At 32.6% G+C, this 57,653-nt stretch overlaps 2 protein-coding genes and 1 long non-coding RNA gene across 3 annotated transcripts; 1 reads left to right on the plus strand and 2 right to left on the minus strand.

Moving 5' to 3' along the window:
• Positions 1 to 2,585: 2,585 nt before the first annotated feature.
• Positions 2,586 to 7,761, minus strand: LOC143064247 (uncharacterized). The gene is made up of 2 exons (XR_012975207.1): positions 7,213 to 7,761; positions 2,586 to 3,761 (listed from the first exon to the last, which is right to left on the minus strand). It is a non-coding gene; the product is annotated as an uncharacterized LOC143064247 (long non-coding RNA).
• Positions 7,762 to 26,067: 18,306 nt separating this feature from the next.
• Positions 26,068 to 37,480, plus strand: LOC143064248 (phosphatidylcholine transfer protein-like). The gene is made up of 6 exons (XM_076236935.1): positions 26,068 to 26,333; positions 29,304 to 29,421; positions 30,339 to 30,418; positions 31,866 to 32,037; positions 34,351 to 34,418; positions 36,690 to 37,480. The coding sequence occupies exons 1-6, from the start codon at positions 26,217 to 26,219 to the stop codon at positions 36,771 to 36,773; spliced, it is 639 nt and encodes a 212-aa protein (XP_076093050.1). The 5' UTR covers positions 26,068 to 26,216; the 3' UTR covers positions 36,774 to 37,480.
• A 2,271-nt stretch (positions 37,481 to 39,751) lies between these two features.
• On the minus strand, positions 39,752 to 51,344 carry LOC143062531 (uncharacterized). Its single transcript, XM_076234197.1, has 7 exons — positions 51,341 to 51,344; positions 49,900 to 50,024; positions 46,748 to 46,883; positions 44,893 to 45,003; positions 42,986 to 43,585; positions 41,674 to 41,752; positions 39,752 to 40,028 (listed from the first exon to the last, which is right to left on the minus strand). Exons 1-7 carry the CDS (start codon positions 51,342 to 51,344, stop codon positions 39,842 to 39,844), a joined length of 1,242 nt encoding a protein of 413 aa, XP_076090312.1. The 3' UTR covers positions 39,752 to 39,841.
• Between the last annotated feature and the right edge of the window lie 6,309 nt (positions 51,345 to 57,653).

The raw sequence follows: 57,653 nt of genomic DNA on the forward strand, positions 1-57,653 counted from the left end.
TATATGTTTGTAAACCTTACAAAAACTCAACATATTCCGATAAATATACGATTATTCCTTGTTCACTTATTCCTTCATTATTTTTATTATCGATTTTGCATTCTGTTTCTTTTTCGCATTCTGGTCATAAGATGTTTTATTTTTCAAATAAATTAATTTAATACCGTATAAAGTCATATTTATCCCGAAAATGTAGGGAGAACTATATGTAAGTTTGAAACGTCACAATACATTACCCCTGTCTACTGGCATTTCAATCTCAGCTTAATCCGTAAACCATATAAAGCCTTCAGCATAACAAGTACCTGACTTATTATCTATCTCTGTCATGATTTCAGAATTGGTGCCATCAATGGTGTCACGATGATTATTTTGTACATATATAATTAATAATAAATTAATTTTGTCAATTCCCTAGATTCTACTCTATTATGTTACTTGTCATCATTGCCATATCATCCAGATCATCTTCGTAACCAATGCCGATTTAATAATCACTTTATCGGTTCTAGGATATATGAAATATAAATCTAATTAATGCAAGAAATATCAATAGTCTACAAAAACTTTAAATGAAATTCGCTTCATGGTTTCTGAACAAAGAAAAACTTGGTTCTACTAATTAAGCTATGTCAACCCACTAATGGTTTGTTTGATTATTGATAGATAATAGGGATTTTTTTTGTGTTTTTTTTCAGATCATCAAATATTTAAAAGTGCTGCTAGACAAATGCGTTATTTGGTTTGTCACTGCATTAACGCTTTTGTAATATGAATGAAAGTAGTATACCTGGTACGGATGATGTTATTTTTTATTCTTCGAACGATATTGATGACATTAAAGTTATTTCAACTCAGATAATTCATGTAGAAATACCAGTGTCTTCTTCATTCGTGATAGATAGAAAAGAAACTCTAGAGGAAGAACAAAGAAGAAAGAGAATTAATCGCATAGTCGGATTCTTTGCTTCATTGATTTTCCTAACATGTGTTGTTCTTGTCTGTTCCTCCATGATGATGTCAAAAAATATTGATGAACTCGGTAAGACAAATACCAAAATCTTATTTTATTGTAATAGCTTGTAAACTATTTGTCTTTTAGGTACATGGTACATGTGATATGTAAAAACTTTAGTACTTTGTTCATGGTACTTTTGACGTATAATACGGTCCGTATGCCAAACTCGCTTTGCCCGAGTTTATAGTGACGTTTTGGATTTTAATGAACGTTTTTGATGTATAACTGGTAAATTATCAAGTCAATGGTTGCGTCACCACACATTACTTAAAATAGTTATCAAAGGTACTTGGTCAGGATTATACTTAAATACGCCAATGCGCGTTTTGTCTACATAAGACTCATCAGTGACGCTCAGCTCAAAATATTTCTAAAGCCAAACAAGTACAAAGTTGAAGAGCATTTAGGACCCACAATTCCAAAAAGTTGTGCCAAATATTGCTAAGATAATCTACGCCTGTGATCATAAAATCCTTAGTTTTACGAAAAATTCAAAGTTTTGTAAACAGGAAATTTATAAAAAAAAAATGACTATTATAGATATAATTGGTATTTATGTCAACACCGAAGTGCTGTCTACTGGGCTGGTAATACCCTCCGGGACGAAACGTCCACCAGCAGTAGCATCGACCCAGTTGTATAAGTAGTTTTCAAAGGATTATGATTATAATCAAATACGCAAGAACCGCGTTTTCTGAATTCTTGCATATATACATGTACAAACGTTGATTTGGTTTTTTTTTTATGTATTTTAACAGTTTTGTTTTTATGATGTGCTTATACACTGCTGTCCCAAGTTAGGATGGGGATTTGACACCAGAAAACATATATGTGCCTGTCCCAAGTCAGGAGCATGTAATTCACTATTTATCGTATCTGTGCTGTATTTTTTTATATGTTTTTTCGTTTATTGTTTTGTACAAAAATCAGGCCGCTTTTTTTTCGTATGAATTGTTTAATAATTACATTTATGTATTTATCATTCGAGGACTGATACCTTGCTATGCTGTATGGGTTTTTCTCATGGTTGAAGTCAGTACGGTAACATAGAGTTGCTAACTATAAATACGTAGTCTTTGATTGAGACTTGTTTCATTGGCAATCGTACCACATCTTCGATTTTTTATATCATATAATATCTTAAGTTCTAACATAAAAGGAAAGTAAGCTGTCGTTTGGGTTTTTTGGTCTGTGGTCAACGTTAACTTAAAAGTTCTCTATTTTAAGATGTACGTCAAAGAAATGTCACATTAAAAGATTTCAGTGTTATGACTATTATATACCCTTCTGATTTAATTAAGCTCCGACCATACATTTATAAAAAAAAATCTACTGTTTAAACACTTTCTGTAATAAAAACATTTTATTTTTCGATAACGAAAAGTAATCATTTTCTGTAATTATTGAATTTGATGTTCGTTCAATTATTGATTTTATCTTTTTTTTCAATTGAAACAAACGGTTAATTTTTCAATATCATTCTATAAAAAAAAAATCCGGGTTTTTAAGAAAATTGATGCAACCATTAGTTATCTTAGATGCTCATTTAAAAAATAACAAATTAGAGTTTGCAGGAAATGGCCACAGCATTTATTAACAAATATGATATATGTACTATTATATGAAATGCAATTTTTGATATGATATGAACTAAAATTCAGTGATAGAAATGCATGTTTCTTTGAAAATGTTGTATGATGATCGCCGAATATGTTCGAGGTGGCAGACCATATATGAAAAGGGGCAAGTTCAAGATAAGCTATTAACCCTGGAAATCAGAGGCTAATGCTATCATACGATTTAAATAAGTCTGTAAACTGCAAATATGTTCTTTAAGCGCAGCGAAATCTGCCAAATTGACGGTGCTGCGACAGTTTTAGCCCTCAGATAAAAGTTTCGTAGAACCGTCAACCGCCAATAAAATTGGGGGGAGCTGCGCGTAGCTGTGTCATTTCAAGCAAATTTGAATGAAACAATTTCTAATAAATGAACAGAGTAACAAGGAAGAAATTATTTACATTATACATAAAAGAGCATCAGTAACGCTGATGTTTCATCTAAACTAATTACAAAGTTCATAATATGAGCAGATATAATATTTACAACGAGTCAACTATCAAAATTCAAAGTGTATAATAGTCGTCTGGAAAAGTAAAGCCACCCGTCTTACTAGAAATAATTGTTTCTAGTGCTCCCTGGATTATATTCAGAAAAATTTCATTTCCAATCTTAGTTAAATGCACCCCATCTTCTGCTAAGAACTTATGTGTAGCTTTTATGTCAGGATACCGAATGTAACAGCCTCCATGCTTTATCATGTGGACACCAATGGAACTGTTTAACCAACGTCTGCACTTCTCCATACAGTTCCCATTGGTTGAATACCTCCACTGCAATCTTGGTAATACTTGCGACCAAATTAAAGTCGTTTCAGGCAATTTATTTGATAACCATGACATAAATTTAACAAGCTGGAAATGTAAGTAACCTAGTTTGATATTACCTATATCATTTCCCCCAATGTGCACTATAATATAGCTGGGAGGATCTTCAAATCTCAGCATTAATCTAATGCGATTTTTCATCTTGGAGAGAGTTAGTCCACCGGTTCCTTGCCACCAGATATTTACTCCCAACCTATTCAAAGCCAAATTAGCTCCTCCCGGGCGTTGCCTTGATTCCACAAACGCATTCTTAATAATTGACGACCCAACAATCCAAACCCTTATAGGAGAATCTGAAACTAACAGCAATATAAATAAACAATTAAACGGGAGTTCGTATGTAACGCAAATATGCACCTGATTTCCAACGACCTAAACTTTTAATCTTTTCGTCGGATAACCCTTCAATGGCACAGGCTGTAGCCATACCTATTCTGAAAGAGTGAGACGACCAACGAGCGTTATCAATACCTAAAGCATGTAGTGACTTTTTGAGTATTGCAGAAAACTGGTATTTAGTCAATGGTTTACCGTCAAAATGACAAAATAGCGGTCCCTCTACTACAGGTCTGTCTCGCAAATAGCAAGGAAATAAAACCACCGGACAAATACATTTGTCTAATTGCTCCGGAATGTGTATGGTTACGCCCCTACCAAACTGATCGGTCTTAGACGAAACTAAATGAATTTTTAAATATGTTTTGTAAATTTGTACATCATTCATGTTTAAAGCATGATTTGAATAACATGTATTACTCATAGTTTGAACTGTCAACTCCCCAACCCTAAAAAGACCATGAAAGGCCAAGGAAAAAACTGCCTTGAATAGCCTTACCTCGTATGCAGAACTGCAGATACAAGATAATATGGACAAAATACGACCCAATAACTCTCTTGAAATAGGCAGTCTAGTGTCCATCTGAGGCGACCTTGTACGCTTTACACCATCGATCATTTTCCTTACAATAAATTTTTGTGTATAGTCTTCATAATCATTAAGTTTGTTGTAGAAACTTAGGCCTGATGTGTACGAATTAATTGTTGAATGAGCGAATCCAGATTTATACATATATGCAATAAAAGCAACAATGTCGTGCAGTGACACAGGCCATACATTAGCAAGACCGATATCTTTCCTGAAACTGTTAAAAAAATTTAAAGCCCTGGTGTACAACTTTGCTGTACTAGGTACTAGGAGCTACCGAATTGTTTATTAAAAAATCTACTTCAGTTCCGAAATGACCATGTGAAACTCCACAGGAATGTCTGATGGAGTTTGATCTGCTTCCGGGGCCAATGTACGGAAACGGATCACCTGAAAACGAGACAGAGAATCTGCAATTGCATTACTTTCGCCTGGAATATGCAACGCTCGTACCTGAATATTTTTTCTCAGTAATAACAAAACTAGAGGACGAATTAACTTCATTACGTACTTCGATTTTGATGTTCGCTTGTTAATTATCAAAACTAGTGCTTGGTTATCTATTCTTAATAAAATTTTCTTGTTGCAAAATTGAGGGGACCAAATTAACATGGCCAATAATATAGGCACCAGCTCTAAAAAAGATATATCGGACATGAACTCTTTATCCCTCCACTCGACAGGCCATCGAAACTGAGTCCATTGCTTGTCAAAATAAGCCCCACAACCAAGAGCAGCATTTCCAGAACTATCAGTAAACAGCTCAAGCGTATCACTTGATAACCAGAGACTTTCCGAAATGAAGCATTCGCCATTGAAATTTTCTAAAAACTCTAACCAGACTAAAGCATCAGATCTCAGCTCTTGATTAATTTTTACATAATAATACGACTTTCCGTGTTGGAGGTTTGAAATAACATCATAAAACCTTCTAGTAAAAGCCCTTGATGACGGAATTGCACGTAGGCAAAATGCCATTAGCCCAATGATTGACTCTAGTTCCTTCAATTTTATCTTTTTTCGACCAACCATGTATAGAATACCAGACCTTAACTTTATGACCTTGTTTTCCGGAATTCTTACCAACATAAGTAAAGTATCAATTTCAAGACCAAGAAATGTCAAGGTTTTTGTAGGACCAACTGTTTTGTTGTCTGCCAATGGCACGCATAAATCCTTACAAACTTTCATAAAAGTGTCCATTAACAACTCACAATTATTATTTGACTCATGTCCAGCAAATATAAAATCATCCAAATAATGATCCAAAGTGTCCAGACCGGACTTTGACTGAACAACACAGTGTAAAAAGGTCGAAAATCGTTCAAAAAGCTGGCATGAACTACTTAATCCTAAGGGTAGACATTTATTTATGTAAAACTTATCCTGAAATTTGATACCCATAAGATCAAAATCTGCAGGATTTATGATTAAAAGCCTAAATGCTTGGCGAATATCGATTTTACCGATTTTCGCACGCTCTCCGAGAGCTGCAATCATATTTAAAACATTGTCAAATGATGAGTACTTCACACTACAGTAATCTTCGGGTATAAAATCATTAATACTACCTCCACTTGGATAAGACAAATGAGATATGAGACGCCAACCTTTATCTGGTTTCTGAACAAGTCCAATTGGAGAAATTCGCAGTGTCGATATAGGTTTTTTAGAAAATGGACCCAAAATTCTACCCAGTTTGACCTCGTCGTGCAACTTTGCTAACGTTTCGAACTTGTGTATTTCTGCAGAAACCAAATTTTTTGCGGTAGTAGAAATACGTGGACCTTCATATTGTATCCTAAATCCAAAAGTAAACCCCTCAAGCAGGAGCTGAGCATCCACCCTATTTGCATAATCACCTAGATACGTGTTTAATTCAAGTATGTTTATTGGAGTCCACCCTTTATCCCATAGGTGGCGCAATAGTTTTGACTCTGAAAGTAATACAATCTTAATTCTATACAAAATTAACAATATGAACAATGTCATAAATTCTTACACATCTCTTTAACATAGAACCATAAAAAAAAAATTGTGCCACAACTTTAATTACATTCTGCTAAAGAATCACTTCATATAGTGACCAGAATACGATTTCGTATTGTTGGGATACTGCACTGGGTTGCCACCACGTGCTTGAAATCTCGGTCTAAATTGAGGCCTAGGTTGCTGAAATCTTGCATTTCCACCTACCCTATTAGGAAAAACGTTTTGTCTTGGGAACTGTATAAGTGGGTGCTGATCAGAACATCTTAAACAAGAATGATTATAAGGACATGATTGATTCACGCAATTGCCCTGGTAATTGAATGCGTAACATTTAAAGCGCCCCGTGCTTACTGGCGCATTACTATTAGAAGACGGAGGATACATATAAAGCAGCCATAGCTCAGGGTCAACCACAGCCCAAGACCCTGCTGGATCCTGTGACATTCTGAGGCGGAATTGTTCGTCATACGATTTCCACCCTAGTGCGCACCGCTTAGCACCTAACCGAATACTATGCATGTACTTCAGTAATTCTTGAAATACATGCGGGTGAGCAGTACAATAAATACTCATATACACTAAATATGCATCTGTCCAGGTATCGATGGAGTCAATTTTTTGTTGTTGCTGCCGTGGTTGTAGCAAAATTTCTCCCTGCGAAATAACTACTTTTTGTTTATCCCCTGCAGAGGCTTGTGAATTTACTAACAGTAAGGCCAGGTCAATATACTCTCCAGCAATAATTTTTTGCCTCAAGCTAACAGTGACATTTCTAGCAAGGTCATCACTGGCCTTAATGCAAGGAATTGGGTTTTGAAATACTGGACAATTACCTGAATGTGTAATGGGTTCAGTAGCGGTTGTTGGGACCGTAATGGGTTCAGTAGCGGTTGTTGGGACCGGAGCCATAGTCATCACTTCTGTATCTAGTGTATTGGTTGCCACTGGACTCCCTTTTGATCTGATTTCATGGACATCTCCAACTTTTCGACGCGAGACACTTCTCTTAGCGGCCGGAGCCACGCTATCTCCTCTTCCCTTGGGCACCACCCTTTTTCTTTTAGAAGCTCTAAGCATTTTAAACTGAAAAAGACACAATATGTTAACTTATGTAAATATTTGATTATATGACAGATAATATATGATATAAGACAATGTAAAAGAAAGACAATTGCCCGATTCTGCTGTGGCCGATCGATGAAAAAAAAAATAGATTTGCATCCACCTCAAACAAATAATATTGGAATTCTGCTATCTCCAATATTTTATGTGTTCACTGTATCTATCCAATATAATGTTTAAAAAATTAAACTTCTGCTAGATATAAACTTATTCAAAAAGTCAAAATTTTCAAAACCATGCCATGCCGTCTGCTGCATGAAAATTTTTGTTTCGCCCTGGCGCTTCGACAATTGAATAAACGCCCCCTTTTTTCCAACAAATAATTCGACAATAGTCGATGTCTTTATTAATTATCAAAATAAGCCCATCGTTCCTACATAACATTTTTAGATTTGCATCAAACGAATGAAGATTTATCGCATTCTATTTCAATGTTAATAAAATCTTCAAAAAGAAATTGAACCTGTTTCCTGTTTTTATATTATTTCGGTACTACATTACAGCTACAGCAAAATATTTATATCTTGCTGATAATTTTCTTGAAGTGCACCAGAGTATATTTACGTCATATCACCGCAAAAGTAGTACGTACAATGACGTTTACAATCCGTCTGCTATTGCCCACTTAACACAGAAATGCTATGTATATATTTTATCATAGTTTTAGTATTCTGCAGATGTTTATTGAGAAACAACATATCGCAAGAGAGTAATGGAAAACGACAATTGTGTGTATTTTGTGAAAATTCATGTTTCCGACGGATCAGACAGACTTGATTCAATTTCAGTTGAGGAAGATGTGCAAGGGAAGATATTATTTACACACCAATTAGACGATTCTGACAATTCTGATACATTGTACATACATCAGGAGTTCACTAGAAATATCTCGTTATCATCACATCAAAAGAAACATAGATCATCGATTTTAGACAATTTAAAACTATTTCCAAACGAGTCTACACGTAAAAATCTAATACGCGCCATACTTATTCTTACTTGTATGTTTGTTTTGTTAAGTGGGATTTTACTAATAGTTACACTAAACATGTCTGAAGAAATAGACGATAAAGGTAAGGACTGTCAATGCGAAGTAGAATAGAGAATGGAAACGGTAAATGTGTTAGAAAGACAAAAACCCGACCCAAGAGGAGAAACATCCTTACAGGACCCAATGGGTTTTCAACGCAGTGAGACAATCCGCAACTGGGGGGGGGGGGGGGGGAGCAGTTGCATGGCCTCTTAGCAGTAATATGCAGAAAACACATAAGTTCAGAAACATATGTCCGTTTGGAACAAATCTTAACTAGTTTTATGCCTATCAGTCCATTATTTTTCGTTATTTTCGTCATGACACAGATGCATGTACAACAGCATAAATATTAAATAGAGAGATAGCTTTTGAAACATGGAAGGAGTGACGCAAATGCTCCTCTAATTTAGAAAACCATACACTCATCTTAAACGACTAAGGTACACACATGTACATTGTACAGCTAATGTCATCTTAGGATAACATGGTACGTAAATTAATGATCTCACTGAATTTTATGAAATTGGCCATTTAATCAGAGCATGGGAACTGCACAATGTCATGCATATTGAAATATGATATGTATGACTTTTATATTTTCTGAGGTATAGCAAATTTAAGAATATCCGGAAAAAAAGAAGTACAAATGTAGATACTCATCATAGACAGATACCAGGATTAAAATTGTATACGACAAACGAGCTTTTCTCTAATTAGTTTTTTTTTAGGATAAATAGTTAATCTTAATATATAGTGTGGGAAAAGTGCCAACAAGGCAAAAGTAATCGCTTTGTAGTGACTAAAAATGTGATTTATGTTATTGGGAAATTAAGGTTTCAATGCAACTTCCCCAGTCAAAATTGACCAAAGATGAAATTAGCTATAATTCTTCTTTTGTTCCTTTCCAGTTTTGTTTTTGTCAAATAAATTCCAATGAAATTACTGCTGTAAATTGTGTGGTTCAAATTTCTCAAAATTTTTATATTATATTTTATCTGAGGTGTTGGGTACTCCCTTTAAATGCCAGGGGTACATGTAATAATAAGAAATAGTGAATGTGTTAACTAGAAATACCAGGGAAGCCTTATTGAAAAATAATTAGCAAACTTGACTGATGACAGAACTTTTAATCGATTATAGAGAGAACCAAATGATGAACATCGCTTTGACCTAAAACACAAACTTTTATGAGTAATTGAGATGATACCCATCTTTATCTGGTTTGGTTTTTGAACCAATGATGTTTATTAATGACAGTGTATGCCCAAACCCAGGAATGATCCGTCTGAATTCCATTTAATAAAAAAGAACCTTATAGCACTAACCGTTACCTTGATGATTTTTTTTTTGCTTTGATCATTGAAAATATCTCTAATTACGCTGCAGCAGTTTACCCAAGAGAACTGACTTTAAATGAAACTAATATATACAGCAATTATAATTGTCTATTTCTAGATTTATTTATTTCAGTTTCAGTTTGATGTTTACATTCCCTATCTAGTTTGCCGTATCCGTGTTTGTCGAATTAGATTTCAGTGAACGTAATCTATGCATAATTAGTAAATTACTTGGTCAGGTTTTTCGTTACCACGTATAACGAAAATTGAGACAACAGTAGCGTATCAGTAGTATAAACATACACTTTTTTGGTGAAACATCATCAGTATTTCTGAAAGTGAAAGCTTTTAAACCTTTAAAATAAAAACAAGGATATGTGTTACGTACTTTTTCAAAATACTCATACGGTCGGACTAATATTAAGAAGTTGGTGAAGTTTATTAAATACAAATGCATAATATATAACAGATTAACATAACGTAACTCTCAAATTGATATAAAAAAGTACAATTGTAATTGAAATAAAAACTTTATATTTTAACTATTTAAGAAATTCACGCTAATTGAATCTGTTAATCTGTAGTATAAAGCATGTCGATCAGTAAAAGTTAACATTAATTGAATAAGCTCACTGAAATTGAAGGTATCGGAAGTAAGCATAATGTGAGAGAACAATTGTTTTCGAATATTTAGCAACTTTACAAAAAAAAAAAAAATACAAATGCAAAGGAAGATGCATAAACTGCAAACATTAAAATGTAAAAAATATTACGTTACTTGTGGAAGCAAGCGTCACCTTGGGCGAGAGTCCCAAAATATAAAAGATTCAGATATACAATTAAAAAACTATTTAATTTCAATTGTTCGTTTGTTCATTTAATCCATCTATATGTAATAATAACAATTTGAAAAAAAAAAAAAAAAAAGATTGTTATATAAATGTTTGCTTAAATTTAACCCATATGATGACATGTATGGCAAGCTCGTACTGGACCATACGCGTATACTCATACGTCCGACCGTACGCGTATGGTCCGGACTCATATAGTCTGGAACAGATATAATCAAGTATAGGCAATCGGTCGGCCTTAAACAAATAGTCGGCTATAAGAGGGTCCGTCACGAAAAACAAACTATCAGTTTAGCACTGTAGTTAGATTTTAAATATTGTCCTTATCGGTACTCAGTGATTTTGTTTTAAATATACTTATGTCTTCTAAAATATGTAGCAACACAACTTTGACCGAAGTTGAAAAACCAACATATCAATGTCCCAGAACATGCATTTTCCTGTCATGCATCCCTTGAAGTAGACATGCTGCTTAAATTAAAAGTATTAAACTAACTTGAAGGGTTCCAAGTGTTGAAGGCATTCATGTGAAACTTACGGACGCCACCACGACGTGGCTGACCATAGAATATGTTTCATGGTTGACGCAGGATATGTTCCAATTGTCCTTTTACCGGTACCTTGTGGGTTTTATTTTGTCTTTTTGTTAGCTTTCTAATGTGTTCTCTGATTGCTCTTCCTTTTGTTTCCTACATTCGTTTTGATTTATTTTACGTATAAAATGAAGGGTCTTCAATTGATTATATTATGGAGGAGGAAGCAAACAAACGGTAGGGTTGTTAAAAAATCCAATCTTATTTACAAGGCGTATAATTTTGTACGCCAGTTGCACTTTTCGCGAAACATGACTCCTCAGTGACTCTCGAATCAAAAAAGATTTGAGGCCAAATAAAGTACTGAGTTGAAGAGCGTTGAGAACCCACAATTCAAAAAGGTTTTGCTAAATACTGCTAAGGTAATCTGGGTATAGAAAATCCTCAGTGATTCGAGCAATTCAAAGAGTAGTCTGAATAAGACAACAATTTATCAAAATTATGAAAATTTATTCTTAAAAAACAAATATTCTTTATATTATCTCTGACGTTTCTGCTTTTTTTTTGAAAGCCGTTTTTGAAGCAATAGGATTAGTTATTTTTTTTTTAGTCAAATATGCAAGTCGCTGTAATATACAATCTGGTTTAAAATAGTCATGTGAAAGTCGTTAGTTTTTGAGTTGCAATTGTATTGCAACTTTTGGTGACATACGTGATATAATTCCCTGATATAATAATTAACGCTTGCAAAATGTCTTAGTCACTCACTATCTTATAATGTCTAGGTTTCTCATAATTGTACAAAGCTTTTAAATGTTTTTTGTTTTCTCATTTCAGTGAGACAATCTAATGTGTTGCTAAGACAAAAGACAGTTACCAAAACAGCTATACACACGCCAATGCTGGTTGAAATTTCAAACTCCACAGAGCCATGAAACTTTGTGAATTCCTACCAATGAAAAAACAATGAGAAAATATCCTAGTATGATCATCGCCATTGGAAGTTTGAATAATGGATAGATTTCCATGATTAATTATTGTAGAAAAAATATCTGCACTGAATACCCTAGACGTACGATAGAAAAGTTTAAAGCATTGATCAAAATACACATGTACCGAAATATTATGCAATTATGTAGAAATCTAGTTAGAGATTGCGATATCTTAAGTCACTGGGAACAATATCAGACGCAGGAAGAAGACATGATACATACATGTCTTAGTATATTATGAAGTAGTATAAACGTTATTTTTCTAATCCAAGAAAGACAATTCCTAAGCATTTAATGTCTATTCTACGTTAAAATCGCATGCAGGTTGGTCATTTGCTTGGATGTATATACATTTAACGGTAAAAAGATGCTTCTAATGGTTGGATCAAACAAATTTCAAATATATACGAATTTTTATACCTTTTTAAAATGTGTATTACAATTGAAGCCATGAAGATAGTTACAAAGCAAAATTAAATTAAAGGTAACCAAATTGATTTACCAAATTTATTCTATTTCAATAACTATTGTATGTCTACCAGTTTACGATAGAACGTGTCAACGATACTTATTGTATATTATGATATGCGTTCATTAGTGATAATAAATCAGATCATTCCAGACTCATTGTTTCAGAAACCTGGGCTCACTATTTGATAAAGTAAAATGACAAAAAAATCGAACCCGAAGAAAAATTCAAATCGGAAAATATTAAACGAAACACTAAATAAATATGAATCGCAGAAACAACGACAACCACTGAATTACACGTTCCTGACTCGGGACAGGCACATACAGAATGTGGCGGGGTTTGATTTGTTTGAAGGCGCCAACCAATCCGTAACTTAGGACAGTCGAGTAACAGTACAACATATTAGTAAGAACAAACTATAAAAATCGGCTGAACAAAGCTTAACTCATCAGATGGAAATACATCTAACAAACACACAAAGTGAAAGTGGACGGGTACTTGCACATCCATGCAGCAAAAAAAAAAAAAAAAAAAAAAAACCTAAGGAAAGATCTGAGATAACTCGCATTTACTGACAGCTAGTTCAAAAGGGAACTACAACTTATTAAACAAATCATGTATCTATGACTAAATAATCAATAGGCACACATCTAACATCCAATGTATTTAGAATAAATATGCCATAAACAATCAGAGAAAACATCACCTTTTGCAATACCAATTAGCATATTAATCTATTGTAATAAAAAATCATAATATCTAATAAAATTTGTAGATTTAGCTAACAAAGTCCTTATATTTGTACAAATTAACATTCGTTTATAGTGGAAAATTGTTTTAACATTGAAAAAGCTACAATTAAAAATTGCCTGTTAGTCCCTTTCTGTGATTACCATTAGATACATGTAACTCTGGTTCTAAACAAATCACAAGTACGTGTTGAGATCCGACTAAATACCTATTTCCCGATATGGTCAGGTAAATTTGCTATACCAATGCAAGATACAGATATCGACAGATTAAAGAGACATTAAGCGTGTGTGCAGTATATAAATATAATATTAAGTTATAGAATATAAAACACATCAAACAAATGGAATTGTCATATTCCTGACTTGGTACAGTCATTTCCTTATGTAGAAAGTGGTGGATTACACCTGGGTTTTTGAAGCTTATTCCAAACAGCTCACGTGTATGACAGTCGCATGAAATTCTATTATATTGACAAAAATGGCTGAACAAAACAAAAATACCCAGATATCATAGGATAAAACCTCAAATTTAGGGAAACAGCATTCAACATTGTGTTTTAATCGTAATCACTATAAAAACAAACATATATGTCAAGAAAGAAAAACAAAATGACATATAGACATAAAAGATGATAAATAACGTTAGTAACGAGAGTCAGCTATAAAATGTCCCAAAATGACAATGCAGAACAATTCAAACAAGAAAACTAACGGCCTAATTCATGTACAAAAAATGAAGAAAAAACAAATATGTAACACATAAACAAACGATAACCACTGAATTACAGGTTCCTGACATGGGACAGACACAAACATCAAAATGTGGCTGGGTTAAACAACCCTCCCCTAACCGGCAGCATTGGTGTAACAGTACAAAATAGGAACAAACTATAAAAAAAAACAGTTGAAAAAGGCTTAGCTCATTAGATGACAACAAATACAAATACTACACATACAAGTAGACGTGGCCGGGTACTAGTACATCCCAACAACAAAAAGACAGTTACTGACAATTAGTTCAAAACCACTAGCCATTAATAAAACTAAAACAAAATCCTTCATTTAAGACTAAATTATCAATCAGTACACATCCCACATCCAATTGATATAGTGTAAAGACGTCATAAACAGTCAGAGATAAACATGACCTTGTACAATGGTATTACAGTGGTATTTACCAAAAAAAAAATATTTAAGAATGACAAGGACTTTTTGCATATTGAAGCTAATCAAGCTATATACAAGTAGTAGTTTTTCTTGTTGCTTTCAGTTGCTGCATGCTTAGGCAATGTTTGAAAGCAACTAAATCACTTCTTTGGAAGATATCTCATAAATGTCAAGTACATTTTTCTGCAGAACATCCATTTATTTCTCCCTTATTATTTTTCTAATGGAAATTGTGTTGTGATTGCTTTATTTATAAACGTTTGTTTTCATCTTAATTAATCATTGAACTGTTGAAAATGTCGAAATGTAATGATTCTGGTAACGAAATGTCATTATTTGTACTTTTTTTTTGTAGCAGCAGATGCGGGATATATTTGGTGACTATGTGGAACGCATCTATCCCATCGAGCTAGAGATATAGGGTACTACAGAAACAGTTAAGTCGGCCTCATATCTTGACTTACATCTAGAAATTGACAATGAGGGTCGGTTGAAAACAAAACTTTACGACAAAAGAGATGATTTCAGCTTTCCAATTGTGAACTTTCCATTTCTAAGTAGCAACATTCCAGCAGCACCTGCATACGGGGTATACATCTCCCAATTGATACGATATTCCCGTGCTTGCATTTCCTATCATGATTTTCTTGATAGAGGGTTGCTGCTCACAAGGAAGCTATTAAACCAAGAGTTCCAAATGGTGAAGTTGAAATCATCCCTTCGTAAATTTTACGGACGCCATCACGAGTTGGTTGACCGTTATGGAATAACCGTTTCACAAATGATATCGGACATGTTCCTTACGTCGTAACTACAATCCCCTTCCCGTTCATGAATGTGATCTAGACTATTTACGTGATTAGTTATCACATAAGCAACACGACGGGTGCCACATGTGGAGCATGCACGATCTGCTTACCCTTCCCGAGCACCTGAGATCACCCCTAGTTTTTTGGTGGGGTTCGTGTTGTTTATTCTTTAGTTTTCTATGTTGTGTCATGTGTGCTGTTGTTTGTTTGTCTTTTTCATTTTTAGCCATGGCGTTGTCAGTTTGTTTTAGATTTATGAGTTTGACTGTCCCTTTGGTATCTTTCGTTCCTCTTATATATGTGACATGGTTGTCAATCATACGACAATTATCTACCAGAGTTTAAATGATGTGACTGTAAGCAATATAAGGCAACCGTATACGTCCTTCAACAATGAGGTTTTATTTACCAAGTTTAGATTTGTTCTACACGTATAATTTTTATACTTATAATTAAAACTTTTTGAAATATCGAAATGTAATGATTCTGGTAACGAAATGTCATTATTTGCGTCTTTTTTGTACCAACAGATGCAGGATATATGTGAGTGACATGGTTGTCAATCATACGACAATTATCTACCAGAGTTTAAATGGTGTGCCTGTAAGCAATTTAAGGCAACCGTATACGTCCTTCAACAATGAGGTTTTATTTACCCAGTTTGTTTTTCAACACGTATAATGTTTATACTTATAATTGAAACTTTTTGAAATGTCGAAATGTAATGATTCTGGTAACGAAATGTCATTATATATGTCAATTTTGTAGCAATCGACGCAGGGAGTATAAGGATCGTTTAACTTGACACAATATAGAAGGAATTCTATACGACATATTTCCTAATAAGACAACCATCCCGCAGAGTTCAAATTGTGTTGATATTTAAGCAATAATAGACAACTGTACAGCCTTAAACAAATGGCAAAAAAAACAAACTATACCGTATAGATAACTTTAAGAGGCGCCGACGGCATGAAAAATATGAAACAGGTCAACTGAGGTTGGATTTGTATTTAAGCAGATTTGTCGGATTTGTATTTAAGCAGATTTGTCGGATCCCGGTCACAATAAAGAACACTTACACCTTCAGTTCCAGATTTCTTATCCCCCCCCCCCCCCCCCAGAATCGGTACTGTATTTTACAAACTTATACAATTGTAAATGGAAATGAGCAATGTGTCAAAAAATCAACAACCCGACCAAAGAGCAGAAAACAGTCGAAGGCCACCAATAGGCCTTCAACACAGAGAGATAATCTCGCACATAGAGGCGTGTTTTAGTTTAAACATGTTTTGTGAGATATCAATCCTCATCCATACCTCTAGCCAATGTAGAAAAAAACAAGCACACAGCAATACGCACAGTAAATCTCAGTTTAAAACAGTACGAGTCCGATGACAGAATAGGTAACAAAAGAAACTAAGCAAAATGAAAATTATACAAAAATCAACAAAGGACTACTAATTTCAGGCGCGGGACATTTGCGCTTTTTATTTTGGACACTTGCGCTTCAAATCATAGATCATATGCGCTTTTAAAAAAAGGACGTTTGCGCTTTTAACATAGGACATTTGCGCTTTTGCAATATTTTGTTTTTATGACTTCCATCCTTTTTTTTATACAGGCTTGGAACCAGCAGGTTTGGTCTGGCAGAGTAAAATTCATATTTTTCTATATGGTTAAAAGTTTAAAAATCTTTTCATAGTACATTTCATAGCACATTCAGGTCATAACACATTGACATATGTTTCAAAGTTTATATACAGCTAAAAGTAAACATTCTTAAGACAATTCAAACACAAAAAATCAAGTTTCTCTTTCTCAATTCTTGAATGGGGGTGCCTGTTTATCAATATAACGAATCTTAATGTAATTTACCGACTGTTGTTCAACGATACTCTTCAAAAAGAAAAAGATAAACATAGCAGATGAGTCAAGTAAAACTGTTCATTATAGTGGACATGGAAGGATTCTGGACCATTTGTCGTACGCTTACTGTATGATGGTTGCAAATCGTGATTCAATTGTCACATACTTTTCTGTCAGGTAATCTGCAAATTTGAAACATCTAGGCTCACTTATACAAAGTTAATCAAAGTACTGAAGTACTGAACATCAGAGGACCTCAAGTTATGTTGAATTATTGATAAATGACAGGTGTTTATATAATACCTGCCAGACAGAAATGTTCATCTTACTATATAGTACAAATAATATAATTTGCTATAATATCTGAGATACTGACTTGAACAAGGAAATTTAACTTTGTGAATTATCAACGATTACTTGGTCAAATGAGAACTATTAGATTGGCATTATGATTGGCATTATGTCTCTGTTATGACCATATAGTTGCACACATACAAAAATCATTAGCGTATAATTTATAATAGAGAATCAACATAGCAAACAATTCTTCGAAAAGCTATATAGTCACTCACTGAACTATGAAAAAGAGGTTCAAGACAATCATATTAAAACAGATAAATTGTAATATTGCCTTTTATTGGGACTAAAGATACCAGATAGTTTAGTTTAAACATATTTATTTATAGTGAATTGGAAAACAAGTTTTTCAACTTATATTAATCCCTTTCCACTTTGCGGGTGCGAGTGCTGCCTTGTAGCGGCATTAGACTGCTCTTTTTCGAAATCTACAAGGGTGTCTCTAACTTGCAAGAGATATGCCTCTTTCTTAACACGGGTCAGCCATTTATCGTCCCCTTCCGACGGACTATCATCGTTTCCTCAAGACCATACTCGCAAATGGTGTCAATGGAGAGCCGAAAATTAAGTCCCTGAAATTTTCATCCCAGACGGGAATCGAACCAGGAACCTTTGTGTTAGTAGTCTGATGCACTAACTACTACACCACGGCTCTCTGAACAGCAAACTCATAAATCAAAAATAAAATTACAATTCCATGACTAAAACTGAAAAAGACATGCAGACAAATGAAAGTACAATAGAAACAACATAGAAAACTAAAGACTGAGCAACACGAACCACACCAAAACTTGGGGATGATCTCAGGTGCTCTGGGTGGGTAAGCAGATCCTGCTCTCCAAATGGCATTTATTAACAATGTTTGTACATGCAGTATCAAGGTCTTCTATTTTCTGAAACATTTAGCTTTTGGATCAATTGCTAATTAAATTGATGTTAACACAGCAAGATTACTTTCCCTTATTCTAGATTTTTGTTGCAGTCAACACAAACTTTTTAAATGTTCATGAATAGCTTCATTGAGTTATCTTGGTTTTATTGTAATCACAGTCAATCATTTATTCATTATTTATTTTTTTAAATCAGCAGCTATACATGTACATTGTAGGTTCTGTTTTCTAATTATTAAATGGTTCAATATAAATATTACAATGTATTGTATGTAGATAGCCCTTTGCTAATGATGGTATTTTTGTTAATTGAATTTCACAACATCTGGATAGTTTTTCAACTGATAGTCTTTTTTTACTTTGTTCTGGATTTAATACTTTGGATACCACTGGCTTTAGCAATGAGAATATTTTGCACCATACATATAGAACACAACTACCATATGAATGTGTGGGTCCTTAGTAAGAAGCTTGTAAAAAAGGCTTGTAATTTTTTGGTGTATATCTTGATTTTCAGTTTGTTCGTTGATGTGGCCATTAGTTTTCTTGTATATATTGTATAACATTTGTCATTTCATGGCTATTTCTAACTGATTTATGTATAGTTATTTCTGATAGTAAAAATGTTGTATAGTAAGCTTTATTTCTTTTTCATCATTTTGTCTAGAGCTGGGGTCTGATTACCAATCATACCTCCCTTTTCGTTTCTTTTTTTTTATGAATAATGACAACAGTTTGGTTTACATTTTCATTTATGTATGTACACTTAACAACATAAACCAGTATATGTACATGTTAATCTCATTCCGTCATTAATATTGGTCATTGTTGGTATATATTTATCTTTAAGTTTGACAATGTACTGTGAAAAAGCTATCTTCTAACAGATACTTAGTATTATGGTTATTGTGAAACCACTGATTCAAAGGACAAGGTTCACTTATTGCCAGAAATGGCCTAAAATATAAACAGTTACTTTACCATAAAACTCCAAAAAGTTCACAATTTGGTTTGTAAATGGGTCTATTTCAAAAGTCTTAACGCTCAATAAATCAGTTCTTTTCATAATAGTACATTTTATGCTCCAAATTTGTCAAAATGTGATGATTTTGGACAATTTTCAGACCTGAAAGCTTTAAGTCTTTGGGAATAAAGATTTGGCCGCCACCTACAATCCAAAATGATTTGTAACCAAAAAAATCCAAATCTGATATATACAATTCACCAATTTAAAAACTTCTTGGATCTTGGATGGCAGCCAAGGTTAATAATGCCAAAAACAATTAAAGTATTACCATAGTTATCTGTGGTGTAATTTTCACAATTATTCAATGGTTTAATTTTGAATGATTGTGTATGATTTTCGAAAAGAAAAATAAAGATGGCAAAACCTGAATGAGGTTGCCTGATTTTTTAGGTGACATATGAACAACAGAGTCAGTGTGGGGCCACTAAGCTAAACTGACCGCTTTGCACCAGCCAATATAAATGAATGCCTAGGGTGGGAATCGAACCCACATACACCAACTCTGTTGTCCCTATATTTTTAAATGAACAAAAAAATGTCAAGAACAAATTTAAAACAATGTATAAATGTGTTAAAATTTAATTATAAAATTATACATTAAAATATAGGTTGATTTTTGTTTATTCAGATGTCTACTAAGATTGTAGTCCCATAGGCTCCACTGTACAGCTACATGAATATCCACACCCATATATGTGTTCCGGGGTTGGCACCCCTTTTCTTTGGCCGATCAATGCATTTGAATGGGGACATAAAGTTGGAACCCCATCCCCCTTTTTAAATGGCTGGATCCGCCCCTGTTGAAGGTTACAAGAGCGCAATTATTCGTAATGCATTTTCCATAGGGTACCACTGGTCTTCCGTATTTTTTTTCTCGAAGACTACACAAACTAGGGGAAAACGGGTAGCAGTTCCTGTTACTGGAAACGCCAGGGTTGCATTACAAGGGCTTACAACCAAAAAAAATATTTAGGGTCATGTGGCTCAAATTGACTTAAAATCCAGTTGAAAAAGATCTTCTATTTTTTTCTGCTTAATGAAAAAGGCATATTTTTAATGGCTCCGACGGACAGAAATGGAAGATTATTTTCTAAAAAAAAAATAATTTAAGAATGACAAGGACTTTTTGCATATTGAAGCTAATCAAGCTATATACATGTAGTAGTTTTTCTTGTTGCTTTCAGTTGCTGCATGCTTAGGCAATGTTTGAAAGCAACTAAATCACTTCTTTGGAAGATATCTCATAAATGTCAAGTACATTTTTCTGCAGAACATCCATTTATTTCTCCCTTATTATTTTTCTAATGGAAATTGTGTTGTGATTGCTTTATTTACAAACGTTTGTTTTCATCTTAATTAATCATTGAACTGTTGAAAATGTCGAAATGTAATGATTCTGGTAACGAAATGTCATTATTTGTACTTTTTTTTGTAGCAGCAGATGCGGGATATATTTGGTGACTATGTGGAACGCATCTATCCCATCGAGCTAGAGATATAGGGTACTACAGAAACAGTTAAGTCGGCTTCATATCTTGACTTACATCTAGAAATTGACAATGAGGGTCGGTTGAAAACAAAACTTTACGACAAAAGAGATGATTTCAGCTTTCCAATTGTGAACTTTACATTTCTAAGTAGCAACATTCCAGCAGCACCTGCATACGGGGTATACATCTCCCAATTGATACGATATTCCCGTGCTTGCATTTCCTATCATGATTTTCTTGATAGAGGGTTGCTGCTCACAAGGAAGCTATTAAACCAAGAGTTTCAAATGGTGAAGTTGAAATCATCCCTTCGTAAATTTTACGGACGCCATCACGAGTTGGTTGACCGTTATGGAATAACCGTTTCACAAATGATATCGGACATGTTCCTTACGTCGTAACTACAATCCCCTTCCCGTTCATGAATGTGATCTACCGAATTAGACTATTTACGTGATTAGTTATCACATAAGCAACACGACGGGTGCCACATGTGGAGCATGCACGATCTGCTTACCCTTCCCGAGCACCTGAGATCACCCCTAGTTTTTTGGTGGGGTTCGTGTTGTTTATTCTTTAGTTTTCTATGTTGTGTCATGTGTGCTGTTGTTTGTTTGTCTTTTTCATTTTTAGCCATGGCGTTGTCAGTTTGTTTTAGATTTAAGAGTTTGACTGTCCCTTTGGTATCTTTCGTCCCTCTTATATATGTGACATGGTTGTCAATCATACGACAATTATCTACCAGAGTTTAAATGATGTGCCTGTAAGCAATATAGGGCAACCGTATACGTCCTTCAACAATGAGGTTTTATTTACCAAGTTTAGATTTGTTCTACACGTATAATTTTTATACTTATAATTAAAACTTTTTGAAATATCGAAATGTAATGATTCTGGTAACGAAATGTCATTATTTGCGTCTTTTTTGTACCAACAGATGCAGGATATATGTGAGTGACATGGTTGTCAATCATACGACAATTATCTACCAGAGTTTAAATGGTGTGCCTGTAAGCAATTTATGGCAACCGTATACGTCCTTCAACAATGAGGTTTTATTTACCCAGTTTGTTTTTCAACACGTATAATGTTTATACTTATAATTGAAACTTTTTGAAATGTCGAAATGTAATGATTCTGGTAACGAAATGTCATTATATATGTCAATTTTGTAGCAATCGACGCAGGGAGTATAAGGATCGTTTAACTTGACACAATATAGAAGGAATTCTATACGACATATTTCCTAATAAGACAACTATCCCGCAGAGTTCAAATTGTGTTGATATTTAAGCAATAATAGACAACTGTACAGCCTTAAACAAATGGCAAAAAAAAAAACTATACCGTATAGATAACTTTAAGAGGCGCCGACGGCATGAAAAATATGAAACAGGTCAACTGAGGTTGGATTTGTATTTAAGCAGATTTGTCGGATTTGTATTTAAGCAGATTTGTCGGATTTGTATTTAAGCAGATTTGTCGGATCCCGGTCACAATAAAGAACACTTACACCTTCAGTTCCAGATTTCTAACCCCCCCCCCCCCCCCACAGAATCGGTACTGTATTTTACAAACTTATACAATTGTAAATGGAAATGAGCAATGTGTCAATAAATCAACAACCCGACCAAAGAGCAGAAAACAGTCGAAGGCCACCAATAGGCCTTCAACACAGAGAGAAAATCTCGCACATAGAGGCGTGTTTTAGTTTAAACATGTTTTGTGAGATATCAATCCTCACCCATACCTCTAGCCAATGTAGAAAAAAACAAGCACACAGCAATACGCACAGTAAATCTCAGTTTAAAACAGTACGAGTCCGATGACAGAATAGGTAACAAAAGAAACTAAGCAAAATGAAAATTATACAAAAATCAACAAAGGACTACTAATTTCAGGCGCGGGACATTTGCGCTTTTTATTTTGGACACTTGCGCTTCAAATCATAGATCATATGCGCTTTTAAAAAAAGGACGTTTGCGCTTTTAACATAGGACATTTGCGCTTTTGCAATATTTTGTTTTTATGACTTCCATCCTTTTTTATACAGGCTTGGAACCAGCAGGTTTGGTCTGGCAGAGTAAAATTCATATTTTTCTATATGGTTAAAAGTTTAAAAATCTTTTCATAGTACATTTCATAGCACATTCAGGTCATAACACATTGACATATGTTTTAAAGTTTATATACAGCTAAAAGTAAACATTGAATTTCTTAAGACAATTCAAATACAAAAATCAAGTTTCTCTTTCTCAATTCTTGAATGGGGGTGCCTGTTTATCAATATAACGAATCTTAATGTAATTTACCGACTGTTGTTCAACGATACTCTTCAAAAAGAAAAAGATAAACATAGCAGGATGAGTCAAGTAAAACTGTTCATTATAGTGGACATGGAAGGATTCTGGACCATTTGTCGTACGCTTACTGTATGATGGCTGCAAATCGTGATTCAATTGTCACATACTTTTCTGTCAGGTAGTCTGCAAATTTGGAACATCTAGGCTCACTTATACAAAGTTAAAAAGCGCAAATGTCTGATCACTTTAATACAGGTGAATCAAAATCTCAAGCGCAAATGTCCATAGTATCTATATATATATAAATAACAAAATGAAATTAAAAAATCCTCTCTTTTATCGTAAATTTTCGTATAAAACTTTCCGTTATATATATATATAGATATCACGATCAAGGAAAGGAAAGGAAAGGACAGTGTTTATTGTCATTATTATCTTCATTTTAACGATCAGTTGAGCAGGAAAACAAAACTTTTTTGTGTACATACTGAAGTCGTCATTATTGAGAGCCAAAATATCATCTAACTATCTAAAAGCGTTATTCAATTTTTGTAACAGATTTTGTTTTGATGGGTATTTGCTGATTTTAGTCATAAATGGTAACTCATACGTAACAATACAGAAACAGATCCGCAATAAGTGATGCACAGTTATTGCCCATTTGAATTCCGGCCAAGTTATAATTGACGATATACGGAATCTATGTATATTTTCGATGAAAAGGGATTTTATAATTTGTTCAATATTTGTCATTATACATGTTTTTGTACCTGGATTTGTCGAATGTCTCTTGAATTTACATAGTCTTTACGGTTTTCTACGTTTTTTAAAAGTTGACATTTAATCAATTAATACATGTATAAGTTCATGTTTTTTTTTATTTAAGTTTCATTCAAGTTTCTACTTTAAAAAAAAAATAACTCATTTCGAAGTTCAAAATACCGAAATTTGACAATCATTTCTCACCAATATAACCTGATCATCGCGTAGTATAATGCTTGCCGAAAATTAAAAAAAACTTTCTTTGAGATATCTCATGTAAGCATATTAACATTTTTAACATTTCTGTACAGCTTCCATCAGGTATCACTTTTGTTTTATAGAAACCTGTGATGATAATGACATTTTTTTTTCTTTTGAATTGTCCTTCTTAGATCTTTATTCACAAAGGACACAAATCATGCAAATGATAGTACTATCGACACGTTTTTTTCCCCCATTGGCATGTACGTGTGTTTGTCATGTGTATTAACAAATTCAGTATATATTTTTGTAAAACTATTCAAACTTATTTAACTTGCATTTTGTCTTAGTACTATTGTATTTATATAACTTTCTACAAAAACAGTCAGATTTATAGCTACATGTTCGGTATGAGCCAATGTTCCCTCACCAGTGTTCTTACATAAATTGTGACTTGGATGGAGAGTTGTCTCATTGGAACGGTTACGGCAAAAAACGGTTCGCAATCGACAAGATCTGGATGCAATCTGGACTCAATCGGCAGAAAAACAGCAATAAAAAGTTTCTCCAGATCATTCCCGTTCCACAGGACAATGTCCAGAATACACAGAACATTGTTAGGATTTTGATCCGATACAACAGAATCTGTCGCGACATAGGCACGATTGTAATCCGACTAGACAAAATCGGCTGAGTTTCCCCGAATGTTACGGAACGCACCTAACTGTCGGGGTGTTTCGCCGAACTATTCGGACCCTTCCCGACCCGTAGGAATCTGCTACAAACTTAAACGACTGCGTTCACACTATGATATGACATTCCAGATAATTGAGGATAGTAATCCGACTTTTTCACTTTCCGTGTCGTATCGCTGTCTGATCTCAAACGGGAGCAATAATCGGCAATGTACGTGTGAATCCCGCATTAGATAGTTGAACTTGTCACAACACGCATTTGTTTGTCGGGTTCACACAACTTGAGTCCGGACGATCGAATATCTGAAATTTATATATTAGACCATAAAAAATGTTTTTGTTTTTTGTTTTATTTTTTCATCACTGTAATTAACTAAATCAAAGTTAATCATGATGTATATATATCCAGGGCCGTAACTACCTATGAGGCAGGGGAGGCAACTGCCTCCCCTGAATTTTCTACACCATTTTTTTTTTTGAAGTAATAATATAGGGTTATTGCATGAATATTGGCCAAAGTACGGTCTTCAGGATGGAGCCTTCACTCACCCTGAACAGCAACCTCAGCTTGTTTTTGCATAAAAATTGCTTCAAGTTTCAAGCAATACTGATTTTTCCTAAAGTAATGAAAAATAGCCATTTTACTGAGAGAAAAAAATCGGCCGGGGCTGTGCCCCAACCCCCTAATCTTGAGGGCCTCAATCGGCGGCCTCCAAACCCCTGCCTCCCCTGAATTCAAACCCTAGTTACGGCCCTGATATCACAATTTGTATTAACTATTCTGCCGGCCAGTCTTCATTGGCGTCTTGATTGACAAATACAACTACATGTATTCTTATTCTTATTCGTATATGATTCAATTTATTGAAATAAGATTTTTTTTTTCTAATTTCCCAGCTGATTTTCTTCAAGCTTGTCAGTCGACTCGTCTTTTCGTCATTTTGACTGGATAATGTTGACCCCAAAGGCTTACCCATTCATATTTTCCCGGAATGAATACCGGTTGACTTTGTTTTTAAAATTTCATTAGCACCGGAAGTAAACACAAAATGTAAACATTACATGCGAGTTGAAACAAGACAAGGCATTAATTTAGCTTAAAACGTTTCCCTGGGGACGAATATCACAAAGCTAACAATACAGAAGTTAAAAGCAGTCGAATAAGACAGAGGAAAATGTTTACTGATGATGAATTTGCTGTCCTAATGAAAGAATTGGACCAACCTCAGATTGATGGATGGGAATTCTTTACTGAAAGTCACGGAATTTCAATTTATAGGCTATACAATGAAGTGAGTAAACGTATATCATTATGGAGCCAGTACAGATTTGTTCATAACTTAAGTTCTATCATTTGAATTTAAAAAAAATGTGTTATCAGAAGCAAAGGGGGCAAAGGTTACATAAAATTGAGAATGGAAATGGGGAATGTGTCAAAGAGACAACAACCCGACCAAATAAAAAACAACAGCAGAAGGTCACCAACAGGTCTTCAATGTAGCGAGAAATTCCCGCACCCGGAGGCGTCCTTCAGCTGGCCCCTAAACAAATATATACTAGTTCAGTGATAATGAACGCCATACTAATTTCCAAATTGTACACAAGAAACTAAAATTAAAATAATACAAGACTAACAAAGGCCAGAGGCTCCTGACTTGGGACAGGCGCAAAAATGCGGCGGGGTTAAACATGTTTGTGAGATCTCAACCCTCCCCCTATACCTCTAACCAATGTAGAAAAGTAAACGCATAACAATACGTACATTAAAATTCAGTTCAAGAGAAGTCCGAGTCTGATGTCAGAAGATGTAACCAAAGAAAATAAACAAAATGACAATAATACATAAATAACAACAGACTACTAGCAGTTAACTGACATGCCAGCTCCAGACTTCAATTAAACTGACTGAAAGATTATGATTTCATCATATGTACATCAGGCACAATCCTTCCCGTTAGGGTTTTAGTATCATACCATCATAACATATATGAGAAGAACATAACCCGTGTCATGCCAACAACTGTTTTTAGAATAAATGTGTTTAGTTCCGATGCAAAGACCTTATCAGTGACTCAATATTAACGCCAAAATATGCAATCTTTAATGACTTGACAACAGTATCGTAATTATATCCCTTCTTAATAAGTCTATTCAAAGGTTTTTTAAGTTTCTGAGGTGAATACTGACACCTTTGTGCTTTATAAAGAATATTTCCATAAAAAATTGGATGTGAAATACCTGAACGTATAAGAAGTCTGCATGTTGAGCTATATTTACGAATGATGTCTTTATACCATGTACGTCATTGACATTGTACATGCACATGTTGACCTACATTTTTGTACATTGTAGCTGCTGTCAACACCTACAAGCAGCAATGCATGCAATACATGTACATGATCTTTCAATTAGTGAAATTTATATTCAGAAAACAAATATGTCTTCTTTTTCCAAATTCTTATAATACAATTTCTCTTGCATGACTTTAGGTCATATACAACATGTACATGTACAGGGAAGTTTCATAACAGAGGATACATTTGTAGAAATAAAACTGAAAAGTCAATATTGCTGCAATTAAAATTTTCATAATCATTGTTACTTTGACCATATCCTGGTATATGTTTTTTCAAACATTGTATCTTTAAATGTTAAAGATTTAAAAAGTTTTATTGAGTTTTGTGTTAAAATTAAAAAGTTATAATTAATGTTATCACATCTTGAGCAATAGTACCCTCTGCTTCCATGTTTCGTAGCAACATGCCTGTTACATTATGTGTGTGCATCACAGTCCACAGTTATATCTTCAGAACTGCTGAACCTTTATTAATAAAAATGATTAAACTTTGCAGATGTTTGTACATTTGTAGTTGTGGGCACATCAAATTAATTTCCCAAATACATGAAATAAATATTAAGAATCGAAGGTCATCATGGTCATGTACAAATGTAACCCATGATGCTTTATTGTTCATTCACGTTAGTGTAAGATTTTTACAAGTTTTTTATCATTATTACCAAGTAAATATAATGTATTATGATCACTATACATTTTATATAAATTTATATAATGTAATTAGGCAATTTATTTTAAATATGTATGCAATTTTCATCCTGATTCTTGAGCAAAGGTCAGCATCATGATCCATACCAAACAGTCAGAGCTCAGACATAAATAAGTCTGAATCTGCTTTTGACTCATAGAGGTCTAAATTTGTAAGTTTTTTGATTTGTCTCCCTTTAATGCAAGACAAAATATGACTTTAATAAGTCAAATATTGTTAAGCAAGAAATAATTGACCAGAATCAAAAAGTTGCAAATGTCGACTCCTACAAGTCGATAAGTTACCAAAATTGGTTAACTTCAAGACCCACGCATATTTATAAAAAGGTCATGCATCTAAATCAAATAATGACTACATGTACATTGAAAAACAATGCTTTGTCTTCTAAAGAAAAATATGAATGAGAGTCTAAAAAATCGGAGATAATGTTAATTAACCTTACAATGCAACCACCTGGAACCACACTTAATGAGGTAAAACATCTGTGTTTAGTCATGTTAGTAAGGATGTTCAATGAGACAATTAAATATAGATAGCTCAAGTCCTTGTGAACTCTCAGACAGGTTTTTGCTGTCATAGGTGGTGTGCTTTGGCCACCAAGTAAATTAAGTTTTTTCATCAACAGAAATAGACGTTAACAAGTCTGTCATTTTCTGACTTAGATACATGTAGGTCTAAAATTGAAAACACATTTTCATAATAAATACATGTTTTGACTTCTTTAAGTCAAATACAGTTATCAACCTGTTTATGTGTGAGCTCTGACTGCCAAAGTACATTTTACATCACTACAACTTACTTTTACACCTAAAAAAATAATTTACCTTTTAAGTTTATAGAAGTACATTTTGTATTAAAACTTGATTAGTACATATATATAATACAATGCACATCAAGCACACAAAAGGATTACATTATTTGATAATTCCATGCAGACAAGCTAGGTAGGGATTTTTTTTTATTCATGTACAAATTTAGATGATTGTTTAAAGTTTTAGATAAAAACAATTTATTAGAAAAAGGATGAAGACTGACAAAAATTTGATGATATGATCTGATAATTTATCTATTTAATTAAACAGATTATATTTATTACAAACAGCAGTGAGCTAAACGAAAATGTTGGCAATTGCAAGTATTATAATTATATGCACCTAATTTTTGAAGGTTTTTACATGATGATACTCTGCTTTTCAGGAATCTGGTCTGTATGAATATAAAATCTATGGAACATTATCAGATGTACTTCCAGATTGCTCAGCTGATGTTTATATGGATTTAGAATACAGGAAAGTCTGGGATTCCTATGCTAAAGGTACAATAAAGGAAACAGTAGTGCAGTACATGTAAATTTGTATACAGCTGCTAATCAATTAAGAGAAACTTTTCTTTGCGGTAAAATCTTTTGATTGTTACTTGATAATTTAAATTAAACAAACAACTTGTCTATTACTGATCAATATAAACCATTTACTCTGATTATACACATGTCATACACCGTATAATTATAATACAACTTTATCTAGGTACAATATTGTACATTGCAACATCAAAAATATACAGTATTCTTCTGCATTTTTTCATTACAATTTTTATATCAAATAGAATCTCAAAGGTTTTCTTCTCAGATAATTTGAATATGATCTTATGTAATTGTGTAGGTTGAGAAAACAAATTATATTTCTTTCTATAGTGCTCTGTTGTAGCCATGATGTACATGTAGGATGTCATTAATACTTCTATAAAATTCGAAAGGAAAAGTTAATTGTTTTCTTTGGAAAAAGCTCTGCAAATATTCATGATATTAGAAAATGTGGTTTAATTGCCAATAAGACGAGCTCTCAACCAGAGACCAAATGATGCAGAACATAACATTTAATAGGTCATATTATGTCCTTCAGCAATGAGCAAAAACCATACTGCATAGAACCTACGATCATTCTAAAAGACAGTGATATATGTACATTCTATTAGCATCAAAAGTTCTAAGATTATAGTATAGAACTGCATGTAAATCTTCAAACCATGATAAAATGCTGCGTTTTTAGTTTTAAGATATTACAGTTTATTTTAGGGAAATCACCAAATAACACCAAATATTGATTGTTTGCTGTGATTATGTGTTAGCTTTATTGTGAGAAGAATTTGCCAACACAAAATAATTCTGAAGAAATGAATTGTAAAAGACAATAATTTAGCTGTACACATAGTATCATTTAATCTGTATTTCAGAATTATACGAAAAAGAAGAAAATGGAAAGAAAGTAATTTATTGGAATGTAAATTATCCATGGCCAATGTCTAATAGAGATGTATCCTTTTCGTTGTAAATATGATAATTTTTTATGTGACTGTCATGCAAGTGAGAGGTTTAGCTAGCTGTAAAATCAGTTTTAATCCACCATTTTATAAATGAGAAAATGCCCAAAATAAGTCAGGAATATGACATTGTTGTCCATTTTTTTGATGTGTTTGATTTTTCCATTTGATTAGGAACTTTCTGCTTTCTGATGTTTTGTTCACAAATTAACACCTAGTTTTATATTGTAAATTGAATATGTTTTTCACATGTCATGAACCTTTGATAAAATTAAAAGTTCAATGATTTATGATTAATCTGTTAATTTACCATTTGTCATGTACAAACACATATTAACAACTCCTTACAAAAGTTAATATCTCTATTAATTAACCTTTTTCTGATTAAACAAATATATGTTTTAGTCAAAATGTCAAGGAAACAGGATTTATTGAAAAAGTGAGAGTGCATGATTGTTTTGAAGACAAGTAAACAACTTCTCTTTAATTATTTGAGTTTCCAGAATTGCTGTTAAGTTTAGTTGAAAAACAGCTGTGATTATTGATATTAGAAGAGATATTTAATTATTATGATTGATACATGAGATTAGAAAAATTAGAAAATTAGAAATAAACTTTCAATTTCAAAAGTCAGAACAAATAAAAAAATGTGAACAATGGTATGCTACATCAAAGTATTCTCAATGATTGAACAATACTTTATACTTCTATATCAAAGAATGTTCAAATTACTTAATCTATAAATAACACTGAATCTTATGTTGTATGTATTGTCTATTCAGAAATAACACTGAATCTTATGTAATATGTATTGTCTATTCAGAAATATTCTATAGTCCTCAACGTGCTTATTGAAACAAATTGATTTCCTCAAGAATTTAACTACCTGGTGATGTGTTGTAGGAATTATTTAGAACACTTACAGTATAAGCTTAGAGGTTTACAAAAGTTTATAAATAGATTTCTAACATTCTGAAATAAAACAACTAGAAACAAATTCTGTATATAAGTACTGCAGAAACATTAAATTTTTGTGGGGTTAAAATTTCGTGATTTTGTCTCTACAAAAGATTTCATGGGGATTTAATTTCGTGGTTTGGAAGTGATTTTATGTGTAGGTTAAATTTTCTTTGGGGTTTTAATTTTGTGGATATATTCTTTCCACGAAATCAACAAAGTTAAAACATCCACAAAAATTTCCCCTTTTACAGTATATGATTTTGGATTCAGTATGATCTTTTCTGCCTCAATGTTATTTTTGTTTCTTTTGTCTCATTGAACCATTGGACTTAAGTCATCCTGCAGAATTGTAAATTTTGTCAAGGTTAGGTTATTGTAAAAGTATGAAGGAAAAAAGCATTTATATATTACATTTTTTTGGGGGTAACTAAGTAAATATATGATTGTGCTTAGCATTGAACCACCTTAACAAACAATAAGTATGTATACAAACGTGAGATGAGAGAGTTAGAACATAATGGAAACAAAGTTTGGATAGTAATGGCAGAAAGTACAGAATGTTTAAGTATACCAGAGAAAAGTGGTGTTATTAGAGTAGACGATTATAAACAAAGCTGTGTACTTACAACGGATGGAAAACAAGGATCAAAAGGTACAAATACGAGATAATTCTAGAGATAAACCAAATTACATTGACCATATTTGATATGTTTTCAATTTGGAAAAAAATTACCATGGTGCTTCATTTCTGTTCACCAGCTTAAGTCAGCCAACAAAACTATGTTCCATTGCTTTTGATATATATTTAAAAGTAAAATTACGAAAATACTGATCTCAGAGGAAAATTCAAAACATAAAGTCTCTAATCAAATGTCAAAATCAAAAGCTCAAACACATCAACTTAAATGGGAAAACAACTGTAATATTCCTGACTTGGTATAGGCATTATATTAAGGGAATACGATACAGTTTTGATCCCATATTTACAGTTTGGTAAAAATTTCCATGTTGACTATTTTTTTCCTGATTAAAGGGGCACTAGCTGTCAAATTCATGGTCACCGATTTGACTCAAATTCTCATATTTGATTTATAACAATGAAAACCATTTATCCAAACTATCAAAAGTCTAAAATAAACATTTTACAAAGCATGGGGTAGATAATATAAAGGTTCATTTCGTGTGTATTTTAGTCCAGACGCCATCTAATTACCTATCAATTTGACCTCAGATGACCATATAAGCGATGTAAACATAAATAAAGATATGAATAGATTAAACCAACACGTGCAATTAGATTTTTATAGGTCTGTTTGATTTTATTTTATAGATTTAAAATAGATGTTTGTCATTGTTTTTAACCGTATAAGAATGATTTTAAGTGCATCGAATTAGTAATCAAATGATTTACCTTAGTTTCACTTTCATTGTTGACATTCTTTTTCTTTAAATAACCAGTACACGTACAATGCATGCGTTGCCAATCTCTAGCTAGGGGTTAAATTGAAGTTCACATGAATACGGATTTAAAGAGGTCGACTCATTCACTTGCAAGTGAATTACTAATTATCAATGTTTATTAGCGTAATTTGACAAAATTTACCCTTTTTGGCTGCAAAAAGCGAATTGTTATTTCACTATTTCACTTTCATTATTGATTGAATAGAAAAAAATCAAACTTTAGAATTTTTATATATCTCGTAGCTAGTGCCCCTTTAAATGAAATATGTAATAAAAAATATACCTTCATGTGCTGCTTTTTGAGTAAATTAAGGTTCAAATTTCAGATAGAATGAAATTCAAAACAGTGTGGTTGTGGCCATTGATTGACACATTAAATTCATCCATTGACTGGGACAATTTAGGTGAATGTTTGTATGTAACGACCATGCTCACTGTGTACTTTTTAAAGACACTTAAACTATGGGGTCACCAAAGGTTCTCAACACCTTAATAAAGTAATTCGAAAAAATTAATCAGAAATAACACGATGTTTTGATTTATATCAATTATATAAATCAAAACATAAACGTTATTCCTGATTAATTTTTCGAATTATTTTATAATTAAAGGCGTTAAGAAACCTTTGGTGACCCCACAGTTTAAATGTCTATCGTAGGTACGTCGTGAACAGTGGTCGTTACAGACAAACGTTCACGTAAATTGTCCCAGTCAACGGATGATTTTTAATGTGTCAATCAATGGCCACAGCCACACTGTTTTGAATTTCATTCTATTTCCTCAAAATACGGATTTGTGGACATATTTTTCCTTTCAATAGAAATACATAACTTTTTTTGTTTTAAAGATAAACACAATCTGTTTTTTGTTAAATAATTTGTCATTTATATGCTTTATAAATATTGCATAAATTTGTACATTTTGTTTTTACAAATAACTCAAATTTATCAAACGTTTCATTAATGTAGAAAAAAACGTAATTTTTTGCTGTATATTAATTAAATCAAAAAATAATGCACTATTTACGTTTTCATGAAAATTGGTACACATTATCTTCTTGCATAATCAAACCAAATGTCATTTTAAAACAGAGGGGTCCATAAACTCGTTTTCAAGTTAAATCAGTTTGAATGATAAAAATCAGCCAAAAAACTGCATCTTTTCCCGATAAGTCAACGTTTGACGTCGCAAAAATAACAATTTACGTTAGTAACGTCATTACCTCCCCTGTAATGATTCAGATTTGTCTCCACATATCATAAATATCTCAGTGGGATGAACCAAGTCACCTTTTTGGTGTCCTCTTTTACGAAGGAATCACGGAGAAGCAGCAGATTTATAAAGTCATCTTTGTAGAAATTGAATTATAAGCATGTAAACTTCAAAAAAAAATTACACCCAAATTATGTCTAATTTCAAAATTTTTCTTTATACATATACATAATTATGCAGTACGCATTAAAAGGTAAATCAACTTAAATTTTTATATATCTTTTTTTTGTAGCTTTTATGAGATACTATGACAACCCAAAAGGAATGATTCCAACATGGCTGATAAATTGGGGAGCTAAGGTGAGAGTTGTTATATATTTTTCTTGTCAGGAGAAGCTATATTTCCTCTTACCTAACTAGAATTTGTTTGTTGACTAACTTCCAGTGACTAATATTTGATGCATACCTAGAACAATAGATGCACTTAATTTAAGCCTGATTTTGAATTCAAATAATAATTAGCAAACTTAAAATATGATTTAAGGATAACTAATAGATAAAATAAATTTTAGAATATATATAACTTTTAGGAATTTCCGGTCCTCAATGCTCTTCAACTTTGTACTTTTTTTGGCCTTTTAACTTTTTTTTATTCAATCGTCACTGATGAATCTTTTGTAGATGAAAAGCCCGTCTTACGCAAATATAGAATTTCTTCCACTTGTTAGTCTTTTTATTACAATGACAATACACCGTTTAAAGGAATTAAGGTGGCTCGAGGATATAAATCAGTTTGTTTTTAAATATAGGATTTTGCTATTTTTTTCTATAAATAAATAACTTTTGGATGTAACGCGTCTTCTGATTGGATGACGTTATTTTGTTATGAGCCCATAGACATAATTTAGTCATGTGACCGTGACGTCATCAACGTTTTATCATCGTTTTCTACGGTTTAAAATGGAATTTAGAATTAAATCATAAGAAATGACTAATATTTTTTCTGTCTATTCGAAATAACATAAAAAATGTGGTGCACACTGTTAATAACCCGCTACGCGCGTTATTCAGTGTGCACCAAATTTTTTATGTTATTTCTTCATAGACAGAAAAAATATTACAGTCATTCCTTAATTAACTTTATCCTATACTTAATGGAAAAATAAAATAAAATTATGGGGTCACTGCACTTTAAGCTCATTTTGACCTCAAAGAAGCATGCATTTTTTGTTAAGGTACTATTTTTCTTTTGAACTAATAGAAGACAAAAAGTAATATCGAAATAAAAAAAGAACTAAATGAGTGAAATCGCTTAAATTTTTCCATAGTTTAGTTTAAGTACAGTTTATTTGAAAAAAATATTAAAAAATATAGGTCAACATTCAGTTAAAAAAGTTATTCCAATTTTAATGCCAAAAAAATTGCATTTTGTCACCAAAGGGAGATAATTTGAAACTTTTTCAATGATATAAACATTTTAAAAGTCACCTGGGACTAAACAAATTGATTTTTTGGTTGATTTCTGTACCATATCATAAAGTAACAACTAAAAGTGTTATAAATAAAATTTGTAAAAAAAAAATAATGTTATTTTTGTACCCTCGAGCCTCCCTAGATATAAAATAAAAAATACTTTAGATTTGAACTCATTCCTTTTTGTTTTGATGCATCATCCTCTACAGTTTCAAACACCTGTTGTTTTATTACACTAGATAAAGTAATTGTTTCACAATTGAAATAAATTAATTTTCTTTATCTTGTAAATCACTGATTTTATTGCAATCAATGTGATAATACGATTGTTTATCATAGGTTGACAGGTTACTCAAAGGTTGCCAGTTCCCATCATTTTCATTGAATAAAAAAATAAAAGTTGAAAATTAGTAGGTACAAATGTGTTATGAACATATACATGTATTTACCTTTGTATGTTAGTTCTTGATTCAAACCCCATTTATTGATAATGTTATCTCTATGTGATACTTGTATAAAAACTATTATTTTAAAGCCTTTCGACATAAACCCAAATATCATTGAATATGATCAGTAAAGCATGAGAGACATTTCAGCCAGTGCATTCTTGTTTAATTTAACTTGAAACCACCAAAAATATTTATATTAACAACCTTGTTTAAAATGTATATGATTTTAATTAAAGCTATATCTGACTGGTTCTTTCCAATAAAAAAGTCGAAGTCAATGTACATGTACTCTCATAGTTAAATAACCTTTTTTGACTTGTCTTTAATTTCCTTGTTTATTTTATTATCCTCATTTAGTATGATTGTGTTTTATTATAAGCTGGATAGGGTTGAGATCTCACAAATATGTTTAATCCTGTGGTATTTTTGTGTCTGTCCAAGGTGAGAGACCTCTGGCCTTTGATAATATTGTTTATCTTTTTAATTTTGGTTCATTTATATATTTTGGAGTTTAGCACTGAATTAGTATACATGATGGTTTATGAGCCAGCTGAAGCCTGCTTTCTGGTTTAGGATTTTCTTGCTGTGTAAATAAAAATTGAAAAATAATTGGAAATTAAATGAGATGAAATATAGTTACTGTATAAGATTAATTTTAATTCCTAGAACTTGTAATATATATAACATAATATTTTTTTCTTTTTCACAGACTGGTGTGCCATCCTTTTTGACAATGATGCAAGAAGCATGTAGAGGATATCCAAAATACCTAGAATCAAGGAATAAGAGCTGATGTGAAGCATGAATAGGCTATTTTCAAATTCTATGTTGATATTTTGTGTTTATTCCAGTACTGATAAAAAGGATAAATGACATATTATATGTATGATTGTTCAATAATGCCATATACATTGGTCACATCCCACTGAATGCATTAAATCAACCTTTCATGCATTTTTAATGTTGTGGGTTTATTATCTCTGATAAAAATTACAAAACCATATCCTATTGAATCGTCAAATAAATGATAATACTGAAAAGACATTCTGAAACCATAATTTCTTAGTATTTAAAATTTATGTGAATAGAAAAAAATTCCAAGCCATTAATCACATATCAGTTTCTCGATTATCAGACTGATCAAGTGAAAACATCACATCTTTTTAAACAGCATCAGATCTTCAAGTTCAGTCATATCAAACTTCAATTAAGAACATTATTATGACCAAACATGTTAATATTTCACAATGTTTCAATATCAAGATATTACAATAGATATGGATATCTATTCATTATTTGTACTTTTAAATTTCTGTCTTTTTGATGTATTCCTCAGGTTTTGTTTTGTTCATATAGATTTTTAGTATTTATTATTGTCTGAAAACCTTGATCTTTCACTAATACAAAATCTTTATGATGATGCGTGCAATATTGTACTAAATATATGTATTTAAAATTTTTAATATATTTGTAGTTTGAAATATAGTATTATAAACTTTATGTGTTGAATTTCTTATTTGAACATGAAATATTAAAGAAGACGATACACTTTCTTGTTCCAGTTAGATTTCTTACTGGAAGCTAGATTTTTACCATCCCAGGGGGTCTAAGACACACTTGTGTTAAAAGCATTCACGGATTGAAGAGACGTACAAACACTGAAGCAGTTGGATGTTGGATGAGTACTGATTGGTAATTTAGTCTTAGATGCATGATTTTGTTTGTTAGTTGTTATTGGTTTTGGACGTGCTGTCAGTAACTGAAGTACTCTCAGATCTGAACTAAGTGTCTTTTTTTTGGGGGATGATCAAGTACCCGGCCACATTCACTTTTGTAAAAGGTACTTCTATTTGTATCCATCTGATGAGTTAAGCCCTTTTCATCTGAATTTTATAGTCCGTTCTTATGTTGTACTGTTACACCATTGTCTCAGGTTAGGGGAGGGTTGGGATCTCGCTAACATATTTAACCACATTCTCAATCTGTATATACATGCTTGTCCCTAGTTAGGAGCCTGTAAATCAGTGGATGTCGTTTTTTGCTGTATTACATATTTTTTTTTCGTTCATTTCTTTGTACACAAATAAGGTATTCAGTTTTCTCGTTTGAATTGTTTTACATTTGTTCATTTGGGGGCCTTTGATATCTGCGGTATGACCTTTGCTCATTGTCGAAGGCCGTTTGGTGACATAAAGTTGTTGATTCCTGTGTCTATCCCACCCGAGTTATATATGAGCCTGCAATTCAGAGGTTGTTGTTGGATTACGACCTCACATGTCTAACCACCCGAGTTATATATGAGCCTGCAATTCAGAGGTTGTTGTTGGAATACGACCTGACATGTCTAACCCACCCGAGTTATATATGAGCCTGCAAGTCAGAGATTGTTGTTGGAATACGACCTGACATGTCTAACCCACTCGAGTTATATATGAGCCTGCAATTAAGATCTAAGACTAGGAATACGACCTGACATGTCTAACCCACCCGAGTTATATATGAGCCTGCAATTCAGAGGTTGTTGCTGGAATACGACCTGACATGTCTAACCCAACCGAGTTATATATGATCCTGCAATTCAGATCTAAGACTAGGAATACGACCTGACATGTCTAACCCACCCGAGTTATATATGTGCCTGCAATTCTCTAAGACTAGGAATACGACCTCACATGTCTAACCCACCCGAGTTATATAGGAGCCTGCAATTCTCTAAGACTAGGAATACGACCTCACATGTCTAACCCACCCGAGTTATATATGAGCCTGCAATTCAGAGGTTGCTGTTGGTCTAACCCACCCGAGTTATATATGAGCCTGCAATTCAGAGGTTGTTGTTGGTCTAACCCACCCGAGTTATATATGAGCCTGCAATTCAGAGGTTGTTGTTGGTCTAACCCACCCGAGTTATATATGAGCCTGCAATTCAGAGGTTGTTGTTGGTCTAACCCACCCGAGTTATATATGAGCCTGCAATTCAGAGGTTGTTGTTGGTCTAACCCACCCGAGTTATATATGAGCCTGCAATTCAGAGGTTGTCGTTGGTTGCAGTTTGCCAAACTATTCGTTTTCATTTATCGTTTCTTACTTAAATCTTGCAGTTTGTATTCTCTATTAACTTGATCCACAAAATGTCATTCTAGAACTTGTTTTTTTAGCTTGCGGTATACGTTTTTATCTTTGCTGACGGCCATACGGTGACCTTTTATTGTTGACATCTCGTCCTATTAACATAATCATTGGTGGGTAGTTGTATAATAATCTTTGTCTTGACTGTTATCTTGTGAACTTTGGAAATTAAGTTCGATGCAATGTGTAGTCTAGTCCACGTAAAAAAACCCCAACACATTTGGCGACATTGTCTATAAAAGGAGGTTTTTCGTTTATTTGCTACTTGGAAAGATAAATATAAATATGTATCAAGCACTTCTTATCTGAAAGAACTTATTTTTAAGTTGTCGAATGTTTACTATTTCTAGTACCTTATATTTGTTTGCTTTTAAATCCGTAGATCTTTTTATCATGGCGAATTAGAAATATGCTAGGATGACTGGTTCACCAGGCACGTATTTTCTGTGACAAATCACAAACTAAAACATTTAAACGTTTCAAAGTCAATAAACTACTTAGTATTAATTAGGGGCGTCACCAAAAAAACCTACACAAAACAAGATGTGCTAATACTATTTCATTTTCAAACAAAATATTATTGAGATACAATTAACGGTTTTTCACGAAAAAATCTTATAACATACGTTAACATTAACTTAATTATCACCTTGACTATTCCGTCGACCCGAGAATGAAAAGAAAGGTTAAAACACAATCACTTTTGCTTTGACGCATCGCTATACTTAACAATCAATAAACAACATAATTAGATGAGTAATATGTATGTTTGTTCTGTTCAAAAGGATTTACTCCGTCCGGAAAATTGTACATATTGGCAAATATCTTTGAATCACTGTGGTATAATGAATTCTCTCGTTGTGACGAAAAGAAGTTCTCCTGTTTGACAACTCTCTTTCTTTTCGCTTGCTTTCTGTAGCTGTAAATATAACAATTATAGGTATTATTAATTTTCAAGATTGAAATTCATTTGAAGTTTATACGTCCTTTTATGGATCTTTTTAAAACATGCCACAATCGAATATTTTTTTTTTATAAAGATGTCTATCAACTATTCTGAGACATACAGTTTGTAATAAATTTGTCTCTGACACTGTTAATATAAAGTCATATGAAACGAGTGACTAGTGAAAAATAATGTTTATCCAATGCTTAGTCTTCTGTGTGTTCACGATTTTATCACTTTTTACGCAAATATATCGTATAATCGTCAATTTTTTTCTCTCTGTCTGTTATGAGGTGAAAAAATGTCAGCTACTTAATTGTCGTGTTTTGAAGTCGTACTTTACCGATTGTCACCTTATAGTGAACAATCAACAAAGAAGCATGGATAGTGAGCCATTTTTTAACATGTACAATCAGATAATTGTTTATTTTAATGACAGATTCATGCGTATTGCGATCACCGGATGTTTACGAAACGGGTCACGCTAAGGTCACTTTGCCTACGGAAAATATGTCGGCAAATTGCTTTAAAAAATGTAAACTTCTTCTAAATGTGGACAAATTAAAGAATTTTCTTCATAAAAAAGTATATGTACATAAGTTTTCTAATGAAAACTATTCATTTAGTTATAAAAAACATATGCAAATATTTTTTTTAATTTGAGGTTTCATATGACTTTAACATGCTTATTATACATGTACATCACTTCATCATTGATTATTTTAATTTGTAACGTTATGGTTTTGCCAATTACTACATGTTGTACTGTAGGCAGATGTTGGCATATCTTTAGTAATCACTTTAGTTTATTTGCAACAATTTTGGATTCAATCTGCCTATTGTAATGACAATAAGGATTCATTTATATATTTTAATTATTAAACTTAACAGCTAAGAAAGTTAAGTGGCATTAGCTATGACTTAGACATAATATTGAAATATGATTTTGTTTGTTTTGAACATTAAAAAAAGTTGAAATGATATTTATGTTCAGATTTATATCTGTCATCATTTGAATAGATGTTTATCCAAACTCACATTTTCAAATTCAAATTGGCTAATTCACATTTACTTAGACAGTTCTACTGAATGTTTTAGAGCTAATGATATCCGATTCGATATTCCTTCTTCTTTTTTTATAAACACAGAATATTTAAGACATTTTCGTTTAGGTACTAAATTGTCCATATCAAAAATGTCTGCCTCTAAATTTAGCAGCATTTTATACAACGACGGTAGCACAACTACAGTAAAGTGCAATTAATTTCATCACTGCATGTTGGATCATTTTTTTTATATCGAAATTTAGAGTTCTAACGTTTTATTTTCACAGCACATTGGCCAGTCGGAATAGCACTTTGTTCTGTATATGTCATTTTTTCTGTTTTCGATTTTGCAGTGCTGCTCATTGGTACTTTCTTGACGTCTCTTTTTCCTCACCACAGCAATGATATATTTAAGGATCACCAACAATGAAAAACTGATTAAGTTTCTGTTGGAGTGAAAACAAATTTGTGATGTGTTATGAAAAATTAGTTTATTTATCCACATTGCATTCTCCTGTGAAAAATTTGTCCATATACGTACAGAAAGTATTACTCTAAATAAAATATCTTACCAAGCTTTGAACAGCAATACAAATATAAGAATAGTAAACATGAGAATACCCACACCAATCATTGAACCACTGATCATAACTGAAACAAACATAAAAAAAAAAGTTGCACTATTAGTTTCGAAATTAGTTTATTTTGTACAGCAATATTGAAATCATAAATATTTCTTTTTCATTGCACGATAACAAAATTAGAAATTGTCATTAAAGTGCAGAAATTCTATTGTGTATGTACTCAACATGGGATTAATTCGTGGAGCTCTGGTGTCAAATATCATTATTGTGCGTCTTAAGGTGGTACCCAACACTTTCACTAAAATTAATTTGGCTCGTTTAATTTTCTTAAAATGTTGACAATGTATTTACTTTGACCCTTTGAAAAAAATATAAACATTTCAAAAAAATTAAAACAAAAGTTTTATCAGAAAAATTACACTGGTTATATAGCAGTTTGACAAACACTGCTTTTGATCAATGTGAAGCTTAATATTCCCTTATAAACACAACGTTATTAAAACGTTTAGCTGATTTTACAGAGCTATCTCCCTATAGTGTTAGGTACCACCTTAATACAGTGACATCCTGTTTTTATATGCATTTTGTTTGCTTAGAAAATGTCTGTGCTTGATTAATATTGGCTGACTGTGTCCAGTTTCATGTAAAAGATTTACATAGAATTTATTCGGAAAAGTTTTTTTTTATTGAAATTTCATTCACAGAACAGTTCAATCGGATTTTTTTCCAATCCTAATAAAATAACATCGGTATGGTTAAATAACCATGGTTTCTGCCCTTATATATATATATATATCTTTCAGTAGTTTATAAATGAATAGAGATTTCTTCACAGTTTGAAATATAAATATGTTTATTATTTGTGAGGAAGAAACTGTTGAGCACCTGAGAAATATTTTGGTAAGAGTTCGAATTGCTCGGACTTCAAGTTAGTGACTGTAGACCAACTTATTTTCGCGTATACTTTATTTTGCGTTCAGCTTTTTCTAGTCTATTTCGCGGCGATTTAATTTCGCGATTCTCAAATTTATTTGAGGTAGATAGATAATGAAAATATTTCCATATTTGCGTTATATTTCTGCTCGCGAAAGTCGCGAAAATAAATTGCTCACGAAAATAAGTTGGTTTACAGAATTTGTGGACTGTTGTTGCCTTTTCATTTTTTTTCTTTTTAGCCATAGTGATGTATTCTTTTCATAGATTTATGACTTTTAATAGCCCCTAGTTATATGCTCAGAATTTTTTTCTTCGAAAATTAAACAAATTGTTAATAAAAATGCAAATGGAAAATATGGCTTACCTTGATAATTTTTGCTTGGACTTTCAGCAACAGCTTCTTTATTGTTTACTTGTAATTCATTTGGTGTTGATGAGGTAGATACTTCTGTTATTTTTGATGTATGATATGTTGAATGCGCGATATCTGGTAAACGAACTGCTTGTGAAGATACAGTTGCAGTAGTTATTTGTGAATCATATGCATTTTCTTCTGTTATTGTTGTGGATTGACTTGACGTTACATATTGGCTTTCAGTGATTGACAAAGAATTTGAAGACATCGTAACTTTTGTTGAGGTATCATCTGCAGATGATGTTAATACCGTAAAAGTTTCAGTGGAATGCGGATTGTTCGTATCACCTTTTACAGTAATGGAGGATTTATATGTTGCATCCACCGTTGAATGAATTGTTTCCATTTTTGAAAATTTCATACTGGCTGCAACATTGGTGTAATCCATCGTTGATGTCCAGTCAAAGAATTTAGAACTCTCTTGTGTATCTTTTCCAAAAGTTGTAGGTATTTCAGTAGTAGAAATAATTAACGATGTCTGCTGTTGATGTTGTTCGGTCGTTACAGAAAGTTCATCAAACGTACATTTAATGTCATTAGAATCACCAACTGAAAAACATAGTGAATATATACGAATTTCAAACACACAACAAATGAACGGTTCATTGTTTTAACCAAAGTTATTACTTACTCCAAACATAAATGGCATTAACCTGATTTCGTATCAATTGTTTTTTTTTTTTGTTTTTTTTTATGTATTCAATTCTCTTCGATTCCTTTCAACTTCGTAGGTGATTTGGCGTCCCAAATCACTAAGAGCTTCACTGATGAGTGTATGGAGAAAAATCGTCGCCTTGCATACCAAATGATAAATCCTGAGATTTTTTATTATTTGAAACAACCGGGTCAATGCAACTGCCGATTGACATACCCGGCGGTTTCACAAACCCAAGAGTCAGCATTCATTTGTATGGTCATATTTTGTAAATTCAAAACATTTTTCCTACGACGAAATAGATGACTTAATTAAAATTAACATTATTTTTCGGAATTTTTGGTTTTGAATGCATTTCTAAAAATGGTTTTAATGGCCTTCCAGCTGTCTTCAGTCTAACACTAATGTAGAATGCTTAAGTAAACATCTTTGATGATTTTTTATATAGTATATTAATATCATGTTTCATATTACATATGATATATATATACGCAAACCAAACCAAGAAGAAAATCAATAAAAAAAATACCAATTCAAAAAGTTAGAAAAAAATTTAAAATAAATTCCAAAGATCACCAAAAGCACTCATCCAGTTAAGGACGGCATTAGCTACGAGTCAACACAATAAGTTGAAAAAAAATTCAAATACATTCTGTTTATGTTTCTAGCTTTTAACTAAATAGAATAGATGATATGTTTCGCTATAATAATTGTTGGTACTTTTTCTAAATGTTCTCAAAATAAGCTAACAAAAACTTTGTAGATACAATCATGTGTTTAAAATGCAACATATGATGTGACCTCAATTGGTCAAAGAGTGGGCATTTGCTCAACATTAACATTCATTGAAAAGAATGTCAGCTTTGTTAGGTTCACCAGAGAAACCAACAGAATTAATGAACTTTATTCTCATAAACTACATGTCATAGTTACAGAGAAAATATCCATTTACAAATAGACTGATATATATCTAGATGGGTTAACAAATAACTTAACATGTTGATAAAAAAAAGGCTCTGTCCCTAATACTTAATGATATTTTACGACAGAAACGATGGATACCTTTGTTTTTACAAATTGTCATCTGATGCCGCTTTTAGACGTAAAACATGGGTAAATCAACACAATTCACTTTATTGGTGAAACATATTCTGTACGAATATCAATGAAATTAATTTGTTTCAATTTAATAAAATAATACCTCTGCATATATATGATATTTCAGCTGCACAACTTCCTTTTATAAATGATTGTCCTACTCCAAATCCATAGATCCATGCAGTCCGGCATTCAAGCGATGTAAATGTTGTTTCTGTAAAATATAATATAACCGAGTATCAAATAAACGTATTATACGTATTTTTCGTTTTTTTACGAAATCGTATATGGTACAATCATAATAGACCAGATAAATAATTTTTTTATGAAAGGAACTCAGTAAACTATAGAATATTCACCTTAAACTAAATCAATCATCGAAGAAACTTTTCACCAAAAACCAAATAACGTAATATTTAGCATCTAATATGTCTTCATCAACTTCCAAAAACCCGACATGACAAATGTATATCACTTCGAAAGAGAACTAATAGACTGATTAATGTAAAAATAAAACAAAAAAAAAAAAAAAAAAAAAAACAATAAACGAAAAACGAAAAAACGAAAAACAAGTATCATATACAGTAAAAAATTAAAACAACAAGCTGAATAAAATGCATAATTCGTAGTGATTTTCTGGATTAACCATCATCAGGAACGCTAAAAGACAAGTGTTGAAACCCAATGATTAATAATGACCGAAACAATCAAAAAGCTGTATAACTAAAAATAACGTAATATAATAGTCTAACCATGTAACAACAACACTAACAAACGACAACCACTGAATTACAGGCTACATGCACATACAGTAAAAGTAAAATCACAAAAATACTGAACTCCGATGAAAATGCAATACATGAATTTGAAACTAGTGGTAATTATCAATGTTCCAACAGGAAACCAATACCTGTTCCAATAAAATAAACGATACTCTTTAATTTTGCACAACTAGTGGACACTATCGAGTTATCTATTGCACTTAAATACGTTGATTAGCCGAATTCAGTAGTGTCACAATGGAGAAAGAGAGAAGATGATTGTTGTAGCAGTTCAATGTTTCTGGGGTTCCTTTGTTTTCTTCTTATAGTTGAAATGTTTTTGGTTTGCGACCCGTATTTGTTGTCGCTTAACCGATTTATGACTTTTGAACAGCGGTATACTACTGTTGCCTGTATTTATTACATATGTTGGACAAATCCGTTGTCATTTGTGACACAGATGTCTTATATTGGCAAACTATATTTTTATCTTTATTGTTAACTATTCGAAGGGAAGACTTAAATTTTACCATTGTCTAGGTTTGGCTATACTTTCGGTATTTTATTTTAGTTTCAATAGCTCTTTAACTATTAGATTTAGACAAGGTTTTTATCAATATTTTTATCAACGACTTCACTACTTTAACTTATTCAACAAAAGTATCTACATTAATCCTTAAAGGAGGTATTTGAGATTTACCGGGTTTATAATGAAAGCTTTTTCATAATTCGATGCTATCATGATTTTTTTTTTGCAATAGAAAGGTTCAATTTTCTGTTTCATTCTAACTAAAACCGACCGGTCTGAAAAGTATGCAATGGCAAATTCAAGATGATAGCTGAAAATTTGTACCGATTAGAAAGGACATTTGTGAATTTAGTTTTTGGTTATGTGGTGTTGCTGTAGTTTTACAAACACAAACGCTTTTGTATAAAATTCTTAGGATAGACGGTATGCTATGTTTATACGCATACCGAAAAATGTCAGCCGATAAAAAGAGGCAATCTAAAAAAGGGGTTGAAAAGATAAAGACAACATCCGGTCCAAAGGTAAATAATAAACAAACAAATAATTGTCCTTAAAAACCTTACACAGAAAACAAAAGACTGTACAACATGAGCAAATGTGCTCCAAAAGGATATTAAATACTAAAACAATCAAAATATCTCATAAATAGAATGGACAACTACACTTACGTTTTTGGTAAACGACAGGGTTTGGAGTAACTCCACAAGTTTCGAGCCAATTTCCTGGACAATCTCCTGTTTGACAGTCACCAACTATGGTCAGATTGTTAAAATGACTTTCATCATAGCAGTAACAGATGTTGCTCTGAAATTATGAATTATATATATTTTTGTCACATTTATTATTTGCTGTTTATATCTCTTTGGCATATTAGATCATATTAAGCAAATTGAAGAAAAACTACGTCCGTATCTACCAAATTCAACATTTTAAAGACATAACCATAATTATAGTAACTGTCATACCATTAATATGCGATTTAGCTTATTTTGTTTTTTACATTTCCAACACTAAATACATGTACTGTAAAAAAATTGCTTACGAATATTATACGTAGGAAATAACTAGACTACAGACATGTTTTTTTTTTATTATTATATGCTTTTTATATGAAGTTCAATATCAACGTATATGACAAAGTAATCGAAAGACATTAACCCTCTCCCTTTCACACCGGTACAGCTTACCAGTGAAACCGATTTCAAGATTTTTTTGGGAACATTTAGACTTGTTTAATCGCCATTTGCTGACGTACAGGTGTGGTTAAGGGCTCAAATTAATCCTCAGATAATCAGCAATGCGATTTAATGTGCATCAAACCTCTATCATTATTAGTTAATAAACAAGTCGCCCCTTACTGATGTGTAATTTTTCTGTAAAAACCATTTATTTTTCTTCGAATTTTGAGGAATATTCTCAAAAAGAAGTGCAAAGAAAACTGCTCTTTTAAGAGGATTTATGACTTTTTTCAGTAACTGTGCAGTGAGTTTTTGAAGAATAGTATTAAACTAATAGTTCTAACTTGTACACTAGTTGCAAATGTAATTTTTAGTGTAGCAGCGCAATAACAAACTTGAAATACGCTAAAAATCTGAAGTCATTTCTTAAAGATATTATGCGAAAAGAGACAAAAACCGCTAAAATATTCTGAATTTTTTTTGCAAAGTTGAAATATATGTAACAAAACATGGTTTCGTAAGTGTTGCGGTATACTAAAGTTGAAAACACTTTTGTTTGAATAAAGGAACATGTATATTTCAATGAAAAAATGACAGTTTAAAGAGTGGATTCCTCCTAGATTTGCGTAAAATTCATGCATTTGGCAACAAAAAGTTATCATCTGAACACATAATTCCAAAAAGAAAACAAACTGGGTGAGAATCTTTATATTATTATTTTTTTTTTAATTTCTTCCGTAGCAGTAGACTTAAGTACTTAAATTTCAATAAATTCACTACAATGCCAGTGGCGCAGGGGTACGCTGATTTATCTCAAGATTGAGAGTTCGAATCTCACTGACGGAGTTGGAAAAATAATTTCCTATATTAACTTAACTTAACTTAACTAAAGTTAAGTCTTAACTTAATTTAAGTTAAGTTTACTTTCAATTTCAATTTCAAAAAGGAAACCTACGAAAATTTTTTTAAAAGAATGTGTGTGCAAAATTGCCCCCCCCTTTTTTTACCCCCTTTGCTCCATCGGGCTCGGTCAAGGGTGTCCCAGATGAATTTTCCCTTGTAAAAACAAAGTTTAGGTTGCTGATTGATTGAAAACGAATTAGACAAATAACTAGGATCCAAGTTTGAAATCGGACAAAAAGAGCGTCTAAAATCAATTATTTTGAATGTTACGGACATCGATATTTCAAGGCCTATAGCACGTTATGCGACTATTTATACCACTATGATAACTTAAATGGCTTCAACAGACTCGAGGCATTGTGTTTCAACCAAAACCTGACCCACCAATATGTCTCTGCACGACTTTTTGCCCAAGGATTTCGTATTTTTTCACTTTTTCTCCAACAGTCACGTGACTTTTGGAAATATACCACGTGACCAAAAAATGACGAATATTTTTTGAAATATTTTACTAATTACCTTTCATTTGAGCCCAACATGCGCATGTGTATGACCATTGATGCGAATGCTGTATTCATTTAAACTTCGATAATGTATTTTCGATAAGTAAAGGTCTAAAATGCATGAAAGAGAAAGTCATTAAGTAAATGACAATGTAGTCAAAACAATATTAATGTTTCCTCTTTTGGGGGAAATGTCAATTCATATTGTAATTACTTAGTTAGCATTGAACATAAACCTTTATAAGTACTCTAAGTAAGTTCAAAGAATTTTCTAATGTAATTTAGTAAGAGTCTTTTTTTGGATTTTTAAGATGCTATTTTGAATTAAAATTTTGCAGTATCGGTAAAGAATCTTTTTTAACTTCCTTTATCTGCAAAAACTAGATATACATATAAAGTCAATGTTTTAGTTCTTATTTAGACATTTTTAAAGAAGGTTGGTGAGTTTATTTTTAGGGAAACATAAGATGCTAAGGACCGTAACAAAATTCTTTGAAAGTATCAATTTTTGTTAATGCAAAAGATGTTAAATACACTCACTGAAGTGAACAAAGTTTTTCCAAATATTTTCTAGCAAACCTCACAAGTTTTACATGTAGGATGCGAAAAGACAAAAATCGCCATCTAAAAAACTATTTGTTTTTATGAAAAAATGAAATTGTTCCTCCCGTTGTTACTGTTGTATTGTTTAAGTTTCATGTTTTCTATTGTGTGTCAAACTTGTATGTCAAATAAAGTTGAATATCCCGTCGATTAATAAATTCCAAAGATGTTTTTTTCATATCAGTATGATTATTCAAAGTATTTACTGTCATTGCTAATGAATCAATTAATTGATAAAAACAATTAATTTCAACTTTATGACGGATTTCAAGGGAAGTATCATTACTGTTGATTCATTTCTGTTCGTGGGTATCAATTTTCGTGGATTGAGGAAAACATTTCTAGGATATTTGATTTCGTGATTTCGCCAATCTCTGCATAAAATGCCTAAAGAAAATGTGTAATTCATTTAACATTTCTATTCGTGGTTTACCTGTATCCATGATAACCACGATTGGTACCCGTAAACAATAATGAATCCCCAGTACACAAGGAAAGCATAAAGTCATGACACTTTGATCGGGCTCTTAAACTGAGATGGTCACTTTCAAGTTCTTATTTTATTTAATATGGTTGTTTGTTTATGAAAAGCGTAATGCCATAAACGGAACATAATAAAATTACAATACAAACCGTAATTCCAAAGTATGTAAAATCATCATGTGTACAAAAATCTGCACAGACAGCTAAATGTTTATCCAATGTCTGCTCTTCAGGTTGTGTTTGCTTGTTCCAAATCCCATCTCTACATTTATCATCTTTTTTAAATGAAAAGCAATTTGTTAAACATGCATTTCAATATCCGTTTACCATACCAATTTACTATTCGAGCAGTTAGTTACAGTTTCATGTTATCATGATGTTCAAATGAAAGAAGACACATTTGATATTGTAAAACGTAAGACTAAAAAAAATCATCATTCATACTGGGGAAATAAACTCTATATATACGTGCATAATGTGCGCCATACACATGTTTCGTCTACAAAGGACTTATCCATTTGTCACACGTTTTAATTTATCACCTAAAAAATCAGAATCAGAAAATTTTTGTATACTAGTATATATCTTCTATACTATTAAACGAGAAGACCTCATTTTGTGTGTCGCTTCTCTTCTTTCCACAATAAATTAATCATCATGCTTTTGTGTCCTATATGTACAGTGCATAGTCGCATTTATCATCCATTCATATGAATATTCAGATTGAGTTATTTTGGGAGAAATACGAGAAATAAGGCGTCCGGATATTGTTCCGTCATTGGACGAAATTTTAAGTCAGATTGGACTGCCGGTTTGCGTTTTTCTGTATACTTTGAAAATACATATACTACGAATAAAGTGTATTTTCTATCTGCTATCATTTTCAAGTTAACTTTCCACGGTGGTCACAGAGTTTATTAAATAGAGAGGGTCTGTATAATATAACATGACCGCCGTGGATCGATTAGTAATCAACAGTGAAAGTAAAAAGCAAATACACTTTATTTATAGTAATGAATGTTCATAATATATAGATAAGTGCATATTCATGTGTAATAAAATTAATAGAAAAAAAGTGGGAATTTTGGAGAAAAAAGGAGGAGCCGGGCTAGAAATCAATTGTCCTGTCCCAAAGTACCTATGACTTTTGATACCTTTTTCTGAAATTCTCCAGTCATTAAATCTTTTACAAAAAATCATTGATTACAAAAAAGAATATGTTCTATGATTGCCAATGAGACAACTGTCCACAAGAGACCAAAAATGACACAGAAATTAACAACTATAGGTCACCGTACGGCCGTCAACAATGAGCAAAGCCAAAACCGCATAGTCAGCTTTAAAAGGCCCCCAATGACAATGTAAAACAATTCAAACAAGAAAACTAACGGCCTTATTTATGTACAAAAAATGAACGAAAAACAAATATGTAACACGTAAACAAACGACAACCACTGAATAACAGGCTCCTGGCTTGAATGTTCATAGTATATTGAATGTATGTTCATATTTAAGTTAATAGAAAACAAAAAAAAAATGGGAAAAGGAGGAAGAATAAAATAAAAAACTGAAATTTCCTCTCCATAAATACCCATGACTTTTGATACTTTTCCTGAAATTCTCCAGTCATTGAATCTTTTACACAAATTCTAGCCACAACACTTTACATAATTTCATCCACGCCCTGAATGCCCGCGATTTCGCGGGTGTGTTCTAGTAGTAGTCTAATTAGTCGAATCTCTATATCAATAGTCTGTCAACACGGAGGTTGTAAATTCGAACCCCGCACATGATAGATGCGTTCAACTGTTATCGTGATTGACTAGGATTGTCTGTTTTTCTACCAAAGATCGATGGTTCAATTCCGGGAATTCCACCTTTGTCCTTTGTCAACAAATTAAAAAACTGACCAACATGATATAGTAAGTACTATTTAAAGTGTCGTAAAACACTCACTAATAATAATAAAAAAAAAAACATTACAAAAATGTTAACTTATTATGCAGATATGATATAGAAGTTGTCTGTACCTAATTACAATATTTAATACCTCTTGAATGAAATGTTGATTTAAAAATTTAGCCAACTTCATCTTAGTAATACTTAAAGGTAAACTTTTCCTGAGGGTGTAACATAACAGTACTATGCACCGCATGTTTCCATATACTTATGGTTGATGTCCTAAACATGTTTTGCACACTTTAAAATGATCTATAATATTGTGAAAATCTTCGATGAAAATTTTGTTTGAGTAAAGTGGTTTATTTAACTTAAAATTGAAACTTATTAAAGTGATGGAAATATATATAGATAATGAATGTAAATAAAGTTATGTTTTTTTCTAAAGCCATCATAATATTAGTTATCTTGGTGTAATCAGGGGTGTACAGAATTTTACACCGTTGTTGAAAATTCATACACCCTGAGGCGCAGCCGAACGGGTGTATGAATTTTCAACAACGGTGTAAAATTCCGTACACCCCTGATTACACCAAGATAACGAATTTATTTCTTATGAACAATTCCTTTACTCATTTTGAAACCAGGACGTAAAATTGTAAAAATGGTAATGAAAAACTTCCAGCGTAATATTATTTCAATGTCCATGTTGCTGCACATTGTCAAATACTTTTTACTTTATTTTTGGAAAAATTCTGAAAATTTTTGTGTTCTTTTGAGTTTACAAAAAAAAAAAAAAAAAAAAATATTTAAAAAATTTTTTTTTTTTTTTTAGCATTTTCTTCTTATTATTTTTCTTCTAAATTTTTGTTTTTTTTTCTATATTTTTTGAAAATTTAATTTTTTATTTTTTTTTGGCAAAATTTAATTTTTTTAAAAATTTTGGCAAAATTTTATTTATCCCCGGGTGAACAAGGGTGGGGTGCTATTTACACCGGGGTAGTCAACCAATCAGATTGCAGTATTTTTGCTGCATAAGAAATAACTTTATTTATCACTTTTCAATCATTGATTTCTCTCAACCTAATGATTTCGTAACTACGACGAATAAGGCTTTTTCCAAAGTATAGATCAGAGTTTTGCCTATTGATTTTACTCGGATATCTCAAGGTTTCACAAGATTGTTAAGCTGTAGTTGAGTCTCCTCATCACTGTTTCAATGCATTGTATTGTATTGTTTTTTAAACGACGCGCGCGTCTTGCGCAAATACAAAATTTCATTCTTAGTATCTTTTATAAGTTTATCAATGAAAAAAGCTGCACAACAGAAAGCACTTCTATCTAAAAACAAAAATAAGGGAAGATCGTTTTAAGATAGCTTGAAAAACAATAAAACATAAATGCTTCTTCAATGACCTTAGTAAATGAATATACATATCCAACAACACAACATTAATATTATGTATTTTTACCTACCTACTATTCTATAAAATGGTGTACCAGTCCAAATACCCCCTAATCGAATTTGGCAGGTGTTTGCAGTGTCAATAAATAACTGTCCATATTCAAGCATGCTTCCTCCAAAACTTGCACAGTGAGACTCGGCGTCGTAATAACTGACTAAACTTTCCGAGTAATATACTGTTGAGCTCGCCTCTGAAACTAGAGTTCAAATTAGGGTTGAAAATAACTAAAAATAGCACTTTTCTTTGTTGATGTCATATTTTCAAACCATTGTGATTCAAAAAAGAAAACAAAAAGAAAAAAAGAAAATATATCAGAAATTAATATTAGCTTTGAATCATAGTAAAACATTTTTTTTCTGATATAAAATTGAGAATGGAAATGGGGAATGTGTCAAAGAGACAACAACCCGACCAAATAAAAAACAACAGCAGAAGGTCACCAACAGGTCTTCAATGAAACGAGAAATTCCCGCACCCGGAGGCGTCCTTCAGCTGGCCCCTAAACAAATATATACTAGTCCAGTGATAATGAACGCCATACTAATTTCCAAATTGTACACAAGAAACTAAAATTAAAATAATACAAGACTAACAAAGGCCAGAGGCTCCTGACTTGGGACAGGCGCAAAAATGCGGCGGGGTTAAACATGTTTGTGAGATCTCAACCCTCCCCCTATACCTCTAACCAATGTAGAAAAGTAAACGCATAACAATACGCACATTAAAATTCAGTTCAACAGAAGTCCGAGTCTGATGTCAGAAGATGTAACCAAAGAAAATAAACAAAATGACAATAATACATAAATAACAACAGACTACTAGCAGTTAACTGACATGCCAGCTCCAGACTTCCATTAAACTGACTGAAAGATTATGATTTCATCATATGAACATCAGGCACAATCCTTCCCGTTAGGGGTTTAGTATCATACCATCATAACATATATGAGAAGAACATAACCCGTGTCATGCCAACAACTGTTTTTAGAATAAATGTGTTTAGTTCCGATGCAAAGACCTTATCAGTGACTCAATATTAACGCCAAAATATGCAATCTTTAATACTGTTTCTTAATTAGTATTTGATTTGAACATATGTATTTCAATATAATTTTATACTTCTATAAAAGAGGGACGAAGGATACCAAAGGGACAGTCAAACTCATAAATCGAAAATAAACTGACAACGCCATGGCTAAAAATGAAACAGACAAACAGACAAACAATAGTACACATGACACAACATAGAAAACTAAAGAATAAACAACACGAACCCCACCAAAATCTAGGGGTGATCTCAGGTGCTTCGGAAGGGTAAGCAGATCCTGCTCCACATGTGGCACCCGTCGTGTTGCTTATGTGATAACAAATCCGGTAAATAGTCTAATTCGGTAGGTTACATTCATGAAAGTGAAGGGTATTGTAGTTACGACGTAAGGAACATATCCGATATCATTTGTGAAACGGTTATTCCATCGGTCAACCAACTCGTGATGGCGTCCGTAAAATTTACAAAGGGATGATTTCAACTTCACCATTTGGAACTCTTGGTTTAATAGCTTCCTTGTGAGCAGCAACCCTCTATCAAGAAAACCATGATAGGAAATGCAAGCACGGGAATATTGTATCAATTGGGAGATATATAACCCGTATGCAGGTGCTGCTGGAATGTTGCTAATTAGAAATGGAAAGTTCACAATTGGAAACCAGAAATCATCTCTTTTGTCGTAAAATTTTGTTTTCAACCGACCCTCATTGTCAATTTCTAGATGTAAGTCAAGATTTAAGCTCGACTTAACTGTATCTGTAGTATCCTTTATCTCTAGTTCGATGGGATAGATGCGTTCCACATAGTCACCAAATTATGAATTATTTAGTAACATCATCTTTATAGCGTAAAGTAGAGTTAAAGGATATCGCTAACTTCTTATCTTTCTTCCTAAGAAGTTCCTGTATGAAGTCAGCCTCATAATAATAAAGAAACAAGTCGGCAAGTAGAGGGCACAATTTGTTCCCATTGGAATGCCGACAGTCTGTTGAAAAAACACGTCCTCCGAACGTAACAAATATGTTGTCAATCAAGAAATCAAGCATCTTGATAATATCAGTTTCAAAGATTTTTTTGTTTGAATCAGAGTGATCCTATACAAAGTAGGATTTATCCCTCCCTAAGACAAGATACTGGTATCTACCTTGGACATTCTTTTTTATGAAGCAAAGCAATACCAACTCTTTCAATTTGTCTTTTAGTTTGGAATGTGGAATACTAGTACTTGTGTAAAGAGTAGAAAAGTCAAATGTTTTGTTACTGTTACAAGATGAAAGAGAGTTAGATTGTATGTACTCTAAAAGATCTTTGGAATTTTTAAGTATCCACATCTGATTCACGCCCCACTAGAATAGGAAGTTTCACAATAACTTTGAAGCCCGTCTTTGATTGCTGATAAAAGAGATGTTAATAATTTTGAAAGAGGTTTCGTGGAGCACTTGGAAGACCCAGAAATATACCGTTGTTTGTAAGGACACTTATGTAGTTTAGGTATCCAATACAGTGATTGAAGATCCAGTTCTTCATCTTTGGTTTAAATTCTAAAGGAACAAAGAACAGACCTATGATTATCCAGGATTTCCTCTTTGGTAAGTGTTGTGAGGGTATATGTTGAGTTTCCAAGTGAATTGTCAATAACTAATTCGTTTATCAAGCAGTTATTGTAATGTAATGAGTTTTACACACAAAAACGATCTTGTTTGGGGCTGTTATCTGCAGGGACAACAACATATTTGTCATGGAGGCAGGATAAGTGTTTTGCAACATTTGGGTCTTTAAAGATTGACGTAGCATGGGCATTGATAGACCCATTCAGTTTCTTAATTCAGATTTGTATCAACGACCTCACTGCCTTAATCCATTCGGTAAGAGTGTCTACATCTTCCTTCTCGCGCTTAGCCCATTGCCTGGCATAATCCTCGACTGAATCCATCAAAATTTTTAAGTTGTAATTTCCAATTTTTCAATGGATTTAGGTTCACGATATTTCGGACCTTTTGATAACACATTTCGAAGGGAAGTGAAATTAACAAGTTGAGGTCACCGGTAATAACGTGGCCAGCCGAATTTTATGTGAATTGGGAACTAGCACAAGTGCAATCAGGAGGTTTAGACTTGAAGTCGTCAATATCGAGATCCTGCAAAACGTGTTTGTAATTGAAAATTTTAGTTGCAATATGTTTGGTATAGGTATAAGAAATGATTGGTACAGACTGGTCTTTGAAATAAGGAGGTATTTTCTATTGAACTAATTTATGATGAAGGATATTGCCTAAGTTGACGCCATCGAGACCTTTGTTGGCAAAGGAAAGAGTAAGGAAAGATCTTTTCTCTTTTTCATATTTTCCAATACGGACTGGCTTGAAAAGTCTGTGACTTGCAATATCTAATTTAAAGTAAATTATAGCTATAGCTTACATAATTCGAGGGAATTTTTCGAGTTTACTCATAGTGAACTTTGTTGGTCTACACAAACAAAATATTAGTTTAGTGTTGTAAACAAATCTGGTGATTAGACTGTCACAATGTATTAATGAACAATTTTAAAGTTTAAAACGCACATTTTGATACTTTTAAATTAATTTTGTTTCTTATCGTTTGATGAACATGAGTTGTCTTAGAAATCAAATGGAACATTGCTTCTTCGTTTTTTGTAACTATGTGTATTTGTTTTACAGTTTACTATTTTAAGACTTTTATTAACTCTTGAAAGTTCATAATCATATAAGAAAAGAGGATGTGGTATGATTGCAATTGAGACAAGTATCAAAATTACACAGCATTACCAAACAAAACAATACTTATACAAAATAATGAACGAATAACCTTGGACAAAGGTGTAATAGTACAACACATAAGAACAAACTGTAATATCAGTTGAAGAAGGCATAGAATATTATATGAATACAAATAGAAATACTGTTACATTTTACAAAAACACTGAGTGTACGTGGACGGTTAGTTGCACATCATAACAACAAAAAGACTGTAAGTACAAATCTGATAGTACTTTCAGTTACCGACAGCTTGTTCAAAGCCAATAACATTGCACAGCTTGTACTGTGGAACTGTTTACCAATTCTACGCGAGTATATAAAATGAAACAATGCAAATTAAAGTACCAAACAAATTTAAAAAGGAAGAAAATGCCAGCCACTAGGTTTACATTGCAAGTTAAATCTTATATATTTCAGGGATATAATCATCCAACTTATTTAATAAAAGGACACTATTCCGGTGATGATTCAGCCATTTTAAACATGCGTTGGGGTTTGGATTTGGTGTTCCAATGACAGGAACACCATTAATGAATCATGTAATAAGAAAAACATTAGATATATAAAGAATTTAAAAAAAATCAGTAATTAATTGGGGCTCCAACGCCCCTTGGACCGCCAGTGAATATTTATATTAAATGTTTTAATTTATTGAACATATAATGCGAATTTACAAAACGACATTGCTTGAATCATCTGTATAAATCAGGTCCT

This window comes from Mytilus galloprovincialis, chromosome 2, assembly GCF_965363235.1.
Source record: "Mytilus galloprovincialis chromosome 2, xbMytGall1.hap1.1, whole genome shotgun sequence".
NCBI lineage: Eukaryota > Metazoa > Mollusca > Bivalvia > Mytilida > Mytilidae > Mytilus > Mytilus galloprovincialis.

Coding starts and splice junctions, on each gene's coding strand:
- LOC143064248 (XM_076236935.1), top strand. CDS start 26,217: ATGTTTACTGATGATGAATTTGCTGTCCTAATGAAAGAATTGGACCAA. Junction 26,334..29,303: donor TTTATAGGCTATACAATGAA/GTGAGTAAACGT, acceptor TCTGCTTTTCAG/GAATCTGGTCTGTATGAATA. Junction 30,419..31,865: donor GGCCAATGTCTAATAGAGAT/GTATCCTTTTCG, acceptor ACAAACAATAAG/TATGTATACAAACGTGAGAT.
- LOC143062531 (XM_076234197.1), bottom strand. Junction 41,753..42,985: donor TCCAAGCAAAAATTATCAAG/GTAAGCCATATT, acceptor TGTTTGTTTCAG/TTATGATCAGTGGTTCAATG. Junction 40,029..41,673: donor GTATTGCTGTTCAAAGCTTG/GTAAGATATTTT, acceptor TTATATTTACAG/CTACAGAAAGCAAGCGAAAA.